General features: G+C 36.9%; 1 long non-coding RNA gene across 1 annotated transcript; it reads left to right on the forward strand.

Annotated features, from left to right (window-relative positions):
* The first annotated feature begins 15,314 nt into the window (after positions 1-15,314).
* LOC145984520 (uncharacterized) lies at positions 15,315-31,001 on the forward strand. The gene is made up of 3 exons (XR_014441342.1): positions 15,315-15,410; positions 29,837-29,991; positions 30,848-31,001. It is a non-coding gene; the product is annotated as an uncharacterized LOC145984520 (long non-coding RNA).
* The last annotated feature ends 41,088 nt before the right edge of the window (positions 31,002-72,089 follow it).

Genomic DNA, 72,089 nt, shown 5'->3' on the forward strand with positions numbered 1-72,089 from the left:
AAAACTTGCGGAAAGAAAGTTAGGGGGTGCGATATGTATTACAAGAAAGTGGTCATTCCATGCAGTGTAAACATTCAGATACACGTTGCAGTCTTTTTGAACTATGTAGTGAAATACAAAATAAATCCATCCTGCCCTTAAAAAGACAATTTTTGAACCTTCTCAATGTAACCAATGAAGGCACCGTCTGCCACAAGACAAAAAGCGAAGAGTACAGGAACTGTGTCATCTTTAAAATCCCTTCTGCCGCACTATCCCCAACAACGAACTGTAAAATTTCTTCGTGAACATTGGGCATCTTCCTAACAGTCTTGGAAAAGTTTGAAATGGTACGTTTACTGGACATTAAAAGTGGAACAAATATATAGAACGTATTAAGAAGAACAGTACCCTTCATGTTACAACTCGCATTAAATAATTTCCAGAGCACGACCTGATGAGGTGATACCTTAAAAGTACCTGAATTTTTTGCTCCAGTGTAAGGAAGAACAAGTAGACGGAAAACAAACCGTTTATGAACAATGCAAGAAAGAAAAAAACATAACTCACATTAATCTATAGCCAATTATCAAAAACCACGAACAGACCACTTGAAGAAACAAAAGAAGAAAAAATTGATAACGACAATGCTGACGAAAGAAGAAAAACGGCCGCTGATCTTTACAGAGGCTGCCGCAAGTACAGAAAAGTATTGGTACCTCTTTCAGTGCTTGCCTGTTGCATACAATAATAACCTATCATTCGGCCCTCAATATGACATGACATAATATTACATATTAATGTTTTCAGTTGAACGTAGGGTGTGCTGAAAGGATGCGGAAGAAAATTAAAGGGCGCGCAAGCACTCACTCACGCACCCCTGGCGCCGCCACTGCTTTTCGCCTAAAATTTTGTCTCAATTCTCCTGCCCTGAGGGAAGTTTACCTTCGCATAGCAACACTAAACTGCAACCATGATTTATACCAGTAGGATGGGTGAAAAAAAAACGAACATTGCTTGCCTGCTCATCTCTTTCCTGGCGACAGGAACGTACGTTTAAACGTGAAAGCTTAAACCCCCTCGCCGCACTGTAATGGACGAATCCTGAAAGGCTGGCCTTCGTGGTGGATGGTTAGCACAGCACGCTACGTCGCCAGGGGTCTCGGCGTTCGAATCCCGCGGCCTCGTCATGGGTGTGTGAGGAGTGTTCCTTCATCAATTTCATTGTATCGCCACTCATCCTCATCTTCGCGATTAGCCAAAAGTGGCACAAGAGCGAAGGGAAATAAACAATATCACGAATCCTGAAAGTTCGAATTGCTTTGTAATTTTTGTGTGCATACTTCTTTCCAACGGTAAGGGACTCAGGGTATAAAATATATAGGATCACAGTTAATCCAGTGGCTAGTGAGAAAACTCTAGGAAGGAATCTCTTCACGACGACAACAGCAGTTCCAGCATATCATGACAGGTCGGACAACCCTAAGCCTGCGTTCGATTGGTTTTATATTTACAAAACAAGTGTTTTCAATGTGCAATGCATATTTTACAAGTATGTAAAAAAACAATTTAATCAGCGATCAGCAAAAACAAGGTAATGCACACAATTAACAGTATTGGTCTTTTTAGGTTGCACCGCGTCCTCAACGATTGTATAGGTCGAAACTTCTCGACACTCACTCTCTTCTTCTTCAGTTATTTTCGTTGTTTTTTATGTCTTGCGGTGACGATGAGAATGCATTTACGAGTGTACAATGGGACAAACACAACTATACACTCTCATGTCTCGCACAAAATAAAAAATAAAATTAAAAGGGATTCTTCTTTCGCGCCTTGATAGCTTTGTAACGACTGGGGCAGCCAAAGAGACTAACTTTCCATTTAAACTTACAGACCGTCAATTTAGGTTTTAATCTTGCAAAAATTGTGTGAATCTGAAAATTTGCACATCTGTTCTATTTGATGTCAAAACAACATATCAACAGCCCTTTCCGCATCCTGAAATTCCAGGCGGTGGTAAACTTTGAATGCTGAATGCTGGAGAAGTGCAAGTTATCACTGGAATGAATGTTACGTGCAAGCAGCTAAACCCACGGATTTGAAATAGGGCTCCACCGAAAGAGGAATAAGCGGGCTTTAACTATGACTACACATATTGTCTTCCAGGACCGCACAAAAGGAACAAAAACTACCAAAGTCGATTTTTTTTTCTATTTATCATTCTTGACGCTTTCTTTAAACTTTCCGTTGACATCTTTGTAGACCATGTGCAGAACTGTTACGCCACGGAATTTATTAAGCTCGTGTATTATTCTGAAAAAAAAAAATCATGAGGCTTCTTCTCTGATATAGCCTAAGCAGCAACAAAGCTAGTGAAATAAAAATCAAGTGCAGAGAAACAAGAGGGAATATTCTTTTCTGGATATTACGTCGCATTAAAACAGTGAAATTCATTTAATTAACATTTTTGTCGTGCCGATTTATGGCGAAGAGTTTTTGACAGCAGGGGATCTAAATTGTGAACACTTTTCATGCAAAATACAAATGGATTGTCAATAATTCAGACATTATATACATCGATAATACAGCCTGTAAGTGTAATTCTTGTTTACAAAGAAAGTTACTTCATCATTCTTTGAACAATTAATTTTTAAGGTATTCATGAATTCTAAATTAATGATATTACACTTTACTAAAGCTGACGCCAAGCAGTGTTTTCAACTCTAGCGAGAAGTCGCTAAATCTGGCGGATCTGGCTAGCTGGCGACAAAAGACGTGAAAAAGTGACGAGCGACTTTTCTGGCTACTTCGTGTGCTCTTTAGCGACTAATTTGGAGAATTCACAAAATATCTGCGTAGGTACGTCTAAGTGCTTAAAAATGTCCGTTTTATAGTTATTAAATAAGGAAATACCCTCGTAATTCACTTCTGATGCACAAAGAGAAACTGAAGCAAAGCGTACCCCCTTTTCCAGTATGGTTTGTGATGTTTGTAAACATCACTGTTCACAGCTCATTGTTATCAGACACTCCTCCTGGCGCCATTGCGGCTGCCTTATTATAAAACAGAACGTTTGACTTCGCGGTCGCGTCGTGCGTGGGTTCAGATTGGAGTTTTTTGGGTAGTGTGTGGTGACAAAGGAAGTGCTAGTGTAAATTATAAAGTTCGTGTGTGTTTGTGCGCAGGTCAGCCCAGGGCAGGGCAGTGTCCAGTGTGGGGAAAACCGCAATACAAGAAACATTATCGGAAGGAGTGGGAAAACTACAAATGGTTAACCCCTGTCGATAGTGACACGGCGAAAGCGTATTGTAAGTACTGCAAAGTAGAACTATCTGTATGCCCAAACTACTGATCTGAAAAAAACGTTCGAAACACAGAAACATAAAGTCAGATCTGGTTACTTCTGTTCTGCAAAACAGAAGAAAAACAGTTCAAACCGGAAAATTTAAATACTTCTAGTGCTGAAGCTATTTTAGCTTTATTCATTGCCGAACACTGTTCTTTGCTAACCGTGAATCACTTGTCCGAATTATGTATGAAAAGGTTTGGTGACTGACAGCTGCAGTACACCATGCATTCGCCTGCATAAAACCAAGAGCACAGAAATAATAAACAACGTTCTTGCAGTGCATTTTCTCGATGATTTAGTATCTGACATCGGTAATCAGTGTGAAGTGCAGTGTTCAGAGGAAGAGGAAAGTAACGAGGAAATGTTGCTTTTATAGGCAAGTACTCGTTTTTCTCCACCTTTTTGCTATTTTTTAGAAGTACATTTGATTTAGCGACTTTTTGTAGAGCCTTTACATTTCATTTAGCGACATTCTAGCGGATTTTCTAAGGACTTTTCACGACTTTTACGTTCAAGTTATTGGCAATACTGACGCCAAGTATACTCCAGTCAAGGTCACTCGCTTTCGGAGTTTCCCCTTGCCTCCTCCACACCCCTGGCCCTCTAGGGTTGCCTCGCTTGTTCTAAGCTGTTAAGTTGACACTTTGCACGTTGTACAGTCAGGGACACTTCTGGATTATAACAATACCATTGATTTTCAATTAAATCATTACAACCGACAAGTGTCCGCGACCGTACGTTTGCGGTTGATTTAGTTTTCGATGTTGTTTTGTGAAAGGGCTATTTGGAAGGAAGGAGGCGAGGGGGGGCATTTGCCTCCACTTCTCGCCACTTTTGCCCTCACACTATGCTAAATCTTATCTACAAAGGGAAATATACTGTCTTTGCCCCCCCCCCACCCAGATTTGGTACCTTGACCCCTAGTTTTGGAACCCAATGGCCACCACTGAGTATTGAGGATTGAGGAGCAGCGTCCTACGTGTGGAACATTTGCCGGTGAAAGTGAAGCGAGTGCCTCCCGAAAGGACACTAGAAAGCAAAATTTATTTTACTTCGCTTCTTGTGCCACTTTTGGCTAATTTGCGAAGATGGGGATGAGTGATGATATGATGAAATTGATGAATAGACATCACAAACGTTCATGCCCAAGCCAGGATTCGAACCCGGGACCCCTGGCGTTGCAGCGCGATGTGCTAACCACTCCGCAACGGGGGCCGACCATCTTCTAGGTCAACGTGACGGTACACATATTTTATGTTAAATAAATAAATATAAGTAAATATTAACATGACTTAACGGCGTTCTAATGGAAGTTAAGAAAAAACAGTTTTATCTAGACATCCCAAATGACAATACTAACAGCGATCAGCCTCCAACCCATCAAAATATCCATCGAAATAATATTATCTGATGCCATGCAATGGTGGTGGTAGATGCACATTGCACGGTGGTTTGGTTTCCACTTTAAACTGTAGGTCCAGTCCCGATTAGCTTTTCTGTGCATAAAGCGTTGTTAAGAACTAACCCAAACAAGTAACAATTCCATGTGATGAAAATTCAAATATATTCTTTTTATAAGAATAATTTTTCATTCTACCACAATTTAGTCTATCTCCCCATTTATGTCCTTTCACCTTACGTCGACTAATTGCGCGAGGTAGAAAATGGCCACCGTACGTACGTTCCTCGCCTGTCGTACCGCTTGCACCGTTACTAAGCCATCCGAAACCAGCTTGTTCCACCCCTTTTGGCGCGAAGACGCTCTCGCACATTGTTGCAACATTTATTCCCATATGATTTGGTATGGAGGGCGGTGCTTGGGTTGCCGCGTGATCGACGGCAGATTGCTGACAGGTAGCGCAGCCAATGGGGGCCGAGTTAGGAACGTCAAACACCAGCGCGCGCTTCGAATCACCCGTCGCTCATCATAACGTGACACGTAGTTCCTCTCTATTCACGTTTTACGGACACTATTGTGTTTAGTTGGTTCCTCGCTTCGGGGTTTGGTGCTTGTGGCTTCCTCTTACATAACGTTTCGTCAACGCAGTGTGTGACCTAAGAAATAACAAATGAATAACGATTCCTCGCAATACTCTTAAGTTTGCACCTTCCTCTCTTGGGGGTGCTGTGCTTGTCCGCCCATTCATTGTCAATATCTCAACTTCCATGGAGTGTATAGCAGCCACACCCAGATTCCCGCTATCCTCGGGAGTACCTCTATTACGTATAAAAATCTCAGTCCAATCAGAGCACTTTTAAAACTTCCTCGCTTTGGCGTGAAAAGTCCAGCTTCCTCTTAATGGAGGGTGGGAAAACAGGTGTGTGTGTGTGTGTGTGTGTGTGTGTGTGTGTGTATGACATATTATTTATATACATTACATAATCAATTCATCCGCCCCATAACAAACCAACAGCAAAAATGATATAAATTGTCTCTGAAATATGCGCGCTCCTTTTCCTCCAAACCAAGCTGTTACAGGAGCAACTGTCTGAAGTACTTAATTGTTCTTACACTGTGTCTGGTAATGTATAATGCACTACAGAGAATAAACTGCGAGTGAAGCGAGCAAGAAAATTTCACGATCCAAATTTTTGCAAAGTGAAAACTGTATTTATTTAATATGGTGCAAAAAATTCACGGGACGCCATGGCGTTCTCGTTTACAATTTTTCTCATTCAGATTCTTCAGCGTCCAGTGACAACTCCCGCGGTCCCCTACCTATGACTATGAACTTGAGAAGACTGTAAGAAAAGCAGATATTGCGAGCGAACCGAGCAAGAAAATTTTACGAAATGTATTTTTGTTTGTATATAAAATATATAGTCGAGGGGGCAATTTCCCCTCTGTGCCACCCTATAAGTACTCCTGGCCATCTGGAAAAAATTATGATAGAAAGACGTGAAAACTAATTCCATTTTGAGTATCCTATTGTCCTGCTACTCTTAATTTCTGCTAGTTTTACTTTCTCTTACTTCAATGTTTGCCCTCCTAGAATTGATTTCCGTCCAAGGTTGGGATAAGGCAATGCCCCTCTGCCCCCATGTGGCTGCGCCACTGCAACCCCTTCCCCATAGTTGCTTTGAATTTTCATCGGCTTGAAATACTTCATTTTCTCCAATAATATCGTTTAATAAGTCATAAGATTCCTCTACATTAAATTTCTAGTTGAAAGTATAATAATGCAGGGGCATGTAACGTTTAGAAGGGGGCAAGGATTACAAGGATTCTTCGAAAACGAATATCAACCTAAAAGTATATATTTCAGCATAATTTGATTTCAGTCATAGTAATTTACATTAATTATTATTTAATGGAGGGACGCAAGTATTAGATAATTTCAAATTCAAGTGTTGTTTTGAGGGGGCAGCACTATTATCGGGGTAATATGCCCCACGGAAAAATATCTTGCTTGTCCCTATGTGGAAAAAATCTGCGAACGTCCGTGAGCCCCCCCCCCACTTGCCCTCCCTTGCCCCCCGTGCGCACACCTATGAATATGACTTGGACTTCAGTAGGTTATTGAATCAAATATTCGTAACTTAATCTGGACAAATTATCAATCAATCTTACCCACAAATAAATGATTGGCCTTGCACTTCTAAAATATGTGAACTTCTAATCTTTACTAATCTATACTAATTTGTAAATTCTCAGTAAACACGCAAGCTATTGTTTGGTAGACTGTTAGGACTTTACTCTTTTTGCTGTTAGGGTGTACTTTTACACTTTAAATACATAAAGCTTGAACTTATTGGAAATGCTGCACTACAATTACAAGGCGTTCAAAATTATGAAAGAACGAGAAAGCAGAAGTGTTTTATACAGCTTACGAAACCGGTTTTCTGACCTGATTCTGTGGAAGACGATAACAGAACGTTGTCCAGAACTTGCACAATATTCGGGGATTTCACATTAAATCTATTCCAATCCAACCTATCAGCTTAACCTACTTAATGCATTTAACATTTGCGAGCTTTATGAACTGCGTTCAAGTTTCAAAAACATAAAAGAGAAAAATCGTGTTCAAAACAGGTCAGAAAAGACTCGTTCCAACCTTGTACAGTCTCTCAAAAGTTTTAGGACAACGACATTTTAAACTAGGCAACCCAATTTACACAAGCCGTTGGTGGGTTGCGTGCAGAGTTAGGCTCAATTTCAGGGTTGCCACATGCACAATAGATATTTATAAAATACGCGAAATAAATATAAACAAGTATTATTGTATAAAATTATTAAAAATATCACTATTATATCGCATATGACAAAATTATTTCTGAAACAAAAAAATAGCTTTTCTAGTATTTCATCGCTGATGAGTCTCCAGTAAGGAAAAGAGGTGAGAGGAAACAAAAGGTTACAAAGGAGAGGAGAAAGAGAAAGCGAAATGAGAAGAGGAAAAGTAGAGGAGAGAAGAAAGAGAGTATAGACGAGGAGAGGAGATGTAGAGAGGAGAATGGAAAAATATTCCAGGAGAGATGAGGAAAAAAGAACAAAGAATAGAAAAGAGGAGGAAAACGAGATGAGAGGAGAGGAGGAGACGAGAAGAGGGAAGTGAACAGAAGAGTAAAGTAGAGAAAAGGAGAAGAACCAAAAAGAGAGAATAGTGTAGTGGAGTCGGAAATCTAAGTCAGGAAAGGAGATAAGAGGAGTGGAGAAGAGTGGGATGGAGATAAGATGCAAGAAAAGTAGGGAAGGCGATATGAGATAAAAGCATAACAGAAAGAGGGGAGAGAAGAAGGAGAAGGAACTGGAGAGAAGAGGTAGTTGCAGAAAATATCCTCTGAGCGTCAAGAATGGATGCATTGGTCAAATTATCGACATGAAACATTCAATAACATTTTGAAATGTATTGGAGAATATATTAGATCGGTGCGAAATGCCTTTTGGCTGAGTTCAGAGCAAGTTAAAATCTTCCATGTAAGATCTTTGATTTTACCTGCGATTACACCACTAAAAAATGAACGTAATTTTTAATATTTATTCAATTTTTCTCCACTTCTCGGTTCGTTGAACTGGAGATTTTGTAATTCAATATTTCCCCTCCCCCCATCGTTAATTCCAAACGGAATCATTCCGCTTCACACGGCGTGGACAATGAACACGATGGGATATGTATAAAAGCTACGAAAATTTTCTGCCACCGGAAGGGTTTGAACCTACGACCATCAGTTTGACAATCCTGAACGATAGCCACTACTCTACAAGCTCCTTATGCCAGGTAGAAGAAGCTGACCAATGTGGAATATAGATGTAACTCTCCTGCATGTAACGTGCAAACAAGTATTGTTTGTAACAAAGAAAACGAAAGTAGTACGACTCGGCGAAAACATTTAATGGGGAATTGCACATGGTGAGAACTTTTCATTGGATATTTGCGGAGGTATCCTTGCATTGAACCCGAGTGGGAAAAGGGGTAAAATTAGCATGTGCTGAATTGCCACACACATATAAATAGTTATTTCATTAATATTTGTCAATGTCTTGGAAGCAGTACACAATTATCATTAGAGTATCATAATTCACGACCTTATATATAAAAATATCCCGTTGAACGTGTGTCAATTCATTTATTTGTTTATTTTTTTATAAATTCCATATGGAGAACAATGTAGCCACTATATACTGCTATTATAAATAATGTTACCATGCTCTTGTTTAATGGAAGGGATATTTTTTAAGGAACATCTAGTACGAGGATCGAACGTGGGACCGCAATGCTTTCAAGAACTCTAACCAATACACTACGCCCTTTGTTTCTCTTGGAGCTACAGTTCCTAATTATTCTGTCGCCTCAATATTGTAAACGTCATCTGCAAAAAAGAAGTTAAATACTCAGATATAGCTCTGTACTTCTAGAATTACTTTATTCACATGCATTTGAAATTTAACTCTTAATTTCTTTCTTCGTATTACGTAGTATATCTAAGCTTGTGAATATATTTTATTTGTAATTTTATAACGGTTTCATGAACATCTACGAAATAGTTCCTTATAACTTGGAATATGGTGAATAGATATGAAATGTCTTGAAATTAATTTTCGACCACTAGATTTTGGCAAGGGAATTATGTGTGATCCATTTCCAGTCATTCATTGCTTAAACAAACGTTTTAAAACTATGTGGAATTTTCATTCTGGGATAAGTTTCTTTACTTGCTACATGTATGCGAACTACACTCTGTCCCACTTATCTCTGGAGCAGGTGAACGAAGACAAGTATCTGAGCAGCGATGAACACGTGAGAGGAACGGGATTGCGTGGAGGGAGGAAACCCACTTCAGTTACCAGCCTTCCCAGCAGCGTGCACTGATTCGCTCTGTTCACTCGATCCCCTCCTCTCTCCACTTCTCTTCCACTATGCGCGGCTTTGCTTCAGAGATGCTGGGACAGAATACAGTTAATTGTTTCTCAAAAGGTATCATCCATGTCTGTATGCCACACATTTAATTCTTACTCACATGGAAAAAAAATGTCAATTTGTTTTCAGGGGTAGTTTCACAGTTACAAACTATTTTGGCCTTGATGAGAAGTTTAGTGTAAGTAGGCATTTTGTTTATAATTTTGAAATTGAGGTCGTCTAAGGTTGAAATCCTCATATTTAGGGCTTGAACTCGTCACCTAAGAGGTTGAAGATGGTCCTCTACTTTGTGCGTGACCTTCTTTATTTTTCTATTCATTATTCATCCTCATCGTCACGATGAGCCAAAGGTAAAATAAGAAAAGTCCTCCTCCGTGACCGTGCGGTCTAAGGAGCTGTGCTTTGGACTCCGACTGCAGGACGGCATGGATTCGAGTCCACCTATGCTCACTCTCTAGGTTCTCGGCCTGTGTATGGGACCGGTAGAAACCCACCATCGTGAAGAAATTGGGGAGCTACGAGTGAGTAGCGTAACCCGGTCTCGGAAATCTCCTATGGGGCATGTTCCTGGGTAAACAAAAAATAATCGATCAGACAATTCGATCATCGAAGGCGATAAAATAACCTCCGATTGACCAAGTTGCCAATATAAATAAATGGAATACAGATTGTCTTCGAGGTTACATTGTTAAAAAGGAGCGGATACACGTATTACTATCCCAATAATTATTCAATACGGTTTTTTGTTTGTCAGGAATTATCACTTAAACTATTGCATGTTGAGCTGGTGCCTACCTAGCCGCCTCTGATGAAATCTACCATTCTACAGATTCTCTTTAAAATTCGACTCTGGTCACTTGTAACGTGCTGGGTGCAGACACTGTGCATCGAACCACAGTGTTTGCGATAAGAAGCGGCCTTGAATAGCGTGAGTGAGTCACTTTGATCGCGAGCAAGCTAGACTACCAAGCTTGTCTGCCTTTGAAAACCAAGTCATTTGTTTCACGGTTTCCGAACGCGATTGCTATTGTAGAAGTATATATTCTCTCAAAAGAGCAAGAAAGGAAATTCGACCAATGTTCTCTCGTCGTTTAAAACCAAATATTATCTATTAAACGAAAAGTTCACGATTGTCAATAAACGGTTTAACCTATCTGAGCATAAGGTGAATGTAAATACTAAATTTAATAGAAAGGTTCTCCAAAATTTCTCTTCCACTGTCTACGTAAGGTCAGTACCCAGGGGAGGGGCCATGTGGGCCATGCTCCCCCCTCGAACCCTAAAAGTTTTAAATGTGAACCTAATAATAAATAAATACGAAAATTACATTGTCGATTTTTGAAATGTGTAAAAATTTCAATTTTGCTCTTGCATAAATGAATCTGTTTCTTGTGCAAAAGTCTTCAAGCTGCAATATTGGGTGGTTTTAGTTTTATAATCATTGATCCTTGGCTACAGACGTCCGATTCACCGATTTAGTCAGGACAGTGAGTTACTTTCAATCCCTGTCCCGACTTTTTCGAACTGCAATAGTGATGCGAAAATGTCTCTTTATTATTGTTTTTTTTTTGTTAACTCACAATTAGACATGATCTTTATTTTATGAATAATTCTAAGTACGCAACATTTAATTTATAAATATATTATTTTCTAAACATAGAATTGTCATAACTTTTTAATGGCGCTCGCACTATTTGAACTATTTTGTAATATCTGTCTGTCTGTCTGTCTGTCTCTCTCTCTCTCTCTCTGTCTTCTGTCTATACATATATATATAATTGGGTCTGGCCCCTCCCTCAAATAAATCCTGCGTACGGACCTGGTCTACGTCAATGACAGAAATGCAAGCAATAATCTTATTTATTTTTAACCCAATTAAAGGAAAGTGTAAGCATTTAAAAGAAATAAGAAAGAGCATAACTGTTGCTTTTCCTTAGAAATTGTTGTTCTTCGAGGAAGAAAAATTAGAAGGATTTAGTCCAGCACCTTAACACAGTGTCCCACGAGTCTCTCTTGACTCATACTGTCAAATGTGAGATGATTATATGAATAAAATTTTCCGCCTGTTTACGTATAACGTTGCGCAGATTTGGTAGTTCGCACAAGGTGTAATTATTTCGTGTTACCTTACGCAACAGCAAATACATTTCATAAGACTGTTCTGGACAAAAGACTTGCATCAGTAAACAAGCATCTTGTCTGTTACAGTATCACAGGAAAAGAACATCGTCCTGTAATGTTCAAGCCTCTAGATATTTTCCATTAATAATGTCTAATCACAATAATAAGTTAGAAGAAATAACTCGCATTTTCACAACTACCAATATTCTCGTTTTTAATCACTTCGAAAATTATTTCTCGAAGATATCGGTTATACTACAAGAAAGCAAATCAAAATTAAAGTAAAAGTTCAACTACACGTATACAAAACGACATTTACAATATTCGAAGGACAGAATACGTAAAAACAATTGTTGTTTCATTCGAAGGTAAAGGCGTGGTATAGTGGTTCTGCTACCTGGTTTAAGGAGCTAAAGCTTGTAAGGTAGTGGCTACCGTTCAGGATTGTCAAACTGATGGTCGTAGGTTCAAACCCTTCCGGTGGCAGAAAATTTTCGTAAGTTTTAGACATATCCCATCGTGTTCATTGTCCACGCCGTGTGAAGCGGAATGATTCCGTTTGGTATTAACGATGGGGGGAGGGGAAATATTGAATTACAAAATCTCCAGTTCAACGAACCGAGAAGTGGAGAAAAATTGAATAAATATTAAAAATTACGTTCATTTTTTTAGTGGTGTAATCGCAGGTAAAATCAAAGATCTTACATGGAAGATTTTAACTTGCTCTGAACTCAGCCAAAAGGCATTTCGCACCGATCTAATATATTCTCCAATACATTTCAAAATGTTATTGAATGTTTCATGTCGATAATTTGACCAATGCATCCATTCTTGACGCTCAGAGGATATTTTCTGCAACTACCTCTTCTCTCCAGTTCCTTCTCCTTCTTCTCTCCCCTCTTTCTGTTATGCTTTTATCTCATATCGCCTTCCCTACTTTTCTTGCATCTTATCTCCATCCCACTCCTCTTATCTCCTTTCCTGTCTTAGATTTCCGACTCCACTGCACTATTCTCTCTTTTTTCGTTCTTCTCCTTTTCTCTACTTTACTCTACTCTCCACTTCCCTCTCTCGTCTCCTCCTCGCCTCTCGTCTCGTTTTCCTCCTCTTTTCTATTCTTTGTTCTTTTTTCCTCATCTCCCCTCGAATCTTTTTCCATTCTCCTCACTACATCTCCTCTCCTCGTCTATACTCTCTTTCTTCTCTCCTCCTTTCGCTTTCTCTTTCTCCTCTCCTTTGTAACCTTTCGTTTCCTCTCACCTCTTTCCTTACTGGAGACTCATCAGCGATGAAATACTAGAAAAGCTATTTTTTTGTTTCAGAAATAATTTTGTCATTTGCGATATAATAGTGATATTTTTAATAATTTTATACAATAATACTTGTTTATATTTCTTTCGCGTATTTTATAAATATATATTGTGCATGTGGCAACCCTGAAATTGAGCCTAACTCTGCACGCAACCCACCAACGGCTTGTGTAAATTGGGTTGCCTAGTTTAAAATGTCGTTGTCCTAAAACTTTTGAGAGACACTGTACAAGGGCAAAGTGAAGCTATAATGAACGACTGATTTGTAATACAAATTCCGTTGTACGTACATTTGAATAGCACCAGTGAAATACGAAAATAATCTCACAGGAACGATAGTAGAGCATTTTGTGCAATACCGATTTAATGCCAGAATATAATTTATATCAAGGTATTTCATGCTCTAGTAATAATCACAAAACAGAAATATCTGCATTATGCCTAATTTAATATAACATTCTCTTCTGATTTTGCAATTGCAAAGAATTATGAACTTCGTTTGTAAGGAAAAATGCGTGCTGCGTTGTAAAGGTTGAAGCGATATTCTCACAGAAATTATATGGGAAGGTATTTCCTCAACATATAAATAAATCATACATTTTGCATCACTCTTGCATATTGCAAACGTTTTGCTTTTGATGGATTAAGCAACAAGCATTTAAATATAAGACTTACCTTTCAGTTTTTTCCGATGTTTCCTTCTTCCAACATTTACTGGAATTCGTTATTCTCTGCTAACTTGGTTTAACTTTCACAATTTTGAAGCACTCGCATTGATCATATCGTTAGAAAGCATGGAGTGAAATCTCGGCAACAGTGTTGGCTAAAATCTTCACCACGGACTAAATTGCGACGAAACGCCATTTCAAAAATTTTCATGATAAACACTACTCTCTGAAGGTACGAAATGTTTTCATTTTTTCAATAGAATTTCAGATGCTTGGGGGAAGAAAATGTGATCTTTGTTTCACCACGAAATCTTCCATACTAGTCATAAAAGAAAAAAATGCACCGGTATTGACAAGACTACCACTTCAGCGCCATCTGTACGCAGAAGTTGAACATGACAGAGACCTTTTATTTTCTGTTATTTACTTATATACCTTCAATCGCAACAAAATTATAAGGCTCACATTTTCTAGTGAAAAAAACGATCTTTTATATCGGAAATATTCTTCCTTACCGAATTTATATTAGTTGTACGATTATATTTTTAAATTTGGTCCTATGCTTTAACATGGCTTTAGAACCCCCCTTAAAGAGATTACATTCTCTTTTTGTTGGGTTAGTCATTCAGATACATTATTATCACTGTTTACTACGTTATTAGCAATATTGCCTGTATTGCACTGAATTACATTATCATTTTTTAACTTTCCGTAGAATTGCGAGATTAATATATCTTCAGGCCACTCTTCCGGATCAAATAATATATCAAAGTCCTCTATTGTAACTGCTATGTGAAAAGAAGCATAAGTGTTATATCTTGTTTTCAGCCTTGTACAAACTGCCTTTTTTACTTTGGTAGTTTCTATAATAATAATAGTTTTTATAACAATATAATAGTTAAATAACAATCAGATAAATAATAATAATAATAATAATAATCAAGTGGACTCCGAAATGGCAGACATTGTGATAGACACTATCACATAACACATGTAACACATCCTAACTAGATTTCCCTTTCGTATAGCATGTATATGGACGTTTCAATCCATATTTGTTCTTATGAGATATTTCCACACTTATGGACCACCCTGCACTTTACCTGAAATAAAAGTTCTAGATTTTAATAATATTTTATTCCATAAGAAGCTTGTAACACATACTCACAAGGTGTTGCGGAGGTTTCAAGTTGCGAGGTTGCATTAGAACCTTCGTAAAATGCAGCTATATGATGTTAGAAACAGCAGTAACTTTAGTTGAAATGCAAACAACTTGCAAGGAAAGACTTATTTGCGTTTCTTAGAAGGCAGCTTTCCTATAGACAATTGTTACTATCTGTTTTTGTTCGCGTAAGTGGATTGGAATTCAGGCTCCATATTTCATCGTATGTCCTGCTGCACATTCCTTACGTCATTGTTCCTACAATAATACAATAAGCTTTAATTCTTCGGAAGAGGTTGCTTACGTGGTGCAATATCTTGAATGTTCTCGGGGGAGCGAGCACACATTTCGTTGTCTGCTGTCGTGTGAAGTGGTCGTTGACAAGTGACTGTCGAAGAATGATGCATGATTTGATCCTTAACTCCACTAGAGCCGGCCCCGAAGAAGCAATGGGTCCTCAAAGTAAGAATTACTATTTGTTATATTTAAGTCTATTTCTTTTACCTTCCCTTTGTAGTTCGTCCGTTAGTTTACTAATCATGGATCTCTTTTTTAACATTGTAAATTGTTTTATTTCCCCTTCATGTGTTCCGTACTTGTATCTTATGAGTATTTACCTAATATAATCTACTTTCAGGATCAGTATGACAGGACAGGGGTGAGGAAAGGTTGTAATATTAGTGACATGACAATACAATGAAGTTGGTGCTTTTAATTGTTTTGTCATTTGGTTATTTTACGTCTCTTTACTTCCACTTTTGGAGTCTATTTAAATGCCTGATCGACTCAAGGCCTCAACACCGAAGATTTCGATTTAGAGTTCAGTGGCGAAGCGTGGTTTCGCTGGAAGGTAGGCACGAGCGTGTGGAAGGAGGGAGTTGGGGGTTGGCAAGGGCGCCATCAGGGAAGGGCCAGGGGGGAATGCCCCTCCCCTGATAGTTCTAGAAAGATTTAATGTAATTCGAATGGTGAAGGAGGGAGTTGGGGGTTGGCAAGGGTGCCAGCAGGGAAGGGCCAGGGGGGAATGCCCCTCCCCTAATATTTCTACAAATTCGAATTGTGAAATTGAAATTGAAATTGTGAAATTGTAGCGTTATAACAAAAAATGTTGTTTTCTGTGACTTACAAGTCATAAATTATAGCAATTGAGGCGTTGCGGATTCGAAAGGCGAACTCAACAATCGAATATTGTGAGGGAAATGCGTTTCAAGTTGTGATGCACGGAGCAAACTGAACAATATACTTTGGAAATCACGCAGGAAACTTTCCGATCTATTCTTATCACGTTTTGTGGAGTTCGCACTGTGCCTGACAACTTGAAACTAATTTCCCTCACAATGTAGGCTACGTTTGTTGAGTTCGCCCTTCGTATTCGCAACGCCTCAATTATTCCAATTATTATTTGGTGCTAAGCACAGGGGATCTCTTTACCCTTGTTTTTTTTTTTACCTTTTTTATTATTTGAAGTAGGGATATATTTAAGCTTACAGTCTATTTTACACTTACTATCTAACTATATAAAACAGCTTTTTGTCAGTATACGGTTATGCAAATTCTATATACAGAATGTGGAAATTATAAATATATGTAACTTTTAACAAAACATAAGTAGTAGTATAAAAATAATATAAATAATAATAGCAATAATAATAATAATAATAATAGTTTATATGACCCTGCCTCCCTGAGAAAAAATCCTGAAGGCGCCCTTGGTAGAGGCTGTGAATTTTTTTAGAAGCAGTAATTTTTAATTGAGTCAGGTTGGGGCGGGGGACTCTGGACGGGGATAACTGGGGACAGAAGTAAGATTTTGCAATACTGTCATGACCCTGTAGTATGCTTGAGAATATACCACAATTAAGAGTATTTGTTGGAGTGTTCCAGATGTCTGACAGCGTTTGCACCTTTGTCGGTGGTTGATGTGAAAGACACGATGATTTAAAGACAGGGAGGCAATTCGTGCACGCCGAGAAATGAATATTCTATTGTATTACGTACGCAGTAAGTAAGGTATAGCACATAGTGTTTTGGAAGAAAATCCATGACAGTGGGTAGGACGCCTGACACGTGGCCTCGTGGACGAGATCTGCGCGCACGTACAGTTCATTTTGGAACCATATTATTATTAATTATGTTTATTGTGTTCTGATGTAAAGATAGGCGACTGTGACACAAAACGCGGGGTGACTCTGGACACGTACACATAAGGAAAATTACAAAGGATGCTAATGAGACAACGTCCTGAATTAGAGACAGTCTACCTCCTGGATCCAAGATTGATTTCACTGAAAGTGGCTATGTGAACGGAGCTGCGTTTATGAGGCGACTTCAGCACTTTCAGGAACACAGGTCTCCTGGACGTTCTCTGCTGATTCTTGGCGACCATTACATCCAAAGTCTTTATGTCCTACCTTACAGCATGGAACATAGCATTATTCTCGTAAGCCTATCAGCACACATGACTCACAGATTACAACCCCTGGATCGGTGTGTATTAAATCCTTAAAATCAGCATACATTTCTGTCAATGTTTGTGTGAAGGCAAGTGACGGCGATTAGGGCAGGCAGTTGTTCCCCCCCTCCACATTATGCCCCCACACTATGGTCTCTTAAAGTTAAGCTTTGTCTATCAAGGAAAGTATACTTTCCTTGACCGCCTCCCATTTGTTCACCCAATCGTGGCTACTGATGAAGGCTAATGAAGGTAGAACGAACACAGGGAAAGAAGCAATTTCCGTGCGTTTATAATAAGATGCTCGAACAAGGGTATTAGACTATAATAGTACAGTAAAAAATAAACCAAACTTTGGCCACCACGGCGTTGTATCTGCAATGACTGGCCCTCGGCTGCGCAGACGGATCGCTGTTGTGGTATGACGTGTGTAGCAGACAGTTCGTTCGTGCAGCTCTCAAGATAAATACGTTACGGCGAAGGCTATCTGGTGCTGATACCGCAGTTCGTCGGGGTGGAAAGATGACGCTTCAAGAGCAGCGAGTGAACATCAACTTTTGTATTAAACTTGGTAAAACATTTACGGAATCCATTACTCTGCGTACGGGGAGGAAGAAATGTCGCAAACCTAAGTTCACGAGAGACAAAAGCGAATCGCGTGTTCACCAAAGATAATCCACATCCAAGAAGACGAACGGAATCAATTATTACCAGAGTTCACGAAAAGGTCCGTCGAAACCATAGACAGTCGGTAGATGACTTGGCAAACGTGACAGGACTCTTTCATGGATCGGTTCACGCTATCCTCACGAATGAATTGCAGATGCAACGTGTGTGTGAGCACGTTGTTCATAAGCAGTTAACCGATGAAAAACGGGAGGAGCTCGCACTAGTCAGTGGAGAAGTGATTGACAGGGTGGACCAGGATCCAGATCTTTTGAACAGCGTGATATCAGTTGATGAAACATGGCGTTTCCTGTACGATCCACAATCCAAACGGCAGTCGTCAGCATGGAAATCATCCTCCTCACCCCGACAAAAAGATTTCGTTCAGACAGAGCCAAGGGAAGGGTCATGCTGGAAGTTTTCTTTGACATCCAGGGATTGTTGCATTTCGAATTAATTCCTGAAGGTCAAACCGTCACTCGGATACATATGTTACTATTCTTCTTCATCTTCGAGATGCAGTACGTCCGAAAAAATCTAATTGGAGGCAAAGAAAGAACTGGCTCCTCGACCATGACAATGCCCCGCACACCAGTCACTCAAGTTGAACGAATATCTCACAAAGCACAACATTCCTATCATTCCGCAGCCTCCAAATATCCCAGATTTGGCCCCAGCTGATTACTACCTCATTCCGAAGATGAAACAGTTGCTTAAAAGGCGGAGATTCGCTTCAGCTGACGAAATCAAGATGTATGCGACCAGCGTTCTGAAAGAGGTCAACAAAGATGGCCTCCAGTGATGTTTTGACAAGTGGTATGAACGCTGACAAAAGTACGTCACTGTCCAAGGTCATTACTTTGAGGGTGGTCTTCTGTAAAAGCGTGTATTGCATGTGCAATAAATGTTACTGTAAAAGTTTGGTTTATTCTTGACTCTACTGGTATGTTTCAGATGACCAGTGATTTCTGATTTTTATTTTCAACTTGTTGGGCAGAGTAATTAATGCCTTAAGAATATTTGTGTCTCATTCTTGAACCAGATTATTATTTCAGTGGCGTATTTAGAACACTGTCCAGAGTCCACCATCAGTTGTCCAGAGTCACCCCAGTAGGTGGGGGGACTCTGGACGTTTTACAGGTTGCACTTTCTTGGCGCTAATTACTTCTGGTTTTAGAGAGAAAGGTAAAACTGATATCATTCGGTAGTCGGATGATGTGTCTATGCACACGTAGCAGAGACCATGCGAATGAATTAAAACTGAACACGCCAGAGTACGTAATCTATGCCCCTCCATCTGACTCTCTTTTAAAATATGAAAAATGTAGCCCCTAGAAAATAAAATATACCATATTGCCTGAATCTCATCGAAAAAACTCGAGACAGGAATCGAAAAAGAAGGATAGTGTAGCTCTTAAGGGTCTCTCCTTTTAATCAAGGAGTAGAAGGTTCGATTCCCAGTGGACCACCCGATGGTGCAGTGATAGCGTCGTCGCCTTGTAATCAAGGGGCCCTGGGTTCGATTCCCGGTGAAGGCACATAGTGGTTCGGATTAGGGATGGCCAGATCCGGATCCTGAAACAAGAAAAGCTGAAACAAGAAAACACGTAATTCTTCCTTTGGACCCCTCTATACACCTGCCACGTTTCATGGAAATCGGAAGGGAACACAGAGGTCAGATCCCCACTTCAATTTGTCCTCAAATTTTTTGCCTAAACAAAAAAAAACACGTATTTCTTCATTTCGGCCCGTTTATACACACACCTGCCAAGTTTCATGGAAATCGGAGGGGGACACAGGGGTCAGATCCCCACTTCAATTTGTCCTCATCTTGACAATTGAGTTGGTTTCGCTCTGTAAAACCGTTTTTTTTTTTAGCTGAAACAAAAAAAAACACGTAATTCTTCCTTTGGGTCCCACTTAACTGCCAAGTTCCATGGAAATCGGAGGGGGACACTTAAATAACCTCCCATGTTAGTCTTACACTTTGTAATTATTTAACACTGCATATATTATAATATTTTATTTTAATTTGTTAAACTGTAACTGTAGAACAATTGTATTATTTGTGTATAACATTTCTATCTTGTTATATGTGTTATAGATTTCATCCTGGAATGGAATGTCTCACATTTATGTGTGTTTTCATTTCCAATACATTCGAATGAATACATACTCGTTTCAATGGCATTTACAAAATCACCTCTGACATTTGTGCACGAGTGTGTTAGCCGATGCGTAGCAAAGTATTTTAGGAACAACACTTGAAAAAAATTATTGTAGGACTAAGGAAAAATTTCTTTGTAATCGAAGATCATAATACCTTTTAAGGTGTGGTAATATTATAATGGGATTGAGATACGAAACTCTCGGATCGGGATCCGGATTCTGATCCGCAACTTTCAGACCCGGATCCGGATCCAGATCCGGAACTTTCGGATCCGGATTTTTCGAATCCGGATTCGTTTGGCCATCCCTAGTTCGGATCCCACTTTAAACTGTAGGTCCAGTCCCGATTAGCCTTACTGTGTATAAAGTGGACTTAAAACAACAAATCAATCGATCGATTCCCAGTGGAGGCATATTGACAGTAGTTCGGATTCCACTTTGTCTAGTTTCGATTAGCATATCTGATAATAAAGTGGACTTTATGCAAACTTTTTCAACTAAATGGAGACGCTCCGGTCTCCAAATTCATAAAACAGCGGCGATGGGACTCGATGTGCTGACCACGTGCCACCCACTGAAAACAGCGCTCTAGCAGGCCCTTACCTTCGGACACTTTTTTAATATTATTTAAAATTTTAGTTTTAATTAATTGACACTAGCGATTTTCAGTAAAGGGTATCTATGAAATATTGCAAGGCATATTTCTCGATATTTTAGAAATATTATTACTTTTTTGGTTATAGCTTCTTGTAAATATTATTTGTTACTTCAATAACCGTCTCGTAAATGTTTCTCGCATTTATGAAATGTATGTCACATGATTGTCACTTACTCTTTATTTCTTATTAATGTTGACCTCCTCTGTGGATTGGTTAGCACCGCGCGCTACGAGGACAGTGGCCCTGGGTTCTAATCCCCGCCTGGGCATAGGTGTTCTTTTACTGTCAATTCAGCGTATCACTGTTCATCTTCATCTTCGCAATTAGCCAAAAATGGCAGAAAAGCCAAGTAAAATTAAATAAATCTATAAATTAATTATTTATTGTAACTCTTTCATTCCACACGACGTTTTTCTTTAATAATTATAATACGATTTAAAAAATGATGAAATTCTAAATAAGAATACTGGCAACATTCTGTGTAACACAAAAGTCAGAAAATTTCAGATACATGGTATTCTCAATACGTTTGCACGTGTATTTCGCCACCTTTTAAAAGTAACACGTTTTCAGTTACGCTACTAATCATTAAATAAATGCATGAATATCATCACGGTGAATTGCAATAAATATTTTACCCACCTCAAAGTATTAAAATACTTTCCCTTGGTGCAGGGCTAAGACTTCTCGAAAATTGGTTTATCAAAAAACTGAAAGCACCAAACTTAAACCATAAAACCCAATCAAGGGGTTCCGGATTCGATACGCGGTGGAGGCATATAGTGGTTTGCATCCCACTTTAAACTGTAGATTCAGTCACGATTAGCCTATCTGTGCTTCAAGTGGACTTTAAAAAAAAATACAATACTGAATGATCCATGCAAAAGCTGCTTCAACAAGCTCTGTGCTTCCTTGGTGCTTCCACTGTTTCGTCATGCGCTCGTACACGATCGGCACTCTTCGGAAGGCGAGGGCCGGCTTCAATGTGGCCATTACAGTCGAGCGTGCCCCTGAAATTATACTTCCCCTCATAAACAACAAAGGATGTTATGGTATCAACGGAGCCGTTCTGAGAGGGATCTCGCTGATTGGGCAGATTGAGTTAAAGGCAGGGATGGAAATTTGCTGTAATTATCGAAAGACCCAGAATTTCAGTTTTTCGTATTAATCGTCGTTCAATGAAATTATAAGTAATAAAATAATCCGTAATAGAAAAATATATTAGGGTAGACACCGGCCTTCTGGCATCTTATGAGGCTTCGCCACTCTAGAGTCCCAGTTTCAGAACGGATGTTCCTTTACGAATGCTCCTTCATCCATTTCATGTATTCAAAGATCATCTTCATCGTCGCATTTGACTAAAGCATTGCCGTACGGAGTGGGAAAAGGAGGCATCATCCTTCCTTGAAAATGAACATTTGGTTCTGGGGGAAGGAAATCCTTTGATCCTTTCTTCCCTACCTCCCAAGTCGCTTACCTCTTGGAAAGAAATCCAGCTGACGATCATGGCCTAAATAGCTAGTCAGAGAAGCAATGTAAAATAGGAAAAATAACGGCTGGATTCTTTTTTGAGTAATTCATTGGTTACGTAAAATCCTATGTGTTGTTTTCTCTTCTTGTTTCATCCATTTTTATTCATGATTATATCTTCGTCCATTTAAACTTATCACCATTAATCCGCATCGTTGCGATTAGCTGAAAGTAGTCGAAATGCGATGTAAAGTAACCAAATCAATCAATCAAATTTAAAGATCGTTATTATACAGCGGCGGCTGCTGCTTAGTTCGAAAATTTGCGCGACTTATATAGATAATTATTAAACCTTCTTTGTAGAGAAAAATACATAGATATTATAATCAGAAGAGAAATTTCTTCCGTTTCATCTTCTTTTGGGTGCCTAGGCATAGAATGGAAACCTCCGTCTTTCCGCGCGGTGGTGTACTCGGCTTCTGCCACTTCAAGAGAGCATTGGATGCCTCCCTATGCTATTCCATGCGTTTCGCTCTTTACCAGTATATTGTCGGGGTTGGAGGAGGGGGGCTGCAGACCGACTTCAAATACTTCCAGAGTTGCCACCTTCAGAACGTCGAAACGTTTCACGCAAGTGAAACTGACCACATTCTCTCCTTCTGGACCATGCGCTTACACAGAAAAATGTGTTGTTTATCTGTGGTAGGCTTGCATTTAACGATTTATGTAACATAAGACAGCTAAATAACAACAGGCTCCATGGTGTAGTTGTCACCGTTCCGCCAGAGGTCCCAACTTCGAACTCTGCTGAAGGCATCGTGTTTGTCCGATTGATCAAAAGCTATTTCATATTCTTAGATATATTTCTATCACGTTTAAAGCTTTCTTTTAGTTCGTTAAGGAATTTGATTACTGGCACTTTCTAACTTACGGGAATTTCTGATGTTCTTTTACAATACCTAGGTATAAACTATCATACCGCCGTGTTTTACTTTAAATCCCAAGTACCTATTTATTTGAGTCTGCAAATAGAAGGCCGACCTTTAAAAAATCCGACCTTAGTTCACCCACCCTCGGGATCGAACCCGTGTCTCCCGCCTAGCAGTCAGACGCAGCTCCAAGATTAGATAAGTTTCCCGTATATTGCGGACAAACTGGGAAAACAGTAACGACGCTAAAAAGGGACCAAGGTGCGTCAACCCCATATACCAACTGGCCTCCAGTTATCAGAGAAAATCTGATTTTCGGTATAAAGCGTGATCCTCTTAGAGGGATCGCGAAATAAATGGTCACCGTTTAAAAACAGATGAAGATGTTGTTGTGATTTTCATTTTACAAGATACAGATGCAAATACTCTCCGAGTTTATACATCAAAAGTGAATAGACGTGCTTGCACAGGCGCAATCATTACAACGCATTACAAATGCAGCTACGCTATACCCTGTCCCAACTATCTCTGGGGCAGGCGAACGGAAACAAGTCTCTGTGCAAATTGTGACGCGAGACAGCTCCACCAATGAACACACTAGAGGGAACAGTATTGGGTGGAGGCCGGTTGGGGCGGAGGCGAGTGACTGCAGTTAGCTGCCTTCGAACAGCGTGAATGATTGCTTCACTCTGTCCATTCGATTTCCTCCCCTTCTCTGACGCTATGCGCGGCCTTGCTTCAGAGTTAGTTGGAACAGGGAAAAGTCACTCCATAGATGCTACAGAACACTTGGCGGGAGCTTGAACACCATTTATATGTCTGTAGGGCAACTCAAGGAGCACAGATCAAGTTGCATTGACCATTTTCCTAAACTCGGAGAGTTTCTACATCAAGGTATGTCAAAGATGTGTTAATAAATCATTATTTACACTTGAAATTGTCAAATATTTCTCGATCTCTCTAAGCGGAACAAGCTGTATTGGGTTTATGCATATGTTCGTAGAGTTTTTATCACCGGTTTGTGTGCGTACATTATCGTGTTGCAGCAGCACTTGAAGCGGATTTCCTGGCCTACTCGGTGATTTGTGTTGTTCTTTACTTGAAGTGTGCGGTATCCTGAACCATGGGTATGCAAATGTATCACAGCACACTGGTCTTCCTGAAGGTGGAGAATCACTCAAGTCAAAACCATTTTCTTGATCTGCTTTACCCGTTGGCATCGAGCCACCTCCACTGCATTTGCTCGTCTGTTAAACTTAAGACAGAAAAATATGTTCGTTTCATACACTTGACACTTACTGTTCTTTAGCCCACAAGTAACACTCCATTCAAATCTGCAAAATTAAAAAAGTGTTCACAAGCACAACAAAGAGGGATTTGAAGAAGACGTGGAAGAACATATTGGATAAGAATGGCAAATTGTGATGGTGATTTTAATGCACAAGTGGGAAGAAACGGAAATACAGAAATACTTGTAGCAGATGGATCGGGACAGAGGCATGAGGAGGGAAGGAGGGTACTGGACTTTTGTAAGAGTAGAGGACTGTCCTGTTAGTAGGTAATAGCTGGTGTAAGAAGAATTATGACAACCATAAAATCACAAGATACAGTTGGAATAATGAACAAAGGTCTGTAATATACGTGTATATTGATAAACAAGGAAGTAAATAAGAAAATGAACAACATGAAAGTAATACCCAGTGAGAACTTAGACAGTGATCACAGGCTAGTAGTAGGAGATGTGAGGAGATTAAAATCAAGTTTAGAAGGAAGGATTCAAGAGAGAAGGATATGAGTGTGGATATTGAAGGATAAGATGATAAGAGAGAAATATCAAGAATTTTGCAAACAAAAGTACCAAGAGATGATCCCAAAGGAGTAGTAACAGAATGGATAAGATTTAAAACAGAATTAGTAGAGGCAGCCGAAAAGGTGAGTGGAATGACATGCAAAAACAGAAAGAAGAAAGAAACACCATATTGGCCTAAAAGATCTAAAGAGGCAGTGAAAAGTAAAAAAGATGCATTTTGAAAATGGTATAAAGGTAAATCACAAAATGCACGAAAAGAGTAAGTGAAAAGAAGAAAGAGGCAAGAACTGTAGTAAAGGAGGAAAGGAGAAATTGGATGGAAGAATGGGCCAAAGTGCAATATAAAAACGTAGATGGGAACAAGACAGTATTGTATGGATTAGTGAGAGAAAGGAAGATAACATGAGGAGACAGGTGGAAATCTAAGGGATGAAAGGGGAAACATTGCAGTAGAGGATTAAAAAAATAAGAATGAATGTGAAGAAATCATTTCGAGAAATTGCTGAATGTGAAAAAAGGAAAGTAACATGAAGAACCGAAGGAAAAAGAAAACAGGAAGGAAACAAATAATATCACATGGAAAGAAGTGGAGGAAGCACTGAAGAGAGGTAGAGCACCTGGAGTGGATGAAGTGCCAGTGGATATAAAACTAGGAGCTGCAGTGACTATACAGAGTGTCGAAAACAGTGTGGCAAGAGAGAAAAGTACCAAAAGATTGTACAAAGGGACTAATAGTTCCCATACTCAAGAAGGGTGACATAAAGGAATGTAAACAATACAGATTTAAAACACTAATGTGCCACTCAGCAAAGGTGTATGAGAAAATATTAGAAAAAAGAAATTAGAGACAGAGCTAAACATGAGGGAGGAACTGGTGGATTTAGAAGAGGCAGATCAACAGTAGATCTGATATTCACCATAAGGCAAATTCAGGAAATGCACTACGAGCATGGAAATGATTTGATTATGGCATTACTAGATATAGAAAAGGCATACAATAGCATGGACAGAACAAAGATTTGGAAGACTCTTAGAGAGAAAGGGGTCGAGAAAGAGATAGTATGTAGAGTGCAGAGCACATAAGAGACCAACCAGAGCTTTATGAAGACACTCGTAGAAAGAACAGAGTGGTTCAGTATAAGTAATGGACTAGAACAGGGAAGTGCTCTTTCTCCAGAGCTTTTAATAATACAATGATGCATTTAACGAAGAGGTGGGGAAGAAGATAGGAGGGGCAGAGATGAAGGCACCGTTGTTCGCTGATCACTTAGTAATATGGGGAAACAGGAATGAAGAAGTACAGAGACAGCTTGATAGTTGGAATGAGGAAATCCGAAGATCAGGAATGGAACTCAGTACACAAAAGAACGAGGTAATAATAACAACAAGAAACAGAGCCAGAAATGAACAATGAATGAAGATGGACACGAAAGAGTTGAGGGTAGTGCAGAGCTTCAAATATCTAGAACGAATAATTGAGAGAAGTGGATGAATAGATGAGGAGGTAAACAGAAGAGGACAAATGGGTCGAAGACTATATCAAAGCTTTCGAAGATTAATATGAAACAGGGATGTACCTATGAAATGCAAGAAAGTAATATACAACACATACTATGTACCAATAATTGCATACGGAGCAGAGACTTGGACAATGACAGAGAGAGACAACAGAAAGATGCAGGCAGTGGAGATGAAATTTTAAGGAGTATATTGAGGAAGACTTGAAGGGTGTTACGTGCCCAATGGGACCAACCGATGTAAACGGTTTGCAGATATGGAATAGAGATGGCAGCACAAGGTTTGCCAGATTGAAGATTAACAAGAGATACGCGAATGGCAATGTAAATAAGAGCATAGTAATTTGGAAAGATGAACAACAATAGAATTCATTATGAGAGGATGAAGAAAATATATAAAAACAATAAATTAATGTAAATATACTTAATAAATTAAATTGGTGCTGATATGTAAATGCACCGGAAAACTTAAGAAGTGAAAACACTGATACAAATTCGTATCTTTTAACAGATCTCAAATGTGTCAGTTTAATTTACCATCCCTTTGGGGGAAATTTTGATTTATATCAGTGGCAGCGCGTTCCAGTCGGGAGCCACATCATATTTGGTTGCGCGTCCCAGCAGTTGCACTTACTTGGATGCGTGTTTCAGTCGTCTAGCACCAATTATACATTTTGTTGTACTTATTTAGAGTTTGCGCGTTCCAGTAGTTGCCACAAGGGAGGAGAGTAAGATTATGCCCAAAGCAAGAGGGAAAAGAGCTCCTCAATCGTCGAAAAGCAGAAATAGGCGGCGTAGATATCAACCGTCACCATCGAAATCGTAACCCTCTAGGACTTGGTCTGAATGAATAAAAAGTGAGGTGTTACCAGCTTGTGAAATTAGAACTTAGTGAATAGAGGAAACGTAATTATGAAAATAACAGAGGGATTGGAATAAAGGACCCACGTTCCAGGGAATACATAAGACTCCAGAAAGACGTCCAGATCCAGATTCCCACAAAGAAGGAAGTCCAGATCCAGATTCCCACAGAGAAGGAAGTCCAGATCCAGATTCCCACAGAGGAGGAAGTCCAGATCCAGATTCCTACAAAGAAGGAAGATCCAGATTCCCACAAAGAAGGATGTCCAGATCCAGATTCCCACATGGAAGGAAGTCCGGAAGAAAGCATATACGAAAAAAGATTATAAGCAAGAGAAAGAAGAAATAAATTCATGAAGCATACAAATTCAATGTAAATAAGAATCAGAGAAATACGTATCTCATTATGTAAATATATAAATCCATGTATCCTTGTTGAGATAATATAATCGGTTAAATGTCTCCATTGGAAGGCATCCTGTCTCGTTTCGTTTTCAAACAAGAACCCGATCCTGAAGATATATATTAGCCGTGGTTTAATATTAAGATTTATGTACCTTTGCACAAATAGAGATAGGAATGAGGAGATTAGACAGACAGTGGGTGTGGTGAAGCTTTAGAACAGAATAGATCACTCACAGATTAGATTTTCGGACACATGAAGAGGATGGATGCAGAAAGACTACAAGTAAGAGTGTAGAATGCACAAGGGGTGGGAATACGGCCAAGGGGGAGACCAAGATGTCGGGAGAATGAGCAGATAGCGGAGAGTGTTACGAGAAGAGGACAAGATTGGAATATGGTGGAAAGAGAGGAGTGGTGGAAAACCAGGAAAAAGTGGAGAAGTTTGACTTCCATGCCGACACAGCCAGAGGCAGGAAACGGCAAAGGAAGGATGAGGAAGCACAACAATGACAATCTAATTGATGAACGTTAATCGATAAATAAACTCGCACGGCAGTGTTGACACACCGAACACAAACGCTACGAACTTATGCATCAACCCGAAGCAATGACATAATTATTACCAGAATGGTATTTGGAGGGAGATAAAGGGAAATTCCCTCTTCTTGTTTCTATGTACTGGGAACGGAATTTTGAGATGGGGTGCCGTTTGAAGGGGAGACGTCGTCTTCTAAATTATTTTAAGAATAAATACTTGTAATACAAACACACACAATATATATATAATATATTATAAATGATTTTAAATTTTCACTACAACACCAATGCTCCAAACCACGAGCCGCCACTGTTATTTCGAACCAAAAAATAAGAAATCAGGAAATAATTTTTTTGGCTGGAGACAAAATTCCTTGCAATAATTATAACCCATAAAACAAATAACATGAAAAGAGAAGGGCAAATCAGGCTGAAAATGTAGAGCCTGTGTACTGGATTTCTTCCTTATCTAACAGCAAAACGACCTTGCTTTTTTAAAAAATGTTACTGGTGTGAAGAGGAAGTAGCATCGTGTACCGACACTAGAATACAATATATTATTGAAGTATGACACAAAGAAATTCGCATGAGTTCAATACAACCGAACGTACATCACAGAGGTCGGTGCCGAGATGTTGGAAGCGATAGCTACATTGAGACAGGAGATATGATGTCGAATCTATCCTCTCCATCACACCTTGATTCTTGTTTACAACGACTCTACACTCTGTCTCAGGAGTCTGTGGAGCAAGTTGGCGCAAAGAGGTGGGAGAAAGCGAGTGGGTGGAGCAAAGCAATGCGCCCTGCTTGAAACGGCTGGTAGCTGCAACCAATTTTTTTTCTCTTTGCACAAAGATCCAGTCACAAGTTCGTTGGTCGAGCCCTGCTTACGCAGAGGACTTGTTTTCGTTCGCCTGATCCAGAGATTCCCGGAACAAAGTGTAGTGGCCAAGTAGTCTGCTAGGAGACAACAGCACAGTTGCAATAGTGGACCCAGCGTAGCGATGCAAAAGCGCATTAGTAAACCGAAGTGATGGAGCTCTATCCTCTTGTGCCAAACTCTCATCAATTTCTCGGTGTATCACCAATTTACGCTTCTGTGTTCCTGTGCTTCATAAATAAAATAATAATTATTATGCACGTTACAGCGGTTATTATTTGTATCTAATTTCATCAATGTTTTTCTTCGTTGTTTATAGTGGGGACGATTATCATTAACTCACAGTTGCAGGAACGTAATATGGATTGGTGAACATTAAAATAACGTTGCTTTAAAATTTAAATACTTCCCACTTTATATTGTATAGATATATAATTATAATATTTGCAATTGCCTGTGCTGGTCTTCCTTACTTTAATGGAATGTGCTTAGTTATTTATTATATTTTTTCATGTTTCTTTTTCTACTTGCAGATGGAGGCTCAGACGTGCATGGGCTCGAATGGCCAGTGATTGTTGCGCTTATTATCATTATTTTGTTCATCATCATGGCCTTACTTCTTTGTGCATGTGCTTCCGGGCGTTGTATTGGCAGAAGGACGTGGGAGAAAATTATGCAATTGATAAATGTAAGTTTTACTTTCATTTCACTTGTCTAATGTTCTATTACTGCTAAGTAATGAAACATTGGTATAATGGGGAATAAAATATAAATTTTCAAAAAACAACTCGATATTTATTTATTATCATTACCATCAGCTGCATCCATTGTACAGATATTAAACTAATAATATATTTGTGCCTTCCATAGATTATATTAATATTTCGCATTCATATTATCGATAACAATGTAAGTAATAAAATAATTCTTGAAGCTTTTCTGGCGGCGAATATTGAAGAGGTTCTCTCGGGCAATCAGCCAGGCGATTTCCGGAAATCACCTGGTTAATTGCTCGAGAAAACCTCTTCAACAATGTAAGTATTTTAATCTTGCCTTACGTGCTATATACATGATGTGAAATCAGTCCACATTTATTGGAAATTATTTGCCCTGATCTGTTTATAAATGCTGTAAATACTTCTTAAAACATCGCAAGTACCATTATTCTCTTGTATTTTGCTCAGGTAAGGCTCTAAAGTTGTTGCTTTCAAGTCGTTTTTCTTAATGAGGAACGCTAGTGGCAACCCTACCGCGTGTTCCTGGAAGTTATGTCAGAGTGAGGATAGAGTTTAAGCGCTTGTAGAGCAGAAACTAAGCGCTTGTAGAGCAGAAACTAAGCGCTTCCGAGGTAAAGTTTATGAGGAAAAGTTACTTGATTTTACCAGTACCTAAGTGTTGTTGAAGTTGTTTTGCGACACCCTGTGTATGCACCACACACACGTTTTTATGTCTGTATTTGTGTGTATATATGTGTGTATGTGTGTCTTTCGAATTGACTTCCTTAATTTTTTTTAACATTTATTTGCTACTTTTCTGATTTTCAGCCCTGTACTGAGGATGCTGGATTCATTACTGTTGTTGTCTAAGAAGAGGAGTCAATTACTTGAAGGAAGACGGATTGAGATGAAAGATAAATAGTATGAGATGATATTTTATACATGTAAGACTGCAGTGAATACCTATAACAAACTTGCCTGTTAATGGTATTGTTGAATTAGTTGTGGTTTTGGAGAAGATGAAATCTACGAAGGATAATTTACACATGAATCAACATTTTATATTTCAAATTTGTACCAACTGCTATGCCATTTTGGATGTTTGTTAATCTTCATGTATGTAAGTGAATAAATACCAACATTTTCACTTTATGGTTTAGTCCTTTATGGTTTTAACATGCATGTTATTTCAAGAATGTCCTTCAAGTTTCAACATAAAATAATGAAGGGAATTATTGACTGGTATAATCATAGAGTGCTATTTTAGTGTAAAAAGAATCTAGTACTGAACCAATTTATTCAGACATTATGTATTTATACAATATATCTGTAATTACTGTGTCAGACATTATGCAAATGAGAGAATAAATAACAACATATCCAATTTAAAATCATATCTTATAGGATGCCTTGTGTGTATAGAATACCTCTATCGTACTAATAAAATGTCTCCCTTATCTAAATTCTGTCTTCTTATTAGTATAAAAGCTTGAAATTTTCATGTTTACTTCTGTGACTTGCAGTTCATAGGCTTTTATATTGCTAGTTTTTGTTCATTGTTCTAGTTGTATCGGGACATTTTGTGGCTTTCAGTTTTTCTTAAAACTGTTATAGCCAAGTAATAGTTAACTTCTTTTACACACGCCCATTAACAAATAACTATTAGTGAAAATTAACGTGAACACTTTAATTGGCTTGTCATTTTCATGCCAAATTTTCTTAAAAACTAACTTTTATTTTACAATGACTCTTTTCCTTACAATAGGTTTGGTGAATGAAATATATTTTTACATGTTTCCTACTATGAATATGAATATTCCTCTTAACTCTTGACACAAGAAAAACTGGAATATAATGACAGATAGAAGATCAATATACATAGATATTAAAGAAATTAAAATATTTCAGTACACTGAGTTATCTTATGTTTTATAAGAGGCATGTAATGCAATCTTTAAGTGTTAACATTTTCATAGTTAAAATATTTTGCCCACATAACACCTATGCTTTTATGGAAAACATTTTGTTTTAAAATTGCCAGACAATCACCGCTCTGTTTCAATTAATTTTTGGTTGTATTTACTAGCTCTCTCCGTAACAAATAGTACGGATTTTGTATTTAAGTTTATCATTAAAGAACTGTATTGCAAGAGAAGTGCAAACAGCTATTACAATTCTTGCATAGTTTTTAAAACAAATGTATACTATTTAACTCATGTCTAATTTATATAGGGGAGAGTTGCCGAAATTAGACCAGTTGGTACTATTTTGCTTCTGCATCAAAACCAAGACACAGAAAAAGAACGAAATTGTAGGTATGAGAAGCACAATCTATTAGCTTTCACTTCATATATGTATTTCAACAAAAAATGCAGGAACTGATATAATAGGGTACATAAACGAAAGTAGTGACATCGGTCCATTATAGGCAACTGGTTTCCTAACTTGGACCACAGGTTGCTTAGGTTGGACCGTTCACAAAAGACATGTACGTATGCATGTCTACGGTATCTAGACACCTGCAGAACTCACTGCACACACCATTGTGGTATTTACTCCACGTTCGCCTCTTGTAACCACACCTACCTGTGATTTTCCTTTCTTGCTACAATTTTTTGTGGACGTTTCTGGACTGTGGTGAAACCTGACTAATCAACGTTGAATTTTCGGTCAGCTCTAAAACCAAACAAACCATCCCTTCTACTACACTCGTTCAAGCCATAGTCCCCATTATTGTATGCTGCTATAGCTATTTGCAATTCCATCTCTGTCCATAGCCCATACTTTCGCCGGTCCAATTTGGGCAACACGTGGTGGTCCAACTTAGGCAATTATACCCCGTTAATAAAAATATGAGGCTACACGAACATGCGCAACTAAATCATAGTTTTACTACATTTAGTTAGTGGTTATTGAATGGCACTTTTATAATATGCTACTACAGGTTGTACTTGATTACTTACCCCTAGTCTACACAAGAGCTTAAGATCCGAAGCACAATAATTGCAACACAAACAATGGAAACACAATTACAGCACTCCTACTTCGTCGAACGTCTCTAGTTGACTGATCATTCAGTCATTTGTACATGGCACTGACGTAAACCAGTAGTGCCAACCCACCTGTTTCAAATACTCGTCTATAGGCAAAAACAAAGGCGGTACAACTAAGGCAAAAGTCCAATTTCGGCAACACTCCCCTAATAAAAACAAACATAAATGGACTTGAACAACTTTAGGTTTTCCTCGTTTGAAAAGTCAGTCACTTCAGTCAATAGAATTTTGAGGTGAAGAAAGAAAGGAGAAAGAGAGTGAGATAAAGAGTCCAACCACTTTCCAGATGAAAGGAAAGGTTTAGTTAAATCCCCTGTCAGGTGAAAGTACAGTTGATAAGGTAAGGCTACCTGCTGGAATGTTCCAGAAACAACTTTCTAATAATCTTGTGTCTGAAGGGGAGTGATTTTTGTGTATATATATCTTCCTGTTTTGTACCTTGTTTCATTTGTAATTGGTAGAGAGTCTGATGAAGACCTTGCTAGAAGGTTGAAACGTTACGTTTAGTTTATGTTTAAAAATAAAATAAATTTCTGCCTTGGTCTGCATATTGAGTTTTTCATATCATGGAAACAAGGCTTAATGGTGTTACCATGTATAACAGACACCTGATCTTGGAGACACTGGAAACTTGATTAAGACATCGGTAAAATTTGACGAATTAATATTTCCTCATAGGTCTAGATTCGTGTTTTTAGTGAGCAAAGTCGGAACGAGAACAAGCATTGTAATTTCTGACGATATATAGAAACTTGAGACAGCTGGCCTTTGACAGTCTATTTAGGAAACAGCAACTTTCCACATAGGCATGGTGTACCATACGTAACATACCATAAGGTATGTGGTATCGATTCTGGGTGGTACAGCTCATTCGTCATTCATCCCCAACTAATGGCATACTTGCTGTTTATGGTAAGCTTGATGGTAACGTGCGAGAGGTAACAACTACAGACATAAATGGCAAAACGCAACACTTGAGTTTCATACCCTCAAAAACTGAATCAACAAGGTAATTGGAAATGTGTACTTGACTCTGTTTGGAGATGGAAGTTCCGCCGTGAGCATTTATGACCTTGAATGTATGTACTTAGGGAGTTTGACTTGCAACTCTCGTAGATGCTTCCTTGCTCAATCCTCCTTCTGCTCCTCTCAATGTTCGCTCTGAAACTGATTAATGACATCTCTCCGCCCAGATATTTATTATGATCGATTTTACTAGGCAAATGCAGAGTCCTCTTCCTGTTCCAACACTTTTGGATTCTAAAAATCCCATTAACTTTCAATGTGATCGTTACAACCCATCACGGTACATAGAGAGAGAACCTTCTCTCCACGCCGCAGGAAGTTATTGTTGCAAACTTCATAAATGCAACTGCTTCTGATTCCCAAGACAGGTTTGGTTCTCTCCGAGGCATATTGGTAACGTTGTCGCCTTGTAACGAAGAGGTCTTAGGTTCGATTTCCGTTGGAGGCACATAGTGTTTTGGATCCCATAAACTGTTGGTCAAGTTCCGATTAGTCTATTTGTGTATAAAGTGTGCTCAACAAATTCAACCTCAAAACTCAACCACAGGCATGGTCTCTCCTTGATGAACACCCTCTATACTAGGACACTCGTAGTTTTCGGCGCAAACCCTCCGCTCTTAACTAACTCTTGTTTCAATGGGGGAATAGGCGATATGACTGGTCACTTGCGAAGTTGACTTTTCTACTCGTTACAGCAGACACTTGAAACAGCCAATCAGGCAGAGGTATTCTTGGAAGTTTACCGTACTCTTACACTTTTGGAGGCCGGGAATAATGCTGGTTCTGTTTTAACAACTGAATGATTTTGTAGCTAGGATTCCGTCCCAAAACAGCACGCTTAATGGTTTGGTTTGCAACACATACTGTCCCTTTAATTGCCTGGTAAATACAGCATTTAATAACGGATTCAAGAGTCTCAAAATGGTGGTGGAGATTAAGGGTGGTCCTTAATAAAAGTTATTAGTAGTAGCAGAGGGGGCACGAGTGACCCCCCCAAAATCTAACAATTTCATAGTGAGCTCTCTAAGTGTAATTTAACAAAAAATCGAGGTTTTAGTTGATTTCTAAACTATAAAAAACTCAAAATTAATTTTACGAAAAATTTTAATCTATTTTTATTGTATAAAATTCTATGTTTCAAATAATTTCCCCCTATGACACCATTGACGTGTGGTTAAGTTAGTTTCGGTTAGGTTAGGCAAACATAGTTAAAATTTGGTGTCGTGGTATCAGGAATATATATATTTCCTTGTGAAACAAAAAATTTCGCGAAAATCGACGGTTTCCATTCCGAAAACTAACACTTTATTTTAGCTTATTTTGCAATTTCTAGACGTTTCCGAGAACTTTTAACTTCAGATTCGTGATTAGGAGGCCTCAATTAATGAGTATGCCAAATATGAAGAAAATCGGAGAGGGGTCCGGTCATCTTAAGTCGTTCCCTTGAATAAGTACACAGTGTCCACTAGATAAAACAAAGGCCTCTTCTTATCAGTTGGGTGAATATACTAAAAGTTCTGCCTATGGTCAACATTAAACATTTCCTATTTATCATGTTGTTATCTGAAACAACACATATGATCTTAATTCCTAACTTTTCAAGGCTCAATATAACATTCTTAATTACACAATGCAATGACTGAGCAGTTACACTTTTCACAACTTCCTTGTACTTAGAGAGCACACTGTTAATCATATATACAGGAGCACTTTTTGCAGTTTCACAACTATCATAGGCAGTGCCAACAATTGTACCTCTCTTGTAATCGATGTAGGATTTTACATGGATTTCATCCAATATCAATGAGCAGCACAACTCATGGTATTTAAGGTAAACCACTTTTTCTTGCATGTGCATCAGAAAATTACCTTCACTTTGCTCTGCAATTGGACTTGCACGGATAACTGAACATAATTTCTGCAAACTATTTGGATGGGGTAAATATGAACTTGGAGACATAAAATTCAAAAATGATGAGAAAACAATAATCTCAGAATCATATCTCAGCCGTTTTTTATGTACATTTCACAATCGTGTTTGGGATTTTGTATAATGAAGCACTGAAGCTTTCATACACAGTATATTTTACATTATCCAGAAGGATTTCAATGGTTTCCAAAACATCACTGATATTACATGCTGATTCTACACTGTCGAACATTTCCAGGAAGTGTATTGTATCTTCAATAGCATGTGTATAGTTGATCCTTCCGTGAAAATCTCTTTGCATTCATTTCAATTCCACGATAAAACATTGACAAAGAGAGTGAGTCATTTACAACAACATATTTAACTGCTTGAGGTTTCTCAGAGAGGTTGAGGGATAAGAAAATAATGCAACTTTCCTCTTGCAAAATATCCCACTGAAGAAAGATGGATTTTGTTGATCCGACCCTTCAGTTCACTTAAGATCGAAAATGCGGGAGTTGCGTCATACTCTTTTTTTGGTCCCCATTTTGTCTGCAAGTGCTCTTCTTAAAGCTTCTGCCTCCTTCTTTTCTTTCTTCTTTTCTGGACATTCTCGCGCCTCTTCATTTTGCGTTCCAGAAGACAGGTATGATGGACATACAGAGAAAATAGATGGGATTGCACCTGGACGGATCCGAGCAAGACCATCTTAGAGGCTCAGGCCGCAGCTCTCAGTCCTGACGTCATTATCTGGAGGCGATCATCTTTATGCTCTAAAAGGAAGACAATATTTCATCGTAGAGAATTTAAGTTCGTTTGTTCCTTTTTTTGAATGACTGGAATGAGAGGAAGTCACATTTTATTATTTACCCTCACGTAAATATAGTGAGAAGAGATAGAAGAAAAAATTGAATATTCACACCAATATTCTCGTTCAAGAAGCCACTATGGCCAACATTAAAAAATCCCTATTATAACCCAAATTCATGTTGAAAATCGTTACAAACTTCCTGGTGGAATGTTTTTGAAAAATGCATGTATTTATGAAATATTATCCGTAATATTTTTAATTTTTACATAAAACTCGTTACAGCTTTTGTAAGAAAACTATAAAACAAATAGAATAAGTTAATCACCGCCTGTTACGTTGCCAGGAACTTGGTTAAGTTGCCTAATAAATTAATAAACCTTTAGACACATCGCTAGCACTTTCAATATTATTATCATTTAATTTTCTTTCCGATAGCACTTTGTAGTACCAACACCCAACTTTTTCGACAATTGAATAATGCAAACAGCAAAAAAGTTTAGAATGTTTCTTCTTTTGTGTCGGCCTTGAACAAAGTTATTTACTCTTTTACAATAATTATTTAACAAAGCATTTATTGAGGACCACAAAATTATTCTCAAAACGTTTTCGCATTCGTGTCCATTATTGCAGCTCACCAACCACTTATCTTCATCTTCTTTCAACTTCGCAAGATTCAAATTGGATGTCACTTCCAGTTGGTTTGCTGCTTTCAAGAATCCCACTTCATATTCACGGCTTATCAGTTTTTGACAACAACATAATTGATCAGCACAATATCCACAACCACCTCTGAAGGACACAACAATCCACCTATATCCGAACTTCTTATAAAATCCATTTGGAATATCTTGCATAATCTTGTCCAAAACTAGAATGTTGCTACAGTCATCACACGTCAATATTTTTCTTGTAATGTATGAGCAATAACCTGCTAGGTACATCAAAATAGGAAGATCTCTTTTCGCTTCCACAATATCCGCAGCACGAATTTTTAAACTCTGAAACCTAGCCAAGTCTGTAACTGCCAGGGTAAATTCAGATGTACCATACTCGTCAATTTGGTTTGCAAGATGTCACCAAATCTTGCATCAAGTGTGTCTGATTGAAATTTTCCTGGTAAAATATATAGCATCCCTAACTCTTCTGTACAATATCTGGTTATTTCAATTAGTCCATGTGTTGTTATTTTCAGGGCACTGCAAGTTTCTCTGGTGAGTTTTCCTGACGAGACGTTCAAACTTTCCCACTTTTCCAACAAATCAAAGAATTTATGTAGGTACTGTACAAGAATCTCCCATCCGAGGATTTGTTTGTCAGAGGATACTGTAAAATATTTCTTAACCTCGCACCTTTCCATAGAGACTTGACGTTGACTACTTCCCACCAGTTTAAAACAATGTTAATGAACTCTCCAGTGTCTTCATAGTCCGTCAAATTGGTTTTTGGTCCTTGTTGCTTTAAACTTTCAACGACAATATGGTTGAAAACTTGAGAAACTAGTTGCGTATTTTGTCTTTCTAGGGAAGTTGGCCACAAAGATTTTAATGATAATTTATAAGCATATTTTAGGATGATATCACTTTTCATACTAAAGACTGTTCTTAAAGTTACAAATGATGCAACATGAATATCACACAGGTTTTCAAAATCTGGGTAAACATCGCTAACATTTTCATTTTTTCTAATTGAGGCAGTTGTTTCTTATAATCTTAAATAAGTGCACAGTGTCCACAAGATAAAACAAAGGCCTCTTCTTATCAGTTGGGTGAATATACTCAAAGTTCTGCCTATGGTCAACATTAAACATTTCCTATTTATCATATTGTTATCTGAAACAACATATATAATCTTAATTCCTAACTTTTCAAGACCCAATATGACATTCTTAATTACACAATGCAATGACTGAGCAGTTACACTTTTCACAACTTCCTTGTACTTAGAGAGCACACTGTTAATCATATATACATGAGCACTTTTTGCAGTTTCACAACTATCAAAGGCAGTGCCAACAATTGTACCTCCCTTGTAATCGATGTAGGATTTTATATGAATTTCACACAATATCAATGAGCAGTAGAACTCATGGTATTTAAGGTAAACCACTTTTTCTTGCATGTGCATCAGAAAATTGCCTTCACTTTGCTCTGAAATTGGACTTTCACGGATATCTGAACATATTTTTTTTTCAAACTATTTCGATGGGGTAAAATAAAATATCCTGAATCACGGATGAACCTATATGCACTTGGAGACATAAAATTTAAAAAAATGATGAGAAAACAATAATCTCAGCCGTTCTTTACGTATTTACATTTCACAATCGTACACACAATTGGGATTTTATAAAATGAAGCACTAACACTGTGCTTTCATGCACAGTATATTTTATATTATCCAGAAGGATTTCAATGGTTTCCAAAACATCACTGATATTACATGCTGATTCTACACTGTCAAACATTTCCAGGGAGTCTATTGTATCTTCAATAGCATGTATATAGTTGAAACCTTCCGTGAAAATCTCTTTGCATTCATTTCAACTCCACGATAAAACATTCACAAAGAGAGTGAGTAATTTACAACATATTTAACTGCATGAGGTTTTTCAGATAGGTTGAGGGATAAGAAAATAATGCAACTTTCCTCTTGCAAAATATCCCTCTGTGAAGAAAGATGGATTTTGTTGATCCGACCCTTCAGTTTACTTAAGATAGTAAATGTGGAACTTGCTTCATACTATTTTCTTGTCCCTATTCTCTCTGCAATTGCTCTTATTAAAGCTTCTGCTTCCCTCTTTTCTGGACATTCTCGCGCCTCTTCATTTTGCGTTCCAGAAGAGAGGTAAGATGGACATTCAGAGAAAATAGATGGGATTGCACCTGGACGGATCCGAGGTCTTGCCAAAGCAACTCTGAAGAGTTTTCCTGTACGGTCATCCAAGTGCACAGTCTCCCATTCAATGTTCCCAGTATTGAAATGTGCTTGGCACACCTGGAAATGACATAAGGAATAATATCATTATAACTGGGAACATAAAGGTAAAGTGGGGTCCTAAAAATGAAGTGGACTATTAGGTGCTTGCTTTATACAAGCAGAACTTAAGTTATAAGATAATTGAAATCTTGCAGAAATTGTGACCGTCTTTGAAATATAGAAATACAAATGTGTGGTTACCATGAACATTTTCAGCAAAATAATGACGTGCGGTTTACAATGCCAGGAATTGGCAGTAAAAAGATCACAGGCGGGTATGACATTCACTTTCACCAGCATAGAATGGACAAACTAGGAATGCTCATCCAATTTATTAACAATGGACATCTACTGTATTTAGTTACTTAACCTGCCCTCAAGTATACATGTAATACTTTTGTTGAAAATATTCTCTCGTGTAGGTCACCTGATATCTGAGCCGACCTCCGTGGCTGAGAGGTTAGCACTGAACGCCAGGGGATCCGTGTTCGAATTCTGGCCGGTGATATTTGTGAGTGCTCCTTCATCATTTCGTCATTCGTACTCATCGTCGCGATTAGCCAAAATTAGTAGAAAAGCAACGCTAAATAACAAAAATCAAACATGACATCAGCAAGTCTCAAAACTAGTAGCTATACTTTATTTTTTAAAAAATGAACCAATACTTTTTACAAAACGGTTTAAGATTTTAGGCTACAATTGGTACGCCGAAAAAATATTTGCTTAGACTAAATAAAAAGGTTAGGTAGACAGTTTAGCGTTGAGCAGTTTGGGGATTTGTTTGTTTCCAATAACCAAACATCAGTGAAAATTTCTCAACCATTTTGTTTAGTAATACCAAAAAAAAGAAATGTCACATGAAAGTTTGTAGAGCCAAAATAATTTATACACATGCAAGTACAGAATTTTATTAAATACACTCAAGAAAACCCAAGTTAAAGAAAATGACTATGTTTGCTTTTTCACATAACTCGGTTAAAAACTATGCTTTTTGTGTGAAAACTTTTATTTCAAACATAAACAATATATTATTGTATAATTATACAAGGAAATATTCCATCACAGTGCTTGTTCTTACACAGTGTACTTTGTATTTCAATGTATAACATAAATATCAACTTGTCTTCCATTATCTCCGATTAACCTAAAGAGGCAGAAAAGCGAGCTAAAAACAAGAATATAAATGTTCATATTTCTCAATCTTGCTCAGTTCTATAGTTTTCTTTCCTTAAGAATACTATGAAACTGAATATTTGTATAAATTATATGGAAGTCTCGATAACGAATATGTTATCGAAGCACTAGTCTGCTTTGGTAGATGTGACAATATTTTATAACGTTGTACAATTCATTTTGCAAACATAAACAACTATGTAACGTTAACCAAATTTGGTAATTCAAGTTAAATTATTTGGCATTTCTAAATAATTTAGCTTGGTTAGATTTAGAAATTCGATACTGGTGATCAAAAATGATTTGCAAGAAACAAGTAAAACTTGAGTAAATCTAAAAGTTTTGTAAGATGCCTATTTCGTGCACATTAAATCTTTGCATTGTGAGCTAAGCTATTTCTCAAGTTTAGTGCTAAGTATAAAATCTATGTTACTTACCCTGGAGTTGATCGTAGGAACAAAATTACGTGCAATTGCCTTAATCCATTTCTCTTTTCTAGTAACATCTTGAGGAAATATAAATACATTAGTTTTACTGTTCTCATTATAATTTCCTCTACACTGGGGTACTCAACACTTATAGACCATATTTCTAGTACCTTCACACTTCACTTAAACTTCGTTGCAGTTCTTAAAATTGCATTGCAATTCCACATTCACTAAATAGGTCCAACATTACTTCCACCAAATAAATCAAACATGGCGGCTGTCTCGCCTACAGATGATGACGTCGCTCACGTGACCAAAAGAAGCCATTCGGCTTTCTCCAGTTTGAGAACGTGATGATTGAGTGGGGCCCACCCAATGATATATATTGATGCACTCACTGGATCTTGCAGTGAATTCAGTAGGACCCAGATGATAAAGAAAGAGAGTTCAGGTTTAAGGTCCCCCTACAATCTCCCTTATCAACCCCTTGCCAGGGGCGTGGAATGACACAAGGGATGTTGAGTGCTGCCCAACTCACCTGTCGGTCAGTCAGTCCGGTGTTGACGTCCTTGTTCGGCGTCGTGCTGTGATGCCCACAATCTTCCGATTTTGTGGCGTCCGGGATAAGACGTAAGCCCAACAGTTCTTCCGTATACTGTGGCGTTGCAGGTTGACTGGGCGCTGGCGTATGTGACTCCTCGCGGCGTATTGACCTTTCGCTTCGCGCCCGAAACAACGGCACGTCAGGAAACTTGGCGACAGAGACTGGGTAGCGATGAAAGATGATCGTGCGGACTTAGGCTGTCCGGGTGCTGCGATGGGGTTCCCTACGGAAATCGCGGCGTCGAAGATGACGAGCGCCAACCTCGCGGTGCGAAATCAGGCGTCTAACCGCGTCAGCCCAAAGAACAAGGCTGGCTGCCTTGTGGTGTAAGGCGGAGTGGCGGTTGCCTTAGGGTCTTCGTCAACGCTCATTGCAGCGTTCTCAAACGGCGGACCTCTTCAGTAACTTCTATTCTCGGTCCTCGCTTCTGTGTTCAACTGATCCCTTCTCCAAATTTGCTGGCCTATTTAGCGCTGCTGCGTTTCTGCTGATCAATCGTTCCGACTCGGCGACTGTTTACTTGTTTATTTCAGCCGTCTTACCCGGCAGTGGATTAGGAATACTGTACGTTTCCTATGTCACTGCTGATCTTGCAATGGAATGTTATTTGTTACGACTGACCGAGTTCTGATGGATGCTTGGAAATTATGAGTTTTATGATGGCTCCCTTCTTTCATTCCACAATATATAGCTAGATAGCTGACTCGCCGAGGACAGCTGAAGCCACACAGGAGGTCCCCGTGTACGGCAAGAACCCGTTGGCTGTATGCGTGGTAGCCGTAACTATGGTTATTTCTTGCAGTGCATATAACTACATAACTCTGGAATGGCCAGGGTCGGATGTTTCCTACATTTCTTCTGTGAAATACGTAACTATTTTATGTATATGTTATTAGAAATATGAGAATGCGTGAAAGAAAGCCAATTCGTGTTTATATTTATATTTTTATACTTATATATTATTTATGGGACAAGCATAGGCGCTCACTAAGGAGGGTGAGGCATTTTCTGCCCCCCTCAATCAAGAAGTATACCAATTATGTGTAAAAAAATATTGTCAATCTTGCCACCCCGCCACCTCCAAATATTTAAATGAAGTTGCAGCTTCTGGGGACAAGCCACGTATATGTTATGGAGGTATTAATATTTCCCAATACGCTACACTTGAGATCGAGGTTGTTGTGTATGTAGCCTTAGCACAGTTTGAAAACTTCATATTAAAAAAGGCAAGAAAGACAAGTATTTTTTAATTCATGACATGGTATTTTTTTCGTGGTTACATATTTCTTTTATAACTGCTACGCAGTTTGATTGCCCCTGGAATAGTCGGTTAACTTGTCAAACAAAATGCACTTAGCTAATTATTTCTTTTTTAAGAGGAATAAATGTGGCAACATTTTTCATTTCTGCCCAGTTTTGAAAAACCCCTGAAATTGTCTGTTAAAACTTCTTTATAAAGGCAAGGGAGGTTATTTTCTTTCGAAAATATCCAATTAACAAGATTTTTATCCAATTTCAAAGAATTTTAGACGTACAAAATCGAAATTCTTACAAAAATCTAAAATATCGTTAATGCTATATCCGAAGGTTTTTATAGGTTCCCATGAAAATATTTCCTAGTTAGCGGGGCAAGAGCCCCTTGCCCTATCTTGTGCATGAGTGGAGTAGCCACTAACATTCTAAATGCAATGGATAGTACATGCGATACGTGTTACTGTAATTAAACGTAGTTTTCAAAACTTCCTCGGTTTACAATAACTTCTTCTTACACCTACCCCCCAAAAACCCACGAGTCGCCACTGCCTCCCCCCCCCCCCCCCAGTTTTGGCACGTAATCTCCGCTGCTGAATTCCAATGTATGGGCAATTTATTCTTCAAACATATAAACATGACGCAACTAAGGAATAAAGTGTTTGTAGTAACCAGAAATCTGGTAGAGAACGACGTTGGATAGTTCAATTACTTAGGAAATAATGTATCCCTTCCCCCATCTGTAGCTGCTTTGAACTTAAAAATTCGAGAAAATACTTATTTTCTCTTTAAGAGCATAATATTGTTTAATAACAGTGATAACATTCCCCTACACTAAACTTGAGAGTATTAGGGGGAATTGACCCCTCCCCCTGTGCGCACGCATTTGCCTGCTCCTTAATACGTATGTTAGAATAGATCAGAATATGTAATATGTTAGAATAGTCACGACGCAGCAGCACAACGCGTGATGTAGTTTTCTTTATTGCCACCAGATGGCAGAGCCAATGAAGTATACTTTTGCTGCAATATTCGGGCAGATTCCAAAATATGTTAGCTATTCAATAGGGTTTGCAATAGACTTAATTGACAAGAATAATATTCCTCTTACATGTGAATCTATGTTTATTTTTAGGAAGAAAATTCCAAAATAAAGATTCATTAGTTGAAATTCCCACGGGCGTTTAAAAATATTTTTTTTGGTCAGGGTGTGGAATTTTGGTCGGCTTGACACGTAATGTACTACTCCAATTTTCTTTCTCTTTTTGGAAGAAGTTCTCGCCCGGGTCAGGTTGTACTTGATTCCTGACAACTTCTACGACGAAAATGTATATTGTAAAACTCGGTTACCGAGACGATTTATACATAAAATTTTTCATTTCAGTTTCCTAGCTCGTCGACACCCATACGCTGTGATGTAGGAGAGAGCTTCCTTGATTTAGACATTACAATTAGAGTAGGCTGACCCAATTTTCTGAAACGAAAAGCAGGAGATCCATGGATGCGTACGAAAGGGATTGTAGCTATAACTAAAAGAGCACAGGGCAAAGTGTACCTCTCCCCTCTATGGCAAAGGAAATGTCAAGCTGCTTACGTGTCTCCTGAAATAGTACACGATTCTCTTTAATCTGTTTTCTTCTTGATTTGAATTTACTTTTGTTTTTTAACGTCGCCTTCTTGTCACTTTTCGCTAATTGCAACAATGAATATAAGTGATGATATGATTAAATTCATGAATGGACACTCACAAATAGGGCTACCAGTTGATAAACTTTTACGAAGAGGACATTTTTACTTTTTGGTGAGCTTGTAGACAGTAGCGTGCCCAGGGGTTTCAAAAGAGAAGGGTAACAATACTCTCTCTTGGTAGTCAGCCCTCATTTTGTCATATTTTCCTACCTTTGACGTTCTTTTGTTTAGGAATACTGGTACAAAGGGATGTGTTAAAATCCCCACCAACCCTTCCCCCTTGGGCACGCCACTGGGTCACGCACCTCATTAAAATAATTTTACACCGTTTCAGTAAACTAATAATAGGCCTCATTACAGGCAAATGTCTGAATATTCTAATAGTTATTTACTATGCCGGTATTATAATACAGTTGTGAAAATTAGTCCCCAACTTTAAAAGAAGAACATAAATTGAGGGTTCTTGAAAATAAAGTACTTAGGACAATGTTTGGACCAAAAAGAGATGAAGAAAGGGGAATGGAGAATATTACATAATAATGAACTACATGAACTATATTCATTCTTTGTTGGATGAAAATTTTCTTGTCTTTGCGCTTGCAACTGAGAGTGTTGTATTTTCTTACTTTGTAATTGAACACGGAAATAATATTAACAATTATTTACAAATATAAAAATTTGTTACGAATCTTGGCTATACCCCCAAAAAGATGACATTTTCCCATTTTCCTAAAATCCTGCTCTGACCATTTTTAGGACCCGAAAAAGAGGACATGTCCGGGTAATAGAGGACGTCTGATAACCCTACTCACAAAGAACATTCATGGCCAAGCCGGTATTCCACGCTAGGAGCCGTGGCGTTCTAGCGTTGAACCACTCCCCACCCAGAGGTCTTCTCTTCTTGTATATTTCCCTTTTTATTTCTCTCTTCTTCGATCCTCCATTTGCATATCTTCTTAATGTTACAGATTAACCTTCCTATCTCCTAACCTTCATACTGCTTTTTGTGTTTCCTTACTTTCTTACCATACATTGTGAAAAAATATTAAAATATTAGTCAATACTGAGAAAGTATTACAATTCGTCTGGATGTTTTGCAGGACGCTGTTGAAAAATAGGACATATTTGTTTTTTGGCATGTCATCGCAGACCGCAGAAGGATTGTCCTGCGAAAATCAGGACGTCTGTCCACCCTAAATTAGGGATATATGGTACATACTTCTTTGTCGGTTATTTTCGTCTTAAATCCCGATGCTCGGAAAAAGAAGAAAATTGCAATGAAACTTCTGCTCTTCATTTTCCACTTAACTGATTGATCTTGTATTTCTGGAATAAAACTATACACTTCCGAGAACTTCCAGACATTTGCAATGCCGACAACATTGAGAATGAACCACTTTTAGAAATTTTAGAAAAAAATAGAAATCTTTAGTAATTTCTCGACTATGGGGATTACTAGAAGTTGGGAAATCAATATCCAAATTAGGCTAATGTTTTTCCCGATCTTGGAACTGACTTTTCATAATCCCGCACATCCGTAGTTACAACTAGAACTGGGACCAGTTAGTTTGAATTCCTTTGGACAGGGAAATAATGCAGACAGAACTATTTCGTATGCATAGGAGTACGCTCGAGAGGCAGTTGTTCCCTTCTAATACTCTCACTTAAAATTTTAGTGTAGAAATCTTATTACCGTTAATTAAACAATATTATAATCTTTAAAAAATAAAGTATTTTCAAGCTGACGAATGTTCGAAGCAACTACGGCGGGTTTATTTCCTATGTAATTGGACTATCTTGCTTGGTTCTCCATCAAATTACTTGTTATTAAGACTCACGCATTTTATTCGTTAGCCTATTGTGTTACAGCTATGTGATCGCAGAATAAATGGGTCAAACATCGGAAATGAACTACAATTAAGAGGGAGGGGGTGGGGGTAACAGTGGCTAGAAAAAAAGAAAATTATGAAATGTTAATCGCAACCAATCTCTCCTGGAAATTTTGTGACGCTTGGTTTAGGTTTATTATTGAACCCACCGACGAATTATACTGGAAGACGCGCTGTCGGGGCATAATAAGTCAATAATATTAAGAAACGCAACCAAACGTACAAATCACGTGTATTACTCAAGTGTCTGGCAGAGTCGCGAGACAAGCGAGTAAGCGAGGACGCCGTAATCCCTTTACTTGAATAGGGACCTAATGGATTACGCAAATAGCATCCATTGAAAAGTTAAGGTTGACGAAAGTTCACCATATGTTTCCCCTTTTTAACTACTGTTAATCATGTACGACTAATTAAGTTTTAGTATCCCACAAACATGTCCAAAAATTACCATTGGATTGCATAAAGAAACAATCAAAAGTCAGCAATGTCTATACTACAAAATTATAAACTAAGTCAGTAAATAGCATGCGTTTTCCTATATTTAGCAAGTCTATAAGTTACTGATTAGTTTCGTTTATCGCTGTTATCAAGCAAGAAAGGTTTTACTATTACTACTTTCAGTTACAAGAAGGAGTTTGTATTGATATCAAATGCATAAGTTCAACAAACAACATGATTTTATTATTCATTTTTCCATTGCGAACACAACATTAGGTCATTGAAACATTGCACAAATCTTTACATGCCGCGGTGGCTCAGTCGACAGTCTCGCGCCTAGCGCGGAACAGGTAGGTCGTGCTGTACGAGCTCTGCGCTTTGAGGAAAAGTGAAAGTTCAGCGCGATATCGGTACGTACGTGTGGGAGAGGGTGTGCTGTTGAACTGTGCTAGTGAAGAATTGGACAAAAGTAAAATATAGAATGGTTCGCGAAAATACGATACAAATCAGTTTTGAAACGGGAACTTTGAAACCTAGTCCTTTGGAAGTACATGAATTTATTCATGATAAATTCAAACTGAGTGTGGATGAAATTGCAGCCATACAAATTCCCACGACGATTAAATGTGTATTTTTGAAATTAGTGCGTCCGGGAAAAATGAGAAAAATATTAGAAGAAAATATTGGTGAAGTGAATTTTTATTATAGTAGTGGAGCTGTGACACAAGTGAAACTGAGTGATGCGAATCGAATTGTGAAGCCGGTTCAAGTGTTTAATCTTCCTTTGGAAGTGCCAGAACGACAAATTCGTGAAAAACTGAGTGAATATGGGACAATCCATGAATTGAAAGCAGAAACTTGGAGTGACAAATTTAGGTACAAAGTGTATAATGGGGTGCGTCAGGTTTTGATGGCAATTAAGAAGCCAATTCCCTCCTTTGTGAAAATAGGCCAATATACGGCACATGTAGTATATAATGGTCAAATCCCGACTTGTGAATGGTGTGGTAGTAGTGATCACATGCGGTTTAATTGTACCTTACGGAAACCAACAGTGTTCAAAGTCATGGGTCGTGCAGTTCGGTCCTATAGCGAAGCAATTGCACCGTCTACATCTACACACGAAGATATAAATGTGAGTCAAGAATCAGCACAACTGACGGTGATAGAAGTGCTTCAACAGGGAAAACATATACAGGAAGAGAAAAATATTCACAAGAATGATCAACAAACTTTGACCAGGGAAGGAACTAAAGAAAATATACAAGAGCAACCAAAAGAACCTGTGTTAAATGTTCAACTTACGCAACAAAGTGAAGAAATATCCCTGGATACTATGGAGCAGAAGAAGGGTGGACCACTAACACGACAAGAAGACATAACTAAAGTGCAAGAGGAATCGAGTGATGAAGTGATACAGAGCAAGAAGGAGAGGAAGCAGAATCAGACCAAGCAAAAGGACTTACGACAAGAAGCTGAACAGGAAAAAGATTCGGAAACTGATAGTGAAAGTGGAAGTGTCCAAAGTAGTACGGGTCGTTCGGTTTCCGGCTCACAAAAACGACCAAAGAGTATAAGGAAAGCGTCAGGCAGCAATCGGACGAAAAGACGATCATTGCGACATGTAAAAACAAATGTCCAAGACATGGTTATTGATCCAAGTCCGATAGGCCATGAAAGTTTGTGAATACTGGATACAGGTAATCACTTTAAGATTAGAAAATAGTATTATTTGGAATGAATGTGGCATGTCATCCTAATAATAGAATCATATCAGCAAAAGTTGCAAATGTATGGATATATAACATATATGCTCCATCCGGGTCACAGTGTAGAAAACAAAGGGATGAGTTTTTTGCGCAGGAAGTTGCGGTTGAAATGCGGGGTAGGAGAGAACACATAATATGTGGGGGAGATTTCAATTGTGTATTGTATCCGCAGGATCAAAGACCTGGATTTAACACGTCGAATTCATTGCAAAAATTAGTAACTGGCTTTAACTTCACAGATGTCTGGAGTGACAAATGTTTTGGGCAGAGGGGTTTCACGTATATACGTGACAATTGTGCATCCCGATTGGATAGATTTTATGTCACACCCACATTACGTCAGAACGTAAAGTCCATCAGTATAACACCTACATGTTTTTCAGATCACAGTGCTGTCATTATGATGATAAATGTGGACATTCCAATAGTCCCGAGAGGGTACGGTTGTTGGAAATTAAATGCTTCAATTCTTAATGAGAAAAATTCCAACAAGCATTTAATGACCAATGGTCGAGATGGATAACACACCGTCTGAGGAGGATAGATATAATCCGCTGGTGGGAGGAGATTCTCAAACCGGGTATAAAAAGATGTTGTATCAGTTACTGTAAGGAACGGTCGAGAGAGTGGACAAATAAATATAATTTTTACTACAGTGTGTTGCGTGAACAAATTCAGCAAGCAACAGACGGGAAAAAAGTGCAAACCGAAGTCAAACGTATACAAGCTGTATTGTTAAAAATGACTGCAGAAAGGCGTCAAGGGGTCAAAATTCGTAGTAGACTTCCTCATTTTGACAACGATGAGGTCGCCTCTATCAGCCATGTAATTCATGAAAGAAAAAATGCTAAAAGACAATGTATTAGTGAAATATTTGATAATGGGGGAACAAAGATCAATTCAGCCCCTGAAATAGGTAATTGCATTTATAATTATTTTGAGCAACAATATTCCCAACTAGAGTCACATAATGGAGCTTTAATGGATGCATTGGCATCCGAATCAGAGGTTTTTACAGATGAAGAAAGTGAAAACTTAAACAAAGAATATACAAGTGAGGAAGTGTTTCGAGCGGTTAAGGTAGGCAATCATTTTCAGCTCCTGGTTGGGATGGGATACCCAATAAGTTTTATCAAACCTTTTGGAAATTGATGGGTCAAACAATAACGGATTGGATAAATGCAGTGTTTAGCAAGTATCAAATGGGTAAATCTTCCAATACGGGTATTATAATTCTAATCCCAAAATGTGTAAAACCAAGCGAAGCTGGTCATTATAGACCCATCACCCTCCTTTGTACGGATTACAAAATATTGGCGCGATGTATGCTTGGCAGACTTATGCCTTATGTCGACAAATTAGTAGGAGAGGATCAATATGTTTTTGGTTTAAATAAGAAAATCACAAATGTTTTACAAACGATGCGTGAAATAATTACATGTTATAGACTACAGAACAAAAACTCTGAAAATGCTATATTAGCATTAGACTTTGAACGTGCTTTTGACTCGATAAATCATGAATATCTATTTAACGTTTTGCAGGGCTACGGTATACGTGGACATTTTCTTTCAGTATTTAAAAGTCTTTATAGTCATGCAACAGCAAAAATTCAAATAAATGGTTTTCTGACAAAAGAACTCTATATTTATAAAGGTGTAAGACAAGGAGATCCTTTGTCGATGTTAGCGTTTTGTATTGCACTGAGACCCATTCTTTCTGAAATAGGCCGAAAAGTTCAAGGAATTAACTTACACTCTACTACCATTAAGGTGTTAGCGTATGCTGACGATGTTACTGTATTAATAAATGAACAGTCTGATATTGATGAAACGTGTCAAGTATTACAGAAATTTGGAAAATGGTCGGGATTAAAAATAAACCAAGAAAAATCGTCAATTTTGAATTTAAATTTGGTTCATTCTCACTCGCAGCGAGGTAATTTTAAGGTTGTACAAATGATACGTATACTAGGTATAATATATACGCACTCTATTCAAAGTATGATCCAATTAAATTATGATAGAGTATTAACTGGGGTTAAAGCGATATTACAAACAAATAAATTTCGCAGCCTTAGTTTACAGTCAAGGGTGACCTTTGTACAGGTCTATGCACTGTCAAAGGTATGGTACATGGCAAAAATCCTCCCACTACGGAAGTTAGATATAAATAAACTTAAGAGTGCAGTAAATTGGTTTATTTGGAATGGTCAGATATTGAGGGTGAAACATGTATTACTTTGTTTGTCTTTTGCCGAGGGAGGAATGAATCTTGTGAACATAGAACTCAAATGCCAGGCCTTACGTATTCAAGCTGACACGCAGACATTGATTCAGCATCCACTCAGCCTCACGAGTAAAGTTTTGAGAAGCGCTTTGGACTATATTTCACTAGAGGCTCCTATTGATATTACTAGACTGGTAGACACTTTATGGTATTTTAAGTCAACAATAGTGGATATTAGTTATGCCCTATTACAATCTCCGATATTAACAATACCAGTGACATCGGAAATATATCGCAGACTATGTAAATTAGAACAACCAACATGTAAAATTATTGAGCAAAATCCCAGAATGAAGTGGAGAGAAATATGGAATAATATTCAGGCTCACCATCTTTCATCACGAATCCGATCAGCTTGGTATATAATTGTCCACCAAAAATTAATCACTGGAGAGAGACTCTATGATCTTAAATTAATAAATACGCCAATGTGTGCCAAATGTAATGTATCTGATAGTTTAGTCCATAGACTGAGTGAATGCCAAATAATAGAAACATCATGGCTTTATGTAAGGAAACTTGTGAGTACTATTTGTAGAACATCAGTGTATAACATCTCTGTGGATATTCTTTTATATCCAGCTTTTGAATATTACCCAAAAACTAAACGTAAAAGTGTACAATGGCTCTTAGGACACTATGCCTATTTCCTATCGACATATCGGCAATCAGATTTTAATGTACAATTTGTAAATTACCTCCATCAAGAATACCACAGGATACCTGACTGTAAAAGAAATAGATTGTATGCTAATTTTCTTACTGTAATGTTTACTTGCCCAATGAGTTGAAATGTAAATTGCAAATGTAATGTAATAAATTGCAAAATGTAATTTTAAAAAAAAAGTCGGTAACGCGTCTGACTACCATGCTAAAGGTCCCGGGTTCGATCCCCGGCAGGTTCAAATCCGGGCACTTTTCTAACGATGGAAGCGGCCCCGGCGCTCACCCAGCGTCGAATAACATGGGTACCTGGGGAAACCTGGGGGGTAAAGGCGGTCAGGGGCGTGGTGCTGATCACATCACCCCCACTCACGACCGGATCAAGAAAGTGTGGGGCGTTACCCCCACATCCCCTATACGCCTTCATGGCGTGGTGCTAAGCACAGGGGAACATTTTACTTTTTTTTTTTACATGCATTAACCTAGCCGATTAATACGTCTCATTCAACATTCATCTTCATTCTTAAACCCTAACAAGGCACAGTGCTCAAGGCCAATTATCAAAATTCACAAAAACAACAATTAACTCACCCAGCGAGAATAAATAAATACGTACTGAGATTTGTACTTTAATTTTATAATTTATATTTCACGCACGTAAGTGCCACCTAACATGACTAGATTGAGGTTTACAATCGAATACCTGATTCTACGATAAAAGTGTGTAGTTTAATTATCTTTGATATATATATATATATATATATGTATATATATGTATATCTGTGCGTGTGTGTGAAGGTAGGTAGAGGGGGATTTTGGTAATATTTTGCGGGGGAGGCAAGATTTTCAGATCCGGCACTGCACGTGCCGTAATGGTATCTTGATGCTGGACTATCATGGTGATACGGCGGTGCAAAAATAAGGCTTGCGCTTGTCGGTCGATATTAAGCAGCTTTAGTCCTCCAAGGCGAGTTGGTAACCAACGTGTGTTATGAGCTACATGAACAGGTGACCGTGCCAGAGAAAGCGTGCAATCATTCTACGGATTCTCGCAGACGTTCGGGTAGGCATAGTTTCCAGAGCGCATAACTGTTGACATATTTGATTCTAGCCCTTAGTGACAGTTGGTGTAGTCGGTTCATGTTTAATACCGCTGTATTTTAGGCACTATGTCTTGAAATGTGCGGTTGGAAGTCTCAACCAGGGTTCTCGACAAGTGGGTCCCGAGTACTTTCAATATGTTCCTCACGGTCATTGGGACAGATTCTGTTCAATCCCATGTCATTGTATTTTTGATGTTTTCAGGTTGAGACACAAGCCTGTGTTAATTCGTAATTGTTCCAAGATTTCCATTAGGTTAACATAATCCTGGTCATCACGCTTAATTTCATTTGATGTTTTCAAGTCCACTTTGTGCACAGAAAGGCTAATCGGTACTGGACATACAGTTTAATGTGGGATAAAGAACACTATGTGCCTCCACCGGGTATCGAACACGAGACCACTTAATTAGAAGGCAACTACGCCTCCACTTTTTTTATTTACAATATAACTATTACATACTACTACTTTTTAACAAGGTTTAAACATACTTCATTTGTAGTTACATTCACCAATATTACATTATTGTTGAGTCATACAGTGCGTGTTGAATATAGTTTGCATATAACCTTTTTTTTTACTAGGTAAAATTTTCCCATATTCACTTCGGTAATAGTCCCTCATATTGTTTCCTGTTTGTCCATTGAAAAAAATATACGTATATCATGTACGTACCTATAATCCACTGTATCGATCGATGCTTTGTAGCAGGGAAAAAATTAAATTCCGGAAAAATTATTAATTTCCTAGTAATACACTGAACTGATGATCGACTTATATGTGCTTTTTGGAGTACCGGCCAGTCTTGTTTTGCCTTTCCACAGTGCGTCATCCTGTGTGCTATTGTATCTTCTAATAAACACTGCTCACAATTAGGGTCTGAACTAAACCCCAACCGATGTCGTTTTGCTTTATTATCAATTAGTTCGTGAACAACTTGGTACCATTGACTCCATTGTCTATAGGATAAATGTTTTGCCGAAATATTGGTAAAAATTCTTTTCCAATTATATTGATGGTGTTTCGTCACTATGTGCGGCGTATCCATATTTTGAGTAAGGTATTGATTATACAAATCTTTCACTGTTAGTTGATTATAGCCTATTTTCTTTATAAGTCCATATAAATATTCCATTATAGCTTCTTGATATACTTTTTGGGAATTGGGAATTTTGATCTCATTCACTGGTGCTTCTAATGGAATATCTCTTATATATGCATACCCTGGATGTCCTCGACATTTTCTTTAGATTGAATCATTGAAAAATACCGTTGATTAAACAAAGCTTTTGTTTTTTTTTACCAACATCTACCAAACGCATTCCTCCTCGCTGTTTTTCTGAGCTAAGTGTCTGCTGATTCACTCGAAAAACTTTTCCTGCCCAAAGGAACCGGTTTAAACTTTTCTTTATTCGTGTTAAGTTACGATTATCACATGGCCAAATTTGGGCTCCATACCACAGTTTTGATAAGATATATACATTTGCTATTTTGACTCGCGTACATAAAGTGAAGGGTCGTTGTATAAATTTGTTTATGGTATAATTAATATTCTGATATATATTATCATAACTAAGTTTTATGCTTTTTGTATTGTCATTTGTAAAAAACACTCCTAGGATTCTAACTTGATCCACTTTTTTAAACGTCACGTCAGGTAGCTGTTCATGTTGTTTTCCTAATGTTAAGTAACACGTTTTAGTCATATTCACTAAGGCACCAGATTCTATTTCATATTTACGTATATATTCCATTAAGTTCTTAATCGCTGCCTGATTTTGGCATATGACTGTGACATCGTCGACATAAGCTCCAATCGTAAATTCCGTTCCTGTATTGTTATCATTTACGGTCGTGTGACAGTGTTGAAGGAAAGGTGCCAAGGCCATTACAAAAAGGAGTAAGCTTAATGGGCTTCCTTGCGGAAGTCCTCTGTTGACTATGCATTTATTAGTTAAGAACCCATTGATTTTTGCCTTTAAGCTTATATTTGTCACTAATGTTTTAATATTTTCGTACATTTGTCCATGAATACCCATCTTATGTATTGTTTTTAACAAAAAACTATGTCCCACTCTATCAAATGCCTGTGAATAATCAATCGCTACGAGGTATTTATTTGGTTGGGAGTCTTGAGATTTTATTATTTCATCTCGTAATAGTGTCAATAAATGGTATATATTTTTTTTCTCCAACTACTCCATATTGATATGGTGTAGCCAGTTTTGTCAAAATCAACTTTAATCGATTTGCTACACATCTAGTCAATATTTTATAGTCTGTGTTAAATAATGTTATTGGTCTGTAATCTTTCATCTCCTTGGGTTGATTATTTTTTGGTATTAAAATTATTATTCCCGTTGTCTCATAATTTACTAAATTATTTTTGTTTAATACTGTATTAACCCATTTTGTTAAAGTAGTTCCCATTGTTGGCCATAAAACTTTATATGCATTAGTTGCTATTCCATCTTCCCCAGGTGCTGTTCCCCGTACTCCCTGTACTATTGCTTTATACACTTCTTCATTTGTGTATGGTTGGTTAAATCCAACCATTTCTTCTGATTGGAGGATTGGTATGTATTTGTCTGAATATTGACTAGCCTTCTCATTATTTTGATATGCATTTGAATATTTATTTTCCAAATATTTATACACTATTTGTTGTATTTTATTCCACTCATTATGGCCTACTCCATGATTATCCTGCAGTTCTGTTATCAGACTCTGTTTTTGTCGCTGATATATATTTGTTACGTTAAATAAATTTATTTCTTCTTCAATATCTATTTTGGGGAGCGCACTGTGTATACGTATTCCTTCTACTTTTGTTGCCTGTAGGCGCAGTAGTTGTGCTTTTACTTTTTTAATTTTCGTTTGCGTGTCACTGTCGTTTTTCTTTTTCATATATAGGTCATGTAATACTGCATAATGGAAATTAAATTTATTATACCAGTCGTGTTGTTTTTCCCAGGAGTATTGTTTACAATATCTTTGGAAATTTGGTTTAAAAATTTCTGTCCACCATCTATTAATATTTTGTTCATATAATGATCTCTTAGTCCATTTTTCCCACTGTTTTGCAAAGCCAAATCTAAAATCTTCTTCAATTAAATGTTATGTATTCATTTTCCAAGTTCCCCTCCCTATTCTAGTTAACCTTACCGGTGATTTCATTGTTGTAATTACAGCATGGTGATCACTAAAAACCACCGGTTCCATATGAACAGAGGAAATATTTGATTTTAGTTCACTTGAAACATATCCCCTATCTATTCTCGAGGCACTAGTTGCAGTAACGTATGTGTATCCGTGTCCATTGCCTCTTTTTTCTTGCCACACATCCTATAACTGCAAATTGTGCACCAATTTTTGCAAAGCATTTGAAAAATTATAACCCCGTGTTTGGTCCCCATTACATAATACGCAATTAAAATTCCCTGCTAAATACATTGAACCTGCACTACCTGCTATGTATTGTGGTACTGTATATGTATAAAACATACTTCTTTCGTTCCGGTATCTTGATCCCGACGGGGCATAAACGTTAATTAATGTCAAGGTACCCGATTTCCCCATGATTAATCTTCCACTGGATTATTTTTGTACTTGAATAAATGATAGTCCTTTACGAACTAAAATTGCAGTTCCTGTACCACTTGAATTATAATTATTATATTCTATGTAATTTTGATTACATTCTAGAGAATTTCGGCCTACTTCTTGCAACATCGCAACATCTATACTTTTCTGATGCAAGAAAATACGTAGTGATTTTAACTTTGTTTCATTTTGTATATTATTAATATTTATATTTGCAACTCGTATTACTGATATTTCCATATTTCTATATAATACTATTAATAGTATTAAAATAATTCACACTTTTGTATAATACATATTTTCCATATAGAAAAAATACTCTAAATACTATTTTCTTGAGCTGCCTTTTCGTTTTCTTTACTTCTATTACCATTCCCCATCTTCACTACTGGAGAATTTAATCCAATAACTGGAGCACTATTTGAAAAGTTATTTTTTAATCGTCTGGTAGAACGCCGTTTTACTATAGAATTTTTTGTTTTTGTTTTTCGTTTAAGCTTAGTTTCACTTACCTTCATTTGATTACTATTCTCACTCCCACAAGTGGAAATGCCTTCTTCTGATTCTTGTTTGTCACTCAGTGATTTAGTGGCGGATGCAGTTTCCTCTGGTGATATGAAAGTGAGGGGGAGGGATGTGTCCATAAATTCTTTCTTTTTCCTCTCACTCTTCAATAATTTGCTTGATTCTTTTTCTTCCTTCGAGTGTTTTTATCTTGAGGTTCTGTCGTTTTTTATTTGCTCCCACCTCTGGTGTGCTTCCTATTTGTTTGTCCATCTCATTATTACTGGTTGGCTTCATTTGTGAGGTAACCTCATTTTTCTGCTGATGTGATGCACTTGGTGATCCCTCTGAGCTTACTATGTCGGTCTCATTGGGCGAAGCTGCCTTACAGTAGGTTCCCTTGACTTTCGGTGGGACCCGTAGGGTAGTCATATGCCGCTGGTTACAACTGTATCTTAAATGTCCATCTGAACCACAGAACTCACACGTTGGAGTTTGTCCCGTATATAACACGTGGGCCTTATATTTGCCAATAGTTACAAATGATGGTATTGGCTTCTTTAATGACATTTTTACCGTACGTACACCACTGGGCACAGGGTAACGAAACTTTTCACTCCAAATTTCTTCTGTCACTTCATCCACTGTTCCATATTCACTGCACTTGTCTTAATTCAACTTCCATAGGTAAATTAAATACACGCACGTATTTCACCATTCGACTTGCGTCGCTAATTTTTACTTTCACTACATTCCCATTATCATACTTAAATTCTAGTTCGCCTGGGTACTGTTCTAGCAATTTTAACATACAGCGTGTCCACAAAAACACTCCTCGATTTTATTTGGTTATAAAATGAAACCTTTGAGGAATATTGTGTTCATTTTTGGGTAAACGTGTTAAAGCTCATAAAGTTTCATGTGATTGAATTTCATTACAGACACTCAATGTGTGCCCCACCTGTCACACGGCAAACATCTAGGCGATAATCGAGCTCATTCCAGAGTGGAAAGCATATCGGGCGTGATTGTGTTTACAGCTTCTGTGATTCTGTCCTGCAGAATTTCAATGGATGCAGGTAGGGGAGGTACGAACACTATGTCTTTGATATACCCCCACAAGAAAAAAACACTAAGGTCCGGTGACCTAGGAGGCCAGGGAAGAAACACCTGATCATGGCGTCCAGCACGACCTATCCATCTGTTAGGCAGGACCTCATTGAGAAAATTACGGACGTTACGATGCCAGTGCGGTGGTGCCCCATCTTGTTCGAAAAGGTAGTCACCTACCTCAGTAAGTTGAGGCATCAACCAGTTTTGTAACACATCCAAGTAACTGTCGCCGGACACAGTTTCGCCTTCAAAGAAAAAAGGACCATAAACTCTCTGTTCAGATATGGCACAAAACACATTACACTTAGGAGAATCACGTTGTATCTCCAGCGTGGCGTGGGGATTCTCCAATCCCCATATCCGCACATTGTGTCTGTTTACCTTACCATGCAGGTGGAAGGTTGCTTCATCACTGAAAATGATCTTCAAAAGAAGATTGTCATCATTTTCCATTAACTGCTGAAGATCCGAACAGAACTGCTGTCGCTTTGGACGGTCTTCAGGTTTTAACTTCTTCACCAGTTGCAGTTTATATGGCTGAAAGTGCAAGCATTTTCGTAACACCTTGCTAATCGTACTTTTTGGGATTTGTAGTTCAATACTCGCTCTGCGCACTGACTTTTTGGGGCTCCGAACAAAGGTTTCCCTCACACTCTCAACAACTTGCTGTGGGACTGTCGGTCGGCCAGAGTGCCCTTTACGCTTGTCACAGATGCACCCTTCTTCGACGAAATCCTTGTACCACTTCAAAATGGACTTGTTCGAAGGTGGTTCCACACCAAATTTACGCCTGAACGAACGTTGAACAGACACGACACTCTTTGTTGTGTGTAATTCTAACACACACCAACTTCGTTGCTGTTTTGAAAGCGCCATCTTGAATTTACTGCCCTCTAGCGGAAAAATGGGTGAATTTCACAACCTGTAGGGAATAAACAAAAATATTTTGAGTTACTACACCTTCTGACACCATACTTACAAACATATTGCAAAAAGTTTTCATTTTATAACCAAATAAAATCGAGGAGTGTTTTTCTGGACACGTTGTATTACGTTATCTCACTAATTTCAAATAAACACCCCGCGCAGTTGTCGGTATTTGTATTGCCAAAATTTCATCAATACTAAGTTTAAACTGACTGTAAATGAACTCATGCATGTCCATTGCACTAGGTTTCCTGCTCCATATGCGAAATTTATCAAAATGGTATTTTCACGTTCCATTGCTATCCTTTTTGTTCTTATTAACTATTGTCAAATACTATTACCTATCAGAGCCCTATTTTCCACTTGGCCCAACACTCGCACTCGGTTATACGCGTCACGCGTTATCTAAGCCCGCACGACTGCTTAGCTTCTACCTGCCTCTTCCGTGGCCAAGCACGGACTGAGACTAAACCATCAGGGAGGACCTGGCGTATGCAAAAGCTTGGTAGGTCATGCCGTATACTTGTATTCCTCGTAGTCGTTGATTTATTTGATGTAGGAAGGGACTAAGAGCTGTACAGAGAGCGAGGAGTGAAAGGAGCAACTTTCCCTAACAGAGCGTTGCAGAATAAATGTACCCGGGCCTGAGTATATAGGCTCGTTATGGCGTCTACGAAGGATTCTCTGCACCCAACTTGATATAAATGCCGAAATAGATAATGATGGCATGTATACTGTGCATTTCGCCACACAACACTAATACTGCATCATACACTAATGGAAAATAAACCTTCACTATATTACGGTAACCACACTTTCGCGAACTGACAAACATGGATTTTTATTTCAACAACCATTTGGCCTCTCCGATGGCGTAGTGGTAACGTCGCTGCCATGTAATCAAGGGGTCCCGTGTTCGATACCCGGTGGAGGCACATAGCACAGTGGTGCAGATCCTACTTTAAACTGTAGGTCGACTCCAGGTTTGCCTTTCTGTGCATAAAGTGGACATAAAACAACAATTCATTCATTAAACCCAAATATTCGTCCATTTCACTTTCAATTATTGACATTCAAAATATTTACATTAGTTTCTTCGAGGAACAATTGTTTAAATTATGGCACTGTTACGTGACCTCTGAAAATATGGTTATGTTGATGTAAGAAGTTATTCAAAAGCTAGAAACACTTTCCTTCTACAATCTTTCATGGAATAAGAAAGTGAAAGGACTTGACATGTTGTCTTATTTTGCTATTATCACAATATTAAGGACCTTTAATTGTCGCTGGTATTAGTCACGTCTGCCCCTTCAGCGTCTCTTTTTTTTTTTAGACTACCTGGACTTGAGGTACCTAGACTATAGCCTAAGTAGATGGTATCCCAGCCAAGGACAATTAGTGCACGGGTGTTAATTAATTTGCATATAATTAAGAACTAATTTGCATAATATGAATAAATTTGCATATCATTAGAATACTTTACATTTATGTATTTGCATGTTTATAACTTTTTATGAATATATAATTATTTATTTTATGAAAAATATGTATATAAAAGGTAATTAGAGGTACTAAACGCTATGCATATGTTTTTAAATTCATTACTGCAAAGTATGTAATGTATGAAACTATAATAATTAATGTTTATAGTATTGAAAATAAGTTTTTATGGTTTATGAACCGCTATGAACGGTGGTAATGGCTGTAGGTACAGGTCCAATTACGAAAGAAGACGGTCCCGGTGCTCGAACCCGCGATATGTAATATTATTAATTAGTACTATGTAATAATGTATGTTATTATGTTATAAAAGACGGTGGTCTCAGACGCTAGACAGAATACTGTCTCAGAATCTGAACTCCGCGCAGGTAGAGGAGAAAGGAATTTGGGGGAAGAGCGGTCAAGGTCAAATGACGTAAGAACGTCAGAACAAAGGAAGAAGCTGATTCACCAATCAGAGAACGCGGCGGTAGATTTTCAGAACAGGTTTTTTCAAGGTTAACCAGTACGCAAGAACAGGGGAAAGCTATGCAATACTGTAGGGCAGGAGAGGTATTCAACCAGACAACAAAGGATGTCTGAGAATGCGCAGCAAGGGTCAAATCTCTGAAGCTATGCGGTTTCCCCCGCCAATTAATATTCCGCTCAGGTTTGCCTCCAAGGCACAGGACGCTTTAGCGCAGGTTTTTTTTATCTGTACTATGAAGAAGGGGGAGCTATTAGGGACGGGGCCTACAGTTTTCACCATTTGCTTTTATCACGGGGTAACGAACCTTGGACCCTTTGATTATTGATTTAGGTAGTAAATGTATGTTACTGTGTGCTATTTAACTTAATTTTGAGTTTATTTTTTACCAAACTTTGACTTTATGTCAAACATTTTCACAGCTTATCCTTATTTTTACCAAAATAACACTATTTGTACTATTCAAGCAACATTTTTTATTAAATTTTGCACTCACAAAAATACATTTTTTCAAATTTAACTTATTATTTTACAACTTTAAGTTAATTTTTACCAAAATAACACTATTTGTACTATTCAAGCAACATTTTTTATTAAATTTTGCACTCACAAAAAGACATTTTTTCAAATTTAACTTATTATTTTACAACTTTAAGTTAATTTTTTACCAAAATAACACTATTTGTACTATTCAAGCAACATTTTTTATTAAATTTTGCACTCACAAAAAACATTTTTTCAATTTTTAACTTATTATTTTACAATTTTATGTTAATTTTTTACCAAAATAACACTATTTGTACTATTCAGGCAACATTTTTATTAAATTTTGGACTCGCAAAGACATTTTTTCAACTTTTAACTTATTATTTTACAACTTTAAGTTAATTTTTTACCAAAATAACACTATTTGTACTATTCAAGCAACATTTTTTATTAAATTTTGCACTCACAAAAAACATTTTTTCAATTTTTAACTTATTATTTTACAATTTTATGTTAATTTTTTACCAAAATAACACTATTTGTACTATTCAGGCAACATTTTTATTAAATTTTGGACTCGCAAAGATATTTTTTCAACTTTTAACTTATTATTTTACAACTTTAAGTTAATTTTTTACCAAAATAACACTATTTGTACTATTCAAGCAACATTTTTTATTAAATTTTGCACTCACAAAAAACATTTTTTCAATTTTTAACTTATTATTTTACAATTTTATGTTAATTTTTTTACCAAAATAACACTATTTGTACTATTCAGGCAACATTTTTTATTAAATTTTGGACTCACAAAGACATTTTTTACAACTTTTTAACTTATTATTTACAATTTTGTACCTATTTTTAACCTAAATAACACTATTTATACTATTAAGGAAAGACTTTTAGTTATATTTTCGACACACAAAGTGTGTGTTCTCAACTTCTATCTGTTTATTTCACTAGTTTAGGCTGCTTATTATTATTCAAATAACACAATTCAATCTGTTCAGGAAAGAATTTTAGTTACATTTTCGACACACTAAGTGTGTGTTCTCAACTTCTATCTGTTTATTAGGCTTATTATTACTCAAATAACATTATTTATACTATTCAGGCATAATTTTTTTATTAAATTTTGGACTCAGAAAGATATTTTTACAACTTTTTAACTTATTATTTTACAAGTTTATACCTATTTTTAACCTAAATAACACTATTTACACTATTCAGGAAAGACTTTTAGTTACATTTTCGGCACACAAAGTGTGTGTTCTCAACTTTTATTTGTTTATTTTACAAGTTTAGCCTAATATTTTCTCAAATGACACTATTTATATTATTCAGGCACCATTTTTATTACATTTTGGACTCTCAAAGACACACACACACAGAGCGAGAGAGAGAGAGAGAGAGAGAGAGAGAGAGAGAGAGATTTTTTCCAAGTTTACAGGATTATTCTCTAGTTTACTCAAATAACACAATTTAGATGTGTTTTGAATTATATTTTGGATGCAAAAGTATGATCTAAAGATCTAAGAAAAAAAAGCAAACAACCTAAGTGAAATTCAAGCAGCAAGAGGAATACACAGAAACCAACATGGCATCCAGAAAGAGAAATCAGTAGTCACACCCATAGCACAGTTTAAAAAACTACATAGCCGAAACCTTAGAGAAACATAAAACTGCAAACACAATATATGTAGATTCTTCCAAGGCATAGGATAGAGTAAAAACATGGCTTGCTTATGGACAAACTCAACAACATAGGAATAAAATAGACAAGCAATCCTTTTTTCAGTAGAAAATTCCAATTACTCAAGTAAGCTACATCATACGTAGTACATAAGAAGAGCAAATTAACATCATCAGCAGTAAACCATCGTGCAACTTCTACCTGCTGAAACAACTAAGTGAGTATAATTTATCAGAAAAATGCCTACATTTCAGCCTAATTTACCTCTACATTAATAATACTACCAGAATACTAAGGCTTCAAAAGTGAACACTAAGAATAATGTTCAGACTAAAGTATAGGGCATCTTGCAAAGGATTATTACTCCCTACATCTACAAGTCAACAACAATTATTCTAAATACTACAAACTTGGACAAAATATAGTCAAATACACAACACAAGAAGGAAAATAATTACAAGTAAAACAGCAGACACTCAATATCTCAAAACAATCATGTAAAAATATTCTACAACAAAGTGCCTCATAACATAAAACTGCTAAGTCCCCACAACATATACAAATACAATCAATAAAAACTACTTGAAATGTGAAAACTGACTACAGTCTCACAGACTTGATGTAAAATAACAGCAAAACTTAGAAGCATGCACAGTCAATAGTGCTCAATTTGCATACAGTTCACATGCAAACTCTCATGAAAAGGTTCAAAACAGTCTCCCAGCTCAGTTCTCATCTATACTTGGACAACAAAATCCTGCAACAAATTCTCAGAAATCCTACCTTTCCTACCCTTGCTTAAATAGCTAAAGTGCAATCTTCATACTAAAATATTGAAAAAAGGCATATCTATTTACATAAAAGTGTGTACACATGTGTTTGTCTGCGTGTACTCTTAGATAAATTGATAAAAAAGCAATATAGTTATAAATCAAAGACTATACCTAATAATATTAATTTCAAAATAAGCTGATAGAAAAAAATATAATAACTACAGTATAAGCTTTTAATTTTTGTTAATTACAAAAATAAAAGTTAAATACAGTAAATAAACTTGGTCCCTTACATTGAAAAAGGAACATAAATTGAGAGTATTTGAAAATAAAATCCTTAGGAAAATATTTGGGCCTTAAACAGATGAGGAGGCAGATGCGTGGAGAAGATTACATAATTTAGAAGTACATAATTTGTATTCATGTCCAGATATTATTAGAATAATTAAATCAAAAAGACTTAGGTGTGTAGATCATGTGGTACAAATGGGAAAGGAAAAAAATATACAGGATTCTTGTTGGGAAACCTGATGGTAAAAGACCAATAGAAAGACCAAAACAAAGATGGAGGGATAATGTAGAGCTGGACCTAAAGGAAATTGGTAGGGAAGGAAAGGAGTATATAGATCTTGCTTAGGACCGGAACAGATGAGAGGCATGTGTTGCTGCACCCATGAACCTTCGGGTTTAAGAAGGCTAGAGAGTTAGTTAGTTATACATTAAATAAGCATAATATTTGAATTGTAAGTAGTGAATATAACAAATGTACAATGCATTGTGCGAAAACTATGTCAACTTTCCATTATACCCAGAAAATTAAACCAGTTTGCCTTAGAAATACATTTTAAGAATAGCACAAAATAGCATGCATAATAGAAAATTAAGAAAACTTTCTGATGCATAAAAGTACTGACTAGTGCTGAATGAATCAATTACTGTAAAATATTATTCTCTGATTCAAGTGATTTAACTGTAAACATTATCTTTTGTGTGTAAAATATAATTGTTAGTTGCACTGATAAGTACAAATATTAACTTTATACGCCTTCAAACACTCTAAATAACATAACTTTGATATATAAATTAGTAACAATTTGTTAAAAATTAAGTTAAACCGTAGTATTGTTTTCTTAAATAAATATAAAGTAGTAAAAATACTAAACAAATAATTCCTTCTTTTACTATTTAAAGGATGTCAAACAGTGTAAACCAGTTGTTAGTGGCTAAATAACATAAAATTTGAAGGCAGTAACAATATTTTTTTAAAATACTGTTTTTTTACCTAACTTTGTGAATTAAATACTAGTACATTTTGTCAAATTATAAATAAAATATACCTATTTCTTTGGTATTAGTACTAAAATGAAGAAAATGTTACTAAAACTTGGCTAGTACAGTAAATCTGAGAGTTTTAGCTTTATTTGTCCGTAACTGGAAATAATTGTAACTTGTTAATCTCGCCAAACACAATCTTTACCTCAATTTTGGTAGCTAGCTGAACTTTAGCTTTTCGAATTACATATAGTGAAGGCCTCTATAGTGGAAAAATACACCCAGTCTGTAAAAATTTGGAAATGTTGTCTCCTTCTCTGTCGAACCAGACCAAGAGTGTTCTCAGGTGTTTCAATATATTTCTTAACATAACTAACTTTTTAAAAATGCAGGTAGCTTAGTTTGTATAGCGCTAGGCTTTTAACCTATCTGTCCAGGGTTCAAGTCCCTGTCAGGGTTGTTACATGTCATCGGATCTTGTGCAGACTTCAAATTTCATAAGTTATAAGCAATCTAAGTTAATTTTGGGAGTGGGCCAAATTGGTTCCTCATATAAAAAGCAATGACCAAATTGGTCGTAGCGCCTATGACCCTACTTGGGTTCATCCTCCAAAACATCTGCTTCGAGTCTCCGATGCCATGGTGGAGCCCGTTCAGGTTCTACCGCCCACAAGTGCGTTCCTTCGCCAATCCAGCGAAGGTGAGAATAATAGAGCGCAACCCTCTATATATACATTCAGCTCACTGTTGGTCACCCCTTGATCTAGTTATTTTCATGCAATCACCTACATTTAGTGAATTTTGCCGTCTTTCTGTTTGATCTGTTAAATAAGCCAGTCAATAAAAATATACTTACATAGAAAAATCCTGATATAGTTGGATTCTCAAAAATATGTACAATCAGTGTTCTTGATACATTTAGCACCTGAGATAGTATAAATCAAAATCTAGTTAGTGTTGGCATGTGTGCTTCTGGTTCATGTAGTTACTTGAAAAAGCAAATATTGGTTGTGTAAAAAATAGCCTCCTTGTGAAACAATGAAAAATTAACATTATATCCTCATAGCATTAGTTGCAACTGCTTCTTGCAGATTAACAAAGCTCTGGCGTGTGGTCCTACGTCACCTATAATCCTTTGTAAGGTTCGTGTTGTCCTATAAATTGTCGATATACATACTAAGTCCCTAGTTACAGCCTAAGCTTTAAGTTTCAATCTGAGGATTTCAGTGTTCAGATAGTGATTGTAGCCTCGTATAATAAACCAAATAGAAATAACCCAAGTGTTGATGCACCCAAAGAAGCCAGAAATACTTCAAAAATACCTTGAAAAAGGCTATAAAGCTAAATAATTCTTCTAGAATAGTAAAAAAGTTTGGAAAGTGGACCTAGGCCCCTAAGCCATCTGTTAACTTCGTCTTGTAATTATATTGTTAAATTGTTATATGTAAGGGGAAAAAACAATATTAGTAAGCGTCCAAATATGGACCCTCGGTAAAGGGGTTTCAGACCTCATAGACACATCATAATTTTCGTTACACTAAAAAATTGCCCTCGTATAAAAGCAAATAGTTGAAATGTTAAACATTTCGTGTACTTTATCCAGTAAGCCTTAGCTAGAAATACAATAAATGCGTTACAGACATAAAAATTAAGCAAGCTTTGATATTCTAGTGGCACATAATAAGTATAAAATATCCTTTAAAATACTCTGACAAATAGTTGTGGGTTGTCTGAGATCAAAATTTTCAAGTCCTCTCTCCTGCATAAATAGGCTCTAGAATTCACTAAGCCTCAAAATAATATTGGGTACATAAAATAAAAAGCAGATGGAGAGTGGTGCTGATCGCATCATCTCCAAAATAGCAAAAACAAAAGTATATAGAGCTCTATCTGGTATATTTAGAAAACTTTTACCTAGTATAGCAGTAACAAAATACTCAGCAAACTCTAAAATAAACAAACTTTCCTACGTGGCAGGCGTAACCTGCCCTAAATAAATACATATAGAAATACAGAACCAAAAATAGCATAGTGGAAATCAGTAAACCCTAATAATAATAATAATAATAATATATTCTGTGGCTTACATTTTAGCTAAAAGTACTTTTTTTAGTGTTTTTGAAAAAAATTAAATAAATACTAAACTCTAAGTTAAAAATTTGTAAATGTATATATGATACAAAACAAAATAAATAAAAATTAATACATACCCTGCAAAAAATCAATAAAAAAGTTGAAAACCTCTCTTTGTGCATCCAAAATATAATAACAAATCCTTACTGACTGGATTAAATTGTGTTATTTGAGTAATAATAAGCCTAAACTTGTAAAATAAAAGGGTAGAACTTGTCAAAACATACTTTTGCATCCAAAATATAATTCAAAACACATCTAAATTGTGTTATTTGAGTAAACTAGAGAATAATCCTGTAAACTTGGAAAACATCTCTCTCTCTCTCTCTCTCTCTCTCTCTCTCTCTCTCTCTCTCTCTCGCTCTGTGTGTGTGTGTCTTTGAGAGTCCAAAATGTAATAAAAATGGTGCCTGAATAATATAAATAGTGTCATTTGAGAAAATATTAGGCTAAACTTGTAAAATAAACAAATAAAAGTTGAGAACACACACTTTGTGTGCCGAAAATGTAACTAAAAGTCTTTCCTGAATAGTGTAAATAGTGTTATTTAGGTTAAAAATAGGTATAAACTTGTAAAATAATAAGTTAAAAAGTTGTAAAAATATCTTTCTGAGTCCAAAATTTAATAAAAAAATTATGCCTGAATAGTATAAATAATGTTATTTGAGTAATAATAAGCCTAATAAACAGATAGAAGTTGAGAACACACACTTAGTGTGTCGAAAATGTAACTAAAATTCTTTCCTGAACAGATTGAATTGTGTTATTTGAATAATAATAAGCAGCCTAAACTAGTGAAATAAACAGATAGAAGTTGAGAACACACACTTTGTGTGTCGAAAATATAACTAAAAGTCTTTCCTTAATAGTATAAATAGTGTTATTTAGGTTAAAAATAGGTACAAAATTGTAAATAATAAGTTAAAAAGTTGTAAAAAATGTCTTTGTGAGTCCAAAATTTAATAAAAAATGTTGCCTGAATAGTACAAATAGTGTTATTTTGGTAAAAAAATTAACATAAAATTGTAAAATAATAAGTTAAAAATTGAAAAAATGTTTTTTGTGAGTGCAAAATTTAATAAAAAATGTTGCTTGAATAGTACAAATAGTGTTATTTTGGTAAAAAATTAACTTAAAGTTGTAAAATAATAAGTTAAAAGTTGAAAAAATGTCTTTGCGAGTCCAAAATTTAATAAAAATGTTGCCTGAATAGTACAAATAGTGTTATTTTGGTAAAAAATTAACATAAAATTGTAAAATAATAAGTTAAAAATTGAAAAAATGTTTTTTGTGAGTGCAAAATTTAATAAAAAATGTTGCTTGAATAGTACAAATAGTGTTATTTTGATAAAAAATTAACTTAAAGTTGTAAAATAATAAGTTAAAAGTTGAAAAAATGTCTTTGCGAGTCCAAAATTTAATAAAAATGTTGCCTGAATAGTACAAATAGTGTTATTTTGGTAAAAAATTAACATAAAATTGTAAAATAATAAGTTAAAAATTGAAAAAATGTTTTTTGTGAGTGCAAAATTTAATAAAAAATGTTGCTTGAATAGTACAAATAGTGTTATTTTGGTAAAAAATTAACTTAAAGTTGTAAAATAATAAGTTAAATTTGAAAAAATGTCTTTTTGTGAGTGCAAAATTTAATAAAAAATGTTGCTTGAATAGTACAAATAGTGTTATTTTGGTAAAAATTAACTTAAAGTTGTAAAATAATAAGTTAAATTTGAAAAAATGTATTTTTGTGAGTGCAAAATTTAATAAAAAATGTTGCTTGAATAGTACAAATAGTGTTATTTTGGTAAAAATAAGGATAAGCTGTGAAAATGTTTGACATAAAGTCAAAGTTTGGTAAAAAATAAACTCAAAATTAAGTTAAATAGCACACAGTAACATACATTTACTACCTAAATCAATAATCAAAGGGTCCTAGGTTCGTTACCCCGTGATAAAAGCAAATGGTGAAAACTGTAGGCCCCGTCCCTAATAGCTCTCCCTTCTTCATAGTACAGATAAAAAAAACCTGCGCTAAAGCGTCCTGTGCCTTGGAGGCAAACCTGAGCGGAATATTAATTGGCGGGGGAAACCGCATAGCTTCAGAGATTTGACCCTTGCTGCGCATTCTCAGACATCCTTTGTTGTCTGGTTGAATACCTCCCCTGCCCTACAGTATTGCATAGCTTTCCCCTGTTCTTGCGTACTGGTTAACCTTGAAAAAACCTGTTCTGAAAATCTACCGCCGCGTTCTCTGATTGGTGAATCAGCTTCTTCCTTTGTTCTGACGTTCTTACGTCATTTGACCTTGACCGCTCTTCCCCCAAATTCCTTTCTCCTCTACCTGCGCGGAGTTCAGATTCTGAGACAGTATTCTGTCTAGCGTCTGAGACCACCGTCTTTTATAACATAATAACATACATTATTACATAGTACTAATTAATAATATTACATATCGCGGGTTCGAGCACCGGGACCGTCTTCTTTCGTAATTGAACCTGTACCTACAGCCATTACCACCGTTCATAGCGGTTCATAAACCATAAAAACTTATTTTCAATACTATAAACATTAATTATTATAGTTTCATACATTACATACTTTGCAGTAATGAATATAAAAACATATGCATAGCGTTTAGTACCTCTAATTACCTTTTATATACATATTTTTCATAAAATAAATAATTATATATTCATAAAAAGTTATAAACATGCAAATACATAAATGTAAAGTATTCTAATGATATGCAAATTTATTCATATTATGCAAATTAGTTCTTAATTATATGCAAATTAATTAACACCCGTGCACTAATTGTCCTTGGCTGGGATACCATCTACTAGCCTAGAATGGCCTAGTGACCAATTCCCCCTGGAAACGAGACCGTAACGAGCAATATATTTCCAAGAGAGGTTGTTCATAATGATGATGTCTTGGATCTGTTTTTCACGGTGTAGTATGGCTACACCCTGTATGAGTGAAATATAAAAGCTTCCACGTCTTTCATCTAATATGAAAAACAGAATTGATTACATGTTACTAATACTTTGCCATCTTTGACAGTCTTGTTCCTGTGATATTATTATGTACGATTACAATTAAACTATAGGGGAATATCAAAGTTATTTTTTTTTATTTCTTGCAAGAAATACAACACATTGGTAGTATCAATAATATTGGATTATAAAATTAGCATACATGAATAAAATAGTGGATCAGCGAATGATCGATATACAAACGAACCTACGTTTCTGGAAAGTGCAGGAAGTACGTAGGAACTTGTAGCTCCTCCTCTGGTTCAGGATCACAGAGAGCAATCGTCTGATTTTTGCAGCAAAGTCGGTGTTTTTTGACCTGCTAAGGTATTGCCAACCCAATCTACAATATTTGTTAAACAGCATGCTCTGCAAAACTAATAACACGTACATTATCATTACTTTATCAGATCGTTCAAAAGTTATTAAAACTTTCTTGCATATAATAAAGAATTTACAAATATACCTAGCAGGCACGTATCTAGAAATAGTGCATTTTTTCATTTGAACTGCAAAAAGACACGAGAAAGTTCGAATTTTCCAAAATTTGAATTATCAATAACATGTATAAGATTATTTCAAGGGGAATAAACATCTGTTCGAATTAGCGAATAGTTCGAATTATCAAAGTTCGAATTAAAAAGTGTACGGAAGGGGCCTCAGAAATAATAAAAAAATATAAATGTTTAAATTAAAATAATGATATCATAATTTAAATTAAATTTTAAAATAATATTAATTAATTAAAATACGTATCTCAATTAACTTTTTCCTAAAACGAAAAATGCAATAAAAGTATTTAAAACCTTCTAGTGTAACATTGATATTATTAACTTATCCACACATTACTAATATTCCCCTACAATCGCCAGATTTTTCATGGAAGGCACCTAGAATTTTTCAAAGGCTTAATTTGAAGAATTTCTCCTTTAAATTTGTATTTTAACTCCCCTTAATATATACAAACCTTGACAACCCCTGGTTACTCTCATCATTGGATGGGTTGTTATAGCTAGTGCTTCTTCCAGTACCGGCAGCTTTTTACATAAGTGAGAATAAAACTAATAATTGTAATTTCGAAATATAAATATGTACGATTCCACGGTCATAAATAGATATGCTTCAGTATTTTCAGTAGCTCTCATCTTTAAATCATCGTTTCGAGTCAGTATATCTACTTATGAAGAATACCGGAATATTTCTTCACATAGGAAAACACTTATTACACCTAACCATAAAAAAAACGTAGTGATTCAGTCAAATTGACTTTCGATCTCTACACCAAAAGACCCAGCTTAGATTTCCGTCCTGGGCAAGTATGTTCATTTGAATGTCCCGTTTTCAATTTCATCAAGTCATCACTCACCCTCGTCGTTGCTATTAGCCAAAAGCGAAAGAAAACCAAGCGGTGACTGGTGGCTCGAATTAGGTGAAGAACTAGTAGAAAAAATAAGGTAATAGAGAAAATTAGATCAATAGATATGCATACTTAT

Source organism: Lepisma saccharinum, chromosome 2 (assembly GCF_977018435.1).
Source record: "Lepisma saccharinum chromosome 2, izLepSacc3.1, whole genome shotgun sequence".
Classification (NCBI taxonomy): Eukaryota; Metazoa; Arthropoda; class Insecta; order Zygentoma; family Lepismatidae; genus Lepisma; species Lepisma saccharinum.